Source organism: Muscardinus avellanarius, assembly GCF_963383645.1.
Source record: "Muscardinus avellanarius genome assembly, chromosome: 5".
NCBI lineage: Eukaryota > Metazoa > Chordata > Mammalia > Rodentia > Gliridae > Muscardinus > Muscardinus avellanarius.
Window position 1 is genome coordinate 116,202,399 of NC_137790.1, and position 72,089 is coordinate 116,274,487.

General features: G+C 44.2%; 1 protein-coding gene across 2 annotated transcripts; it reads right to left on the bottom strand.

Moving 5' to 3' along the window:
- Positions 1 to 12,792: 12,792 nt before the first annotated feature.
- Positions 12,793 to 56,872, bottom strand: CLRN1 (clarin 1; the record flags this gene model as incomplete). 2 transcript variants are annotated; one of them, XM_080696119.1, is made up of 3 exons in its annotated part: positions 12,793 to 13,058; positions 31,141 to 31,320; positions 56,620 to 56,872. In XM_080696119.1, the coding sequence occupies 3 exons, from the start codon at positions 56,870 to 56,872 to the stop codon at positions 12,793 to 12,795; spliced, it is 699 nt and encodes a 232-aa protein (XP_080552245.1). The 2 variants fall into 2 exon arrangements, with proteins under 2 accessions (XP_080552245.1, XP_080552246.1); XM_080696120.1 differs by lacking the exon at positions 31,141 to 31,320.
- Between the last annotated feature and the right edge of the window lie 15,217 nt (positions 56,873 to 72,089).

Here is a 72,089-nt window from a genome sequence, read left to right on the forward strand (position 1 = left end):
GCATGGGCTATAGGACTGCACTGTGGCCAAAATGTCAGTTGTCTGAGCCTGGGAAGGCTGTCACCTAGAACTCGGCGGCAGAGCCTTCGTGAGCTGACGTGCACACCAGCCTGCCTGCGGTAACGCATCCCTGTGGTGTGAGGCGGCAGAGACATCAAACACAAGGGAAGGTGCGACTATTGATCTTGCATGTGTCTCATGAGATAAAGAACTTTAATGTGATTCTCAGAATAGCAAGAGGCAAGGCAGGAGGGAGATAAGAAAGCTGGATGTCGACATCTCGCAGAGCATGGTGTGTTGGCAAACCTGATCGGAACGTCTCAGCTCAGGTTGGTTGGGGCACCCTGGTTCTTCTACACACGTGGCTTTGGCCATAAAGTGGGCTGTGATGTGGGCACTGGGAACTTTCTGCCATGTTAGAATAGAATGAATATGTCTAGAAATAAAGCCACTTTTCTACTCAGGGAAATCACCTCTAGGGCTATGTTGTTTCCCCTGATGGGAGTACTTGGATACTTGGGAATGAGATACACACACAGAGTTAAGCTGTATGGAAAATAGCAATGTCTTTCTCTTTCTGCTATTAGAAAACATGGATTGTAAATTGGGAAGGCAATATGGTTGGTAATTATAAAGCAAGAAATTTCACCCAAGGATCCCCTATATGTGAATATTAACATACAGGATGCACAATTGCTTATTTTTAATACTAACCCTGATGAGGAGTTTTGGCATGCCTTCCAAGCTTATATTCTCTTCTCTGAAAACCCCCTCTCCTCCTCTGCCTGCAGCCCCTGCTGCAGCCTGACTCCTCTGATGCAGGTGTGTGGAGCAGGGGTGAGCATCCAGCCAAGGGGGACATATCAGGCTGGTTGTGTCATGCCCATCCTCTCTCTGGAATTGGAAATGGGCAGGAGAGATAGAGGTGTTTGTAACTGGTGCTGAATCTAGGGGATAATATGGGTCCCAAGTGGGGAGGTTTTATCCCATCATGCTTTGGAAAAAAAAATGAAGAAGGCTATATGCAAAGACAGAGAAGAAAATTACTAAGAGGCACAGGAAAAAGCAGAGGCCAGAGGCATGTGGGCTCACACGCCCATAGATGTCAGGCATGCATACACATGCATGCACGCATGTGTACACCACAGCACACTATGGGGAGGGGAAGGAAAGGGGAAGGAAAGGGAAAACTGTTCACACTGGCTTTCCAGCTGTGGGTCTCCTCCTTCAGGGGAGAGATACACTTTTTGCCTTAGTGCCCCAGTGCTAAGGGAAGGCCAAGGTATCTTTCAGTTGAATCTCCCTCACTCGAGCTCTTTAAGCAAAATAGGAAGTCTTTTTTTTTTTTTTTAAAGCTAGAAGATATATATTTTCTGATTTCAAACCATATAAAGCTACAATAATTGAAACAGTATAGTACTATTCTAAAGGCATATATATAAACCATTGGAGTTAAATAAAAGCCTAGAGCTAAATTCTTCCCTATATTGTCAAGTTATTTTTGACAAGGTTTCCACGAACATTTGGTGGTGGAAATAAAAATCTTTTAACTAAATATTGTTAAAAAATAATAATTACATGGAAAAGAATACAATTGGACCCTTACCTAATCCCATATACAAATATTAACTCAAAATAGATAATAGACCTAAATATAAATCTTAAGACTATAAACTTTTAGGAGAAAATCTGGGTCATTAAACCTCACAACATTGAAATTGGCAGTGATTTCTTGGATATGATTTCAATGGCACAGGCAACAGAGGAGTATACAAACTCCCTAAAAAATAAAAAAAAAATTGTATATCCAAAGACAATGTAAACAGAGTTAACAGTTACTAATAGAATGGGATAAAATATTTCCAAATGCTATATCTGAAGGTATATTAATATTCCAACTAGAAATCCTAAAAATTAACAACAATAAAGGCAAACAATACCCTTTTGAGATAGGTAAAAGACTAACATAAATAATGAATCTCCACAGATAACCAATCTTAGTTGTCTGTTGGATGGAAAATCTTGTTTCTCAAGTTCTGGAGTGTGTTACCTATTTCTTCTTTGTAGTTAATCTCTTTGAGTATTTTCTCTAGTGCTGGTTTTGAAGACATAAATTCCTTCAGTTTCTGTTTGTCATGGAAGCTTCTTATTTCTCCATCTAATTTGATAGAAAGTTTTGCTGGGTAGGAAATTTTTGGCTGGAAGTTGTTTTCTTTCAGAGTTTGGAATATGTTACTCCAAGCCCTTCTGTCTCTCATAACTTGGTTTGGGAAGTCTGGAGTGATTCTAATTGGTTTGCCTCTGAATGTCACTTGGCCCTTTGCTTTTGTTGCCTTTAAGATTCTCTGCTTGGCTTCCACATTGGTCATTTTGACAATGATGTGGCGTGGGGATCCTCTTCTCCGATCCTGTCTAAAGGGAGTTCTATAAGTTTCCTGGACCTTTGTATCAACCTCTTGCTCTATGTTTGGAAAATTTTCTGCTATTACTTCCTTGAAGAGATTGTTGATCCCTTTGGTTTCACTTTCTTTTCCCTCCTCTATTCCAATAATTCTTAGGTTAGCTCTCTTAAAATGGGCCCATATTTCTTCAATATCAGATTCCTGCTGTCGGATATTTTTTTCTAGATTAGAAACTATGATTTCATTTTTGGATTGCTTATCTTCTAAGAGCAAGATTCTGTTCTCCATGTGTTCTAATCGGTTGTTTGTGCTTTGAATTGAGGCCTTTACTTCATTAATTGCATCCTTTATCTCTTTTTGGCTCTCTCTGAGTTCTTTTCGAAGCACCTCTATTATTTCTACAGTTATTTTCCTGATTTGATCTTCTAGAAATCTCTGATTTTCTGTTTTATCGGGTTCTGATGTTGTGGGGTTGTGGGCATTGATTGCTCCAGTATTATTCCTCTTTCCCATGATTTCGGATGTTTGTGCCTTCTCTGGGTTCTTCCCTTGGGTCACTATGACTTCCCTTAAGGTGTTCTGGATCTCGAGTCAGTAGTATCTCAGACCCCACTACTCCTTTACTGGGTTTTATCACAGAGTCTCCGACCCAGAGAGTCGATAGAGGCTGCTTTAGACTGTGGGGGGTGCCAGGTTGCATGTTCTCCTATGGTGTGATATCTCTGCCACCACCCCTCCCCCACTGGGTCAAGTCCCAGGGAGTACAGTACTGGGATTTCTCCTCTGTGGCCCGCAGTTTGACTCACTGTTCTTGAGTACGCAGATGTAGCTGTACTGGCCTCGCTGAATTCGCTGCTGCTGCCGCCGGTAGCAATATGGCGCCGCTGCTACGCCCTCGGCTGTGGGGCTGGCGTTTTTCTTTTTGATTTTGACTTCTACTCTGAATCCCTGCAGCGTGTGCTGAGCTCGGCCACTGGGAGCTGTAGATGCTCTCTGCGCGGAGAAATCTCTCCTAGCTGTTCCACAGTGGCTCACCTCGGCTTGCTGTGGCCGTCTGGTGAAAACGCCGCTGCCGCAGGCAGTATGGCGCTTCTGCCGCATCTGCCGCGTCCTCGGGCGCGAGGCCGGTGTATCTCCTCTGTGGCTCTGTTCTCAGTTCGCTTTCTCTCTGGAGCCTGGTGATTTTTTGTTTCACTGGTGATGGTGTTTTCTGGCTATGAAAGGCGCTGATTTTGTGGTAATGGAGATTTGTTGTTAGCGGAGCTCTTAAGCCCCGCTTTTCTCGGTCGCCATCTTCCCGGAAGTCTCTCAAAATAGGAAGTCTTTTTGTGGGGAGGCAAAGAATCACAAGATTTTTAATGTCAGTGCATGCATCTTATATTTTTGTATATTTATTTATTTTTAAAAGAATCAACAACCAGGTGTGGGACATACACCTGTAATCCCAGCATTTAGAGTCTGAGCTAGAAAGATCACAGGTTCAAGGCCAGCTTTATTAACTTAATGAAACCCTCAGAAACTTAGAGAGACCCTGTTTCAAAATAATAAAATAAGCCAAGTGTGGTGGCGCACACTTGTAATCCTAGCATTTGGGAGGCTGAGACAGGAGGATCATGGTTCGCAGCCAGCCTCAGCTACTTAGTGAGGCCCTTTGCAAATCAGTGAAACTCTGTTTCAAAATGAAGACTAAAAAATAGGGCTGGGGGTGTAACTTGGAGGTAGAAAGCCCCTGGCTTCCATTCCCAGTACCGCAAAAAAAAAAAAAAAAAAAAAAAAAAAGAAAGAACAAAAAGAAAAGAAAGAGAAAATGAAATAAGGCTGAGAATATAGTTCAGAGGGAGGATATCCCTGGATTCAATCCCCAGTATTAAAATTAATTTATAAAGCCTACTTCCAAATGAATAAAATATGTCTCTGGGGCATAACCTGGAGGTAAAAGTCCCCTGGGTTCCATCCCCAGTATCACAAACAAAAAGAAAAGAAGGAAGAAAAGAAAGGAAGGGAGGAAGGAAGAGAGAAAGAAAGAAAGAAAGAAAGAAAGAAAGAAAGAAAGAAAGAAAGAAAAAAAAGAAAGAAAAGCAGCACATTTTGGGTAAGAAAGCCATGAACTTTGTTTAATAGTAAATTTTTAAAATCTGAAGGAAAGAATTCTTGGTTTCATGTTAATGTGTGTGGTAGAATAATGTTATTACCGTGATTCTTTTGATGCCCTTTTCTGATCTCCAATGTTTGTTTCACTTCCCCTACATTTTAGAAACCTCTGTCTAGTCCAGGTAGATACACATATTCTTTGAGAAGAAGGGATTTTGAAGTTTAATCCTGTATTTGTTAGCTTTCCAGTGCTATTACAAAATACCTGAGGCAATGTAAAGGAAAAAAGGTTTATTCTGGCTCATAGTTCTAGAGGCATTGGTCCAAGATCAGGTAGTCCCACTGCTTTTGGCCTTTATTGAGAGTGTCACATCATGGTAGGATTTTGCAATGGAACAAAACTGCTTACATCATGAGCTAGGAAGCAGGAAAAGACAGATGAGATCCCACAATTCCCTTTAAGGACATGCCCGCAGTGACCTAAGAACCTCCTAAAGGTTCCACCATCCGATCCTGTGGATCAAGGCCTTCACTGATAGCTCTTTAATAGATACTGATTTGGGTATAAAACCGCCCATTATATTCTTGGAGAATTAGTTTATTTTTGCCTTCAATCTAGCGAGAAGATTCCCAAGACTGTAGATGAGCAGGAGGGAAAAAGTAAAGCTATAATCTCTGCTGGAACAAAGACCATGTTTTTCCAGCACTGGAGAGTATTATGTAAATGGAGCCAGTGCCCAGTGCCTCCTCACTGCGGCCTGGGTGAGGCCCAGGCTGACAGCAGGGGGCATGGCCTCTGCCCACCAGCCTGTAGGAAGGGCACTTTTTGGACCCCATGATGTGGGCTGATCTAGACCTGAAGAAAATTCTTCTCCTAAGAGCTGACCCTTTGGGAAGCTTCGAGCAGACTTGTCTTTTGGAGGAAACCAGGTGAAACTCCCAGATCTGCCCAGGGTTTGACTCCTCCTTCCCCTCTCCCAGCCAGCTCTTAGATACAACTAAAATTCTTAAATCCTCTTTAGCATTATTTATTTAAATTATAGTTCTTAGGGAATTTTGTGAAAATCAAAACTCTAGGAGAATTGTTGATTTCTTTTATGTGTGTGTGCGTGTGTGTGTGTGTGTGTGTGTGTGTGTGTTGTGTGTGTGTGTTGGGACTGAGGACTAAACCTTGAACACAGGTACATTCTACCTCTAAGCTACTCTCAGCCCTATTTTATTTCTTTATTTTGAAACAAGATCTTTCTAAGTTGCTGAGGTTGGCCACAAACCTGCAATCCTCCTGTCTCAATCTCCTATCTCCCAAGTACTGAGATTATAGGCATGACCACCACGCTCAACAGAATTGTCATTTCTTTTTTTTTTTTTTTGGTGGTACTGGGGTTCCTGGAAGCCCTTCTTCCTTCGGGCTACACTCCCAGACCTATTTTGTATTTTTGAAACAGGGTCTCTTATGCCAGCACGGCTGGCTTCGAACCTGCGCGATCCTCCTGTCTCCGCCTCCCAAGCGTGGGGATTACAAGCGTGCGCCACCACGCCCAGCCAGAATTGTCATTTCTTGATGATTTATGTAGCTAAGAGATTTTATCCTGATTTTTTTTTAAACTAGGTAACTTTTAAAACTTTCATAATAAAGTTTTATAAAGATGGTGGTGTGTGTGTGTGTGTGTGTGTGTGTGTGTGTGTGTGTGTGTGTTACTGGGGATTGAACCCAGGGTCATTCAACCTCTGAACTACACCCCTCAGCCCTATTTTTTATTCTTTATTTTGAAACAGGGTCTTACTAAGTTTTGGAGGGCCTTTCAAAGTAGCTCAGGCTGGCTGAGAACCTGCCATCCTCCTGTCTCAGGCTCCCAAGTACTGGGATTACAAGTGTGTGCCACCACGACCGGCTAATAGGGGGAATCTCGAAGGGGATTTTTCTCTGCTCTCAAATAAAAATCAAGATTCTTTTTCTTCTTCCACCACTTCCCCTAATCTTCAGCATATTACATAGTTACATCTGGAGTGGATGTAAGATGAACCTAGCTTGAAAAATTAAAAAAGATACATGACTCCGCATTTGAAAGGAAACCTGAAGAATACCAGCAGCCTAAGGAAGAACATTTATTTTCTCTTTAGTTTTGTTCATTTTGTGGTACTGAGGATTGGACCTAGGGGCATTCTAGTTCATATATATACTCCAGCCCCCTTTTATTATTTATTTTGAAACAGGGACTGGCTAAATTGCTGAGTGCTTCAGTAAGTTCCTGAGGCTGGCCTCAAGCCTGCGATTCTCCTGCCTCAGCTTCTCCAGGATTGGGATTACATGTGTGTGCACCCACGCCCCACTTTTTCTTTAGATTATTTTTGCAGAAAATTCATTCTTCAATCTTCAGTAAGTGATGAGTAGTAGTCAGAGGGCCGCAGGGTTTGGACGTCTACCTGACCTCAGGATGTACCTGGAGCAGCATCGCACTGGCAGGAGGCAGAGCTTTCCTGAAGGGCAGAAGGCGTGTTGGCTAAGCTGAGCCACAGTGACAGCCATCAAAACTCAGAAGCTCTGCACAGAAAGTTGCTGACCACCTTTCTCCGCTGCAGGTCAGGGGACCCGCACTGCCCTGCAGCCTCCCTGCGTGTCTCATCTCACACCTTCCTGGGCTGCAAAAGCAGGGCACCGGGGAGCTGGAGGCCTCCTGGAAGACATTTTCCCATGCCAGGCCTGAAAACAGCCTATGCCACTTTGGCCAATGTTCCATTGATACACCCCTTCACTTGTCCACAGCTCCAAAGGATGCTAGAAAATGTAGCTTGGCTGCGCACCCCAGATGAAGTGTGGGGACCGAGCAGATCTGTGCCTGCCTGGCTTCATGGGGCCCCCAGGGCAGCTATGTTGGAATAAAGGAAGCTCTGCTTGTGCCAGGGATGTGGGACAGCCATCAGTCTTCCTGTGTAAGTCACTCCATTGGGTAAACAGAAAGACGGTGCTAGGTGCAGATCAGCCTGTGGCGGCATCCCAGAATGCATGCCCCTGAGTGAGCTATGATCCAGTCTTTTGCTAGGCCAAGCCCATGATAAACTAGGAGCTGAGAGTATTTCAGGGCGAGCAGCTTGTGTGCCCTGAAGTTTATGCTTCTGGCAGGGTGTGTGCTTAAATCTTTCCTGAGGATCCCTCTACAGGTTCTCTTGCAAACCAGACCAGACAGGAGAGGGCACAAAGACTACTGGAAGCTCCTGAATCTCTCCTTAGGATTGGCGTCACAGCCCACAGGGGCGGAGGGGGCTGAGAGAGGGCACAGCTACTTTGCAATTCATCTGTCTCTTGCCCTCAGAGTGAGCGGAATTCCCTCAGCAGGGCTGTAGCAGAGAAACACAGTCCCTAAGGCACCTGCCTTCTGTCCAAGGCTGCCACAGACTCCATCTGTCCCCCACCCCACCCTAGCCCTGAGCTGACAACCATTGTCTGAACTGGAAGGTGAGACACTGGGTATTTCTGACTGGAGGCTTCAGACTTTGCAAAAAGACCAGAGAACCTTAGCCCTGGGTGTCACAGCCACAGGCGTGTCTGGTTAGTTAAGGCGGGGGCGGTGGGGGGCAACAAATCAAAACATAATTCCACTTACATCAGTGCTTCTGAGCGCAAGGGCTTTTCCAAGGAGGGAATATCAGCCCAGAAGCCGAGGACCCTGGTCCTGCCCAGTCTTTCTCTCTGTCCTGCAATTTCTCTACGCTGAGCATCGCTCTGTCCCCTGTCCCTTGGGGAAGGTGGCCCTCAGCCTTGAGCCCTGGCCAACTGTTGCTTGGAGGGTGTGGAGAACAGGTGCATTGCCAGGCCACACACTGAGCCCGAAACCGCGGGACACAGCCTCTGGGACCCACGCCTGTGCGATCCATCGGAGACACTTTCTCGCGTGGGTAAGGGACAAGGGGGCAGCGAGGGTGAGCAGGGAGCAACAAGGTAGAAAAACAGAATGAGTGGCTTGGGACTGATCTCAAAGCAGCATTTCTATAGCAGCCTTGCTGTTTTTGGCTATCCTGGATCTTATCGAGAGAGAGAGGTTAAAGACCCCCCACACACTCCCCCTCGGTCCTTGTGCAGGTTTCTGCAGGTACACAGTTGGGTGACACCCAGCCGATGGTGAGCCAAGCTCACCTGGGGCTGGAGCACCCGGTGCTGCAGGTACACCCTTCCATCCACCAGAGCTGGCAGGGGCAGCCCCTCTGGCCTTTCTCCCCTGGATTGTCAGAGGAAGGCGAAAAGAACATCATTGTGCTCTGACTGCGCCAGGGTCGTGTAAATACGTGAACACCTGTCCCCAAGGTGGAAGTGGTTTCCTGGAGGAGCAGGTAAAGCCAGTGAGCAGAGACCTCTGTGAACTGTGAAGCTGCAGAGAGCAGGCTGGCTCCTCCTCCCCAACTCCTCCTTCCCCCCTTTCTCCTCCCCCCTCCTCCCCCCTCCTCCTCTTCTTCCTACCCCCCCCCCCCAATCTGCACTCAGATCCACCTCTCTCTGGGCCTTCTCCTCTCCCAGGGAGCCTTGATGGGGCCTACCTGGAAGGGCTAGGACGGCTTTCGTAGACTTCTTGCCATTTCCTTCTGCAGCATCTCAGTATTCAGTGTAAGGTGACAAAGAACAAGACACCCACTGCAAGGTGCATTCTGCCCCAGAGCCAGCAGGGGGCCCCACCTCCTCATGAGAATGCCCGCTGCCACCTGGGGGAGAGGCCTGGCTCAGCAAACCGAGTGCCAGTCCCTGGGTGTTGGATCCCCAGAGAGAGGAGCCCCAGCGGAGGCTGGCACACCCTCCTCTGCAGCAGCTCTGTGGCAAGAGGAGAGGCGACTGCTCTGCAGTGAGGTCCGGACTGCATCCTTGTATTATTGGGCCCAGCACCACCGACAGGGATGCTGGGGTGGGTAGCAGCCCTGCCTCTGGCTTCCTTTCGGAGGGAGGATCATCCTCCGAGGTCCTCATTATTCTCAGCGGCTGCTCCAAAGTCTTTCACTTTCAAAAGAACATGGAACAACCAGGGACTTGTTTTCTAAAGAAGAAATCCTGGGGTGAGAAGGGGTTTTTCAGCTCTCTGAGAAAAGGGAGAAGTCAGAGGAGAGTTGGGGAGGGGGTGGAAGGGAAGAGGAAGGTGTCTGCCAACTGGGCCACTGCCCACGGAGGCGCTGGCCCCTCCCGCTCACTCCCGTTACCAAAGCTGTGCACTCACGGGCTTCCAGGCCCTGAGCCTGCCCATCACCAAAATATACATCTCCTTTAAGGCTACATGGACTAGGCTTCCAGGAAGTCTCAGGAGTATCAAATGATGTGGAGGGACCCACTCCCAGACACTCGGGGTGTGTCTGATGTCTGCCTGTGAACCTGCAGGCCACCCCCATAACTGACCAGTTCTCACAGATCCAGGCAGTTGCCTCTTCCTTGTAAACGGTCCCAAAAGAAAGAAGGTGCTTTGTTGGGATGAGCACTTCCAAACTCCTCACATGAGGATTGTTAAGAACCCAGCTAATTTCAACAACTTGAGAGGCTGTGGTGGGGAGATCACAACGTCAAGGCCAGCCTCAGCAACTTAATGAGAACCAATCTCGAAATAAATAAGTAAAATATTTAAAGGGCCAGGGATGTCACTCAGCAGTACAACACCCCTGGGTCAATCCCTAGTACTGCAACACACACACACACACACACACACACACACACACACACACACAGCCAGGCATGGTGACACATGCCTATAATCCCAGTACCTAGGAAACTGAGACAGGAGGATTGTAGGTTTGAGGCCAGTTTCAGCAACTTAGCAAGACCATGTTTCAAAAGCAATTTTTTTAGCCGGGCGTGGTGGTGCACGCTTGTTATCCCAACATTTGGGAGGCTGAGACAGGAGGATCGTGGTTCGCAGACAGCCTCAGCTACTTAGTGAGGCCCTCTGCAACTCAGTGAGACCCTGTTTCAAAATAAACAATTAAAAATAGAGCTGGGTGTAGCTCAGAGGTAGAATGCCTTGGGGTTCCATTCCTAGCACTGCAAAAAAAAAAATTTTTTTTTTTTTTTAGCCGAGCATGGTGGCACACTCCTGTAATCCCAGTACCTGGGAGGCTGAGACAGAAGGATCATAGGACAGCCTCAGCAACTTCTAAGATTCTCAGCAACCTCTCAAGACCCTGTTTGTTTGTTTTTTTTAAGGGAGGGGTTGGGGGAGTGTGCTTGGACATAGAATGCTCCTAGGTTCAATCCTCAGTACCAGTCTACACACACAAAAATTAAATAGCTGGGGGTACCACACAGTGCTAGAGCATCCCCCAAGTTTGATCCCCACTACCATGAAATGCACACAAAAAATGGCATGGTCAAGGACCTACAGTGGGTTCTCTGTCCCTCTCTGCTTTTTCCTGAGCACTTTCTTGAAGGCAACAGATGGAGAAGGAAGAAAAGGAGGAGAAGGAGGATCAATTCCAGGCTCAGCTGTGGCCTGGAACCAGCTGCACATCCATCCCATAGATAACTCAGGGGGGAAAAATTGACTGGGGTCATGCTTTGTGAAATCCAGTCCAAAAACCAAGACGACGCAGTGATACCATGGTAATCCAGAGATAAATGCACTTTTCCTAATTGGGAGTGAGCGCTGGAGGCCCTTCAGCCGGAAACAGCAGCCCCACAAGTTCTCCCGCGGCATGTTTCCTAGCAAGGGTTCGTGGTCCTGATTGCTCAGAGGAGCCAGCAATTATATCCACTGAAATCACTGCTGGGAGAGTAGTTAGGACAGGAGGGAAGACAGCCTTCACTTGTTCTCTCTGGTTTTGCTTTACCAGGTTTGTAACTTTTGACTAATAAGTGTGATAAAGAAAACTGCACTATAAACTACCCCCCCTCCCACCGCAGTACTAGGGATTGAACCCAAGGCATTCTACCTCTGAACTACACCCCTCGCTTTATTTTTATCCTATTTTTTCCCCAGCACTGGGGATAAAACCCAGGAGCATTCTACCTCCAAGCTACACCCACACCTCTGTTTCTTATTCTTTATTTTGAAACAGGGTCTCACTGAGTTGCAAAGGGCCTCACTAAGTAGCTGAGGCTGTCTGCGAACCGCGATCCTCCTATCTCAGCGTCTCAAATGCTGGGATTACAAGCATGTGCCATCATGCCTGGCTTAAACTCTTTTTCAAAAGTACTCTTAAAGCCGGGCGTGGTGACGCACTCTTGTAATCCCCACACTTGGGAGGCTGAGATAGGAGGATCGCACAGGTTCGAAGCCAGCCTCAGCTATTTAGTGAGGCTCTCAGCAACTTAGTGAGACCCTATTTCCAAATAAAATATAAAATAGGTCTGGGAGTGTAGCCTGGAGGAAGAAAGCCCCTGGGTTCCACCCTCAGTACCACCAAAAAAAAAAAAAAAAAAAGTACTCTTGCCAGGTGCGGTGGTGCAGGCTTGTAATTCCAGCATTTGGGAGGCTGAGAAAGGAGGATCCTGGTTCGTAGACAGCCTCAGCTACTTAGTGAGGCCCTTTGCAACATAGTGAGACCCTGTTTCAAAATAAAGAATAAAATATAGGGCAGAGGTTATAGCTTGGAGGTCAAATGCCTTGGGTTCCATCCCCAAACCCGCAAAAAAAAAAAAAAAAAAAAAAAAATGCTCTGGTACCTTTTAGACACGTTCGTTTAGTGCACTATCGGTTTAGGGAAGCAATTCCTACTCTATTTTGGGGTCTCTGTGGCAACAGATATGTGCACATATCAGAAACAGTGTGTGCATTTTATTACAATATATTCCACGTGCCTCTGAATTCTTCCCTGATCAAGCAGGCACCTCACGCATATGGATTTGTATATGGATTTGGAGGAACACGTTGTCCGTTCTAGTCAATGTCATTGAACCACCTGGCTCAAGCAATTCCCCACCGGGCCAAGCAGTTGTCCAGACCTTCTTGTTTCTCTGCTGTCCAGCCTGGGCCCTTAGTATAGTTCATAAACATCGCCAAGGGTGCTATGAGTGCTTAATGCAGTCTTAAAGGATGGACAAGCCAGGCGTGGTGGTGCACGCTTGCAATCCCCACACTTGGGAGGCGGAGACAGGAGGATCAGGCAGGTTTGAAGCCAGCATCGCTGGCTTAAGAGACCCTGTTTCCAAATAAAAATATAAAATGTAGGTGTCTGGGAGTGTAGCCCAGAGGTAGAAGGGTTTCCAGGAACCCCAGTACCACCAAAAAAAAAAAAAAAAAAAAAAAAAAAAAAAAAGATGGACAAAACCAACGATGTCTAAAAATGGCCGTAGAGAATCCAGTCCCTCGCGGGGAGAATTCGAGATGCTTGCTTCTCAGTACATTAAATCCGCAGCTACGTTCGTTGTCTCTGTGCCTTTAGATTTCGCAAACGGGAACTGAAATCCAGCAAGTCGTATTAGGAGCCCGTTCAGAAAATGAACAAAAAAGCAGATAAAAAGGACCCAAAAGGAGGTGGTATATTTTTCCGTCTGCGTCTTGTAGGCATACGTTCCTTCTTTGTAGTTGGCGATTTTTTCAGAGAGGTGGTGGATTTTCACTTCAGAGGCAAATAATATCATGACTAGACAGCCACAGGAGCCTGCAACAGAGGGACAAAAGGGTCAGGACCATCTTTCCTGATTGTAGGGGACGAGGAGGGTCAATGAGCAGAGCAGAGCCAAGCTTTTCTCACCGTCCTCGTTTGCTTCCTTAGGCTATCTTGCAGATTTGTCATCCCAAAACTGATTCTGCAGCCTACTGTGGCCGTGCCTGGGCTGTGGTTCTTTCTGAGTGAGGAAGGTTTGGGGGTGCTGAGCAGTGTAGATGGAGCTAGCAGGGTGTGGTGGCGCATGCTTGTAATCCCAGCACTTGGGAGGCTGAGACAGGAGGATCGCACAGGTTCAAAGCCAGCCTTAGCTACTTAGTGAGGCTCTCAGCAACTTAGTGAGACCCTGTTTCCAAATAAAATATAAAATGGGTCTGGGAGTATAGCCAGGAGGTAGAAAGCCTCTGGGTTCCACCCCCACTACCACACACACACACACACACACACACACACACGAAGTTAATCTTACAAAGGGCACTGCTAGAACTGCTCAGCACCTAAAAAGCTCCAAGGTGGCCCTGGGTCACACAGCAGCCACTTCTACAATGTGGTTTCAAGAAAACTACCATCTTGGAAGTTGATAATTCATGTAGGATAAATGGCAGCTCTGAGCCCCTTGGGAAAAGCCCAGGGCTTCACTCAGAAGGGCCGCCACAGCCTCTCCTGCCTGCAGCTGGGCAAAGGTAGCCATGGATAAGGTGTTGCAAAAGAGCATACATATATTCTCTTTATTTGCTACTGAAGGCTATTTGAGCTGGGGACATGGCTGCCTTGAATAAAAACATTATTTAGCTGGGACAAAGGTGACCAGGAGATAGGGGGAAGGAAGTTTCCTTGGCTTATACAGGTATCAGGGGTCTGAGCTTTCTTCTCTATGTCTTCCTTCCTGTAGGTAAAATATGGATGCAATGGCTGGAGCTCCAGAAGACATTTTGGACCAGGTGGCCTCAGAGGTGGAAGCCATGTATCATGGAACAAAAGAGGAAGAATCTGAGTCCCAGACACCTGAGCCACCAGTACAGCCCTGGTCTTTAACCTCTAGGTTTCCATGTGTGAGAAATAGAAATATTTATTTTGTTTAACTCACTATTATTCTTTCCCCCTAATCATGAGTGGTGTGTGTGTGTGTGTGTGTGTGTGTGTGTGTGTGTGTGTGTGTGTTTTATATTGGGGATGGAACCCAAGGGCCTTCTACCTCCAGGCTATACCCCCAGACCTATTTTATGTTTTATTTGGAAACAGGGTCCCACTAAGTTGTGGAGGACCTCACTAAGCTGCTGAGGCTGGCTTTGAACCTGCGATCCTCCTGTCTCAGCCTCCCAAGAACTGGGATTACAAGCGTGCGCCACCATGCCCGGTTCCCACATTATTCGTCACTCATTGTCTACCTAATATGATCTTGACGACGCAGCTGTGGTCTGGGTAAGACCTCTGCAGGATGGGTGTGTTCTGCATCATGTGGAACCTGAAACCCAGATGGGTCCTCTCCCCTGATAAGGAAGCATGGAGCAGAGGGGCAGTATAGGTGCCAGGACTCCTCGGGGCTCCTTGTTCTACCCCTGGTCACCATCATGGGCCCCAATTAACAGGAGACTAGCTGAGATGGTTCTCTAACTTAGGTCAAACCAATTGGGGTATGCAAGCCCTAATTCCCTCGCTTCTTATGTGAAATAGGCTATTTATTTATTTATTTATTTATTTATTTATTTATTACAGCACTGGGGATGGAACCCAGGGGCATTGTATCTCCGAGCTACACCCCTAGCCCTATTTTTTATTCTTTATTTTGAAACAGAGTCTCACTGAGCTGCAAAGGGCCTCGCTAAGTAGCTGAGGCTGTCCACAAACCCGGATCCTCCTGTCTCAGCCTCCCAAATGCTGGGGTTACAAGTGTGTACCTCCACACCAGGTCAAAATGGGCAATTTGTTTATTTATTTGTTTGTTTGCTTGTTTATTGCATCTGGGGATGAAACCCAGGGGCATTCAACCTCTGAGCTACACTCCCTGACCTATTTTTAATTCTTTATTTTGAAACAGGGTCTCACTGAGTTGCAAAGGGCCTCCCTAAGTAGCTGAGGCTGTCCGAACTGCCATCCTTCTGTCTCAGCCTCCCAAATGCTGGGATTACAAGCATGCGCCCCCACACCTAGCTGAAATGGGCAATTTAAATCCCCAAGTTTTTTTTTTTTTTTGTGGTACTGGGGTTCCTGGAAGCCCTTCTACCTCCGGGCTACATTCCCATACCTATTTTTACATTTTTATTTGGAAACAGGGTCTCCTAAACCAGTGATTGTAAGGAAAAAAGAATGGCTATGAACCTGCTGGCTATGAACCTGCGATCCTCCTGTCTCAGTCTCCCAAGTACTGGGATTACAAGCATGCACCACCATGCCCAGCTGTTTGTTTGTTTGAAACTAGGTCTTCCCAGGTTCCTATGAGCTCTCTAAATTGCCAGGACTGTCATCGAACTGGCCATCCTCCTGTCTCGGCCTCTTGATTACTGGGATTACAGCCGTGTGCCACCACGACCAGTTTATTCTTTTTTCCTTACAGTCCTTACAGTAATCCCTCACTCACCACATCCCACTCCAGGAAAACCCAACTTCACTAGCATATGCCACTCCCAAAATGTATACAGCGGATCAGTTCTCCAAATGTCTCCCATTAAGTTTATGACTCCTTTAGGAGGGCTAAATGCCTTTTATTCTTCAATTACAGTTAATTCCAATACCCCAGAGCAGCGCTGTAGTGGCTTCAATTCCCAGTCATTAATTCACCCATTCGTTTTTTTAGACATATTATATGCCCAGCACAGAAATAGCAGTAGAGATTTAAATATTAAAGAAAAGAGACAGGCCGGGTGTGGTGATGCACACTTGTAATCCCAATACTTGGGACAGGAGGATCACAGGTTCAAGGACAGTCCCAGCAAGTACTGAGATTTTCATCAACCTAGTGAGCTAGTGAGACCTGTTTTTAAATAAGAAATAAAATCGGGCTAGGTATACAGCTAGAAGGTCGAATACCTCTAGATTCGATCCCCAGTGCCAAGGAAAGAAAGAAAGAAAGAAAGAAAGAAAGAAAGAAAGAAAGAAAGAAAGAAGGAAAGAAAGGAAGGAAGGAGGCGGGATTTCTGCTTTCACTGAGAATATGATAGATAAAGGAAAATAAAAACAATTATAAGCCAATACAATAAGTGTGAAGTAGAAGAATGCAGGGAGTTACTTCTGGGGGCAGGGGAGGGAGGCAGCATCATGAAAGGCCCCTCAAAAGTATCTGGAAGAACCAGATGTGGTGGTGCACACCTATAATCCCAGTACTTGGGAGGCTGAAACAGAAGAACTCAGGTTCGAGGCCAGCCTCAGCACCTTAAGCACTCAGCAACTTTGTGAGACCCTGTTTCAAAATAATTAAAAAAAAAAAAAAGAGTTGGGAGTGAGTGTAGTTCAGAGGCAGAACACCCCTGGGTCCAATCATCAGTACCAAAACAAGACAAAACAAAACAAAACCGTATGTGGAAGGAGCTTAGGAAGTGAGCTGAGTGGTGGGGGCTGGGCTGTACAGAGGAATGTACCAGGCAAGGGAGCTATCCTACAAGCCATGGCCTCTATTCCTTTTCCAAGGGTCAGGTTGGAGTTGGGGTAAAGGTAGAGATGCCCGTGGCGGGGCGGGCGGGGGGGGGGGATTGATTGAGCACAAAAGGCAAAATCGTGTTTCTTTTTCTTTGGAATTGCTCATGGGACTGACACCATCAGAGTGATCACCATTATCAACACCCCCCCAACAATCAAGCGATAGAATTCTCTTAAAACTTCCCTTCCCGCCAGGCTCTGATTGGTCGTTGAAAATGTTCCTTTGTCAGGTTTGCCAGCCTATTTCATATTCAGAGCTCTCCTCTTGCAAAACCATATCCTTCCTGTATTGTTAGACCCCATCAACAACAACAAAAATCTGCAGTGCTGTTTTCTCTTCACCTTTTATTTGAAAATTGTGGGGAAAATGCCGTTGCTTTCACCAGAAGAGCCTTCTTTGTCTGCGGAGATGGTGAAAACTTCAGACAGAAGTGAAACACTATTTCCTCGGTGCCTAAAAGGAAAAATTCAAGCTCGGTTTCCTTTTCAAGTTGTTAAATATTTTAAAGGCACGACTTTGTTAAGGAACACAGCATCGTCGTGAGCCAGCATTTCAAATTCCTAAAGTGCAAGTCACTTGGGCTGTCTTGAGACTCGGGAGCCTCTCACCATAGCTAATAAATGAAGCTTCTGAGCATGGGGGACAGAGCGAGACCACGCTCGGTAAAAGGCACGGGCTGCGATGCCACCGTGGGCTCCGGGGATGACCCTGAGGTCACTTGTCATCTCACAGCCAGAGGATGGAAACCCAGCCTGAGTCCCGGACAACCTCTGCACCATTGCCAAGAGATGTGAAGGGAAAAACTCAGTAGGAATCTGGAATATTTTTTTGGCTTCTCTCCATCCATGGCAGTAAAAGAGGCATGGGATAAAGGAAGACCATTCAGGACATGCAAACCAAAAGATCCACATGGACACTTTCTCTGTGCAGCCCGCCTGCTGGGAACCTGGGGAGACACGTGGAGGGAATGCACCTGATGGGGAGGGGAGGGCTCAGCACATTTCCAGCAGGATCCTTAGACTCTGGCAAGAGGGGCTCCTGGTCTAGGTCTCACTCTCAGAGGGTGCTGATCTGCTTCTCTTGTGGCTGGCCTTCTGCTAGGGTGAGGAGTCTCCAGTCAATGAAACGCGCCCATCTGGCATGCCTGACCAGAATTCTAGACCCAGAATGCTTGACCAAATCGCCCTGAGCCCCTTTCCATGCCTGGGCATCTTCCTGGGGTCAGTCCTCCCAAGGGTGGTCAGTCTGTGGCTGGTGTTTCACATCCCTGAGGACAGAGGAAGGCCAAAGGATGGCCATTGCAAGGGGGACAGTCAGGAAGGTCACACAAAAGTGCTCCAGGGCCTTCTTTGGGGGTGATGGGGCAAGGCTAAGAAGAGGAGAGAACAGAGCCCTATCTACTCCTGGCACCCTGTTCAGATGCAGAATTCCCAGGGGTCAAGAATTCTAATTCCTAGCCAGGCGTGGTGGCGCACGCTTATAATCCCAGCATTTGGGAGGCTGAGACTGGAGGATCACGGTTCGCAGACAGCCTCAGCTACTGAGGCCCTCTGCAACTCAGTGAGACCCTGTTTCAAAATAAAGAATAAAAAAATGGGCAGGGGTTGTAGCTCAGACGTCAAATGCCTCTAGGTTCCATCCCCAGACCCACCAAAAAAAAAAAAAAAAAAAAGAATTCTAATTCCTTTAATTCCTTGTGGATAGGGGCAGTTCTCAAGGTAGAAGGATAGAGTTTATCGAATTGGTGCTTGTAAGTATTTAGACACCTGGCATGTGTGTTTTCATTCATCCCCGGCCCCTAAACTGTTAGGTCCAGACTGTAGGTCTCTCTCTCTTCTCTTTCCCCTGTTATCCTTGTTTGTCAAGAACTCAAATCCAGCTGGGGACATTGGAACAGAGTCCCCACGTGTCTGTCCATCTGTCCAATGCTGCTTCTGCTCACAGAGACATCTGCATGAACCAGGACTTTGCAAAGCCTGCTGGGCCCAACTAAGCTAGAATCTGAATCCTGCCCAGACACTCGGCCCACGTGCTACTGCCCAGAGTCATACACAATGACCCACTACATTTTTCTTTCATCTGTCTGGTTTCCCTGCCATCTGGCTGGTGCTATAGTAGGGCCCCCCTCCCTTTAATGACTTTGATTACTGAGTTAATTTCTGACTGAATAGGATAGCTGAGTTATAGGGTTGTCACACCGTGAATGATTGGTCAATTAACAAATGTTTGTAATGTGCTAGGCACTGTGTGTTCATGACCCTCCTCTGGCAGCTGCCTGGGACTGCAGCTTCAGGCACCTGCCCCCTTCCAGTCCTTGCAACATAGGGTACGCAGGTCACAGCCAACACGAGGGTCACTTCTTCATCTCTGTCTGGCCCAAGAGTAACTACGCTTTTAGGGGTGAGAACACCCAGCAAGATCTGTGGCAGTACAGGGCTGCTACGGGTTTAGGTCCTCAAAGGGGAAGGAATTTTTGAAATGTTATCCTTATTATCAGTAAGCTCATATTTCCCAAAATAATGCATTAGGGTTTCAATTCCTTTTAAAGTAATGATCACCATTTCCAGAATGAGAGCACATCATCTTTCAACTGTGTTACAGGTGACAGGTATCAGAGGCATCCCATTTCTGATACAGAATGATGAACTGATCACTCTTCTTCAAGGAGCCTCAGGAGATGGGGGGGGGCACAGCTGTGCACACGTAGGTGCTCATTTTCTGTGAAATCATGCAATCTCGCTAGACAGTCAGTAATTGAAGACGAGGTCACCAGCAATGATTTCTTTCCCAAACAGAAATCGTTTTGATCACCGACTTCAGAGAACAATGGTTACTATCCAGAAAGAAAACAGGGGGCCTGGCAGAGTTACGTTAATACCTAAGAGTAGAGGTTGAGGTCACGACAGTGAACCATTTGGTCATGTGTTCCCACAGAACAGAGATGGAAAAGAAATAAACTTCTTTGAGCGGAGCTCTCCCTCTTCGTGTCTTGCATCCGATGGTTGCAAAGCCCAAATTCAGCCTCAGTTTTCTGAATGTCATGTTAATAAGAAGGGCAGTTCATGCAAAGAAGGAATGGTCTAAAATGTTGTTCTAATTTGAATTAATTTGAGCCGGGTGTGGTGGCGCACACTTGTAATCCCAGTACGTGGGAGGCTGAGGTAGGAGGATCGCAGATTTGCCATCAGCCTCAGTTACTTAATGAGGACCTCTGCAACTTAGTGAGATCCTGTTTCCAAATAAAGAATAAAAAACAGGGCTGGGATGTAGCTCAGAGGTAGAAGGCCCCTGGGTTCAATCCCTAGTACCGCAAAAAATATATATATATATATTTTTTGGTGGTACTGGGTATGGAACCCAGGGGCCTTCTACCTCTGGGCTACACTCCCAGACCTATTTTTAATATTTTTATTTGGAAACAGGGTCTCTTAAACCAGCGAGATCCTCCTGTCTCTGCCTCCCAAGCACGGGGATTACAAGCATGCGCCACCATGCCTGGCAAAAAGTAATTTTAAGTTAATTTTATAGAAAAGAATAATGTTAAGAATGTTATTCATTACCAGGAAATGTGCAAAATTGCTCCTATTTTATTCATTTGTTTGATAAAAAAAAAGTTGGGTTTTTTTGGGGGGTATTAGATGTGAAACCCAGGGGTATTCTTTTTTTTTTTTTTTTTGGTGGTACTGGGGTTCCTGGAAGCCCTTATACCTCCGGGCTTCACTCCCAGACCTATTTTATATTTTTGAAAGAGGGTCTCTTATGCCAGCGCGGCTGGCTTCGAACCTGCGCGATCCTCCTGTCTCCGCCTCCCAAGCGTGGGGATTATAAGCATGCACCACCACGCCCAGCAACCCAGGGGTATTCTATCTCTGAGCCACATCCCTTGCCCTTTATATTATATTATTTTATTTTATTAACTTTTTTGAAGTAATGGGGATTGATCCGAGGAGCATTCTACCTCCAAGTTACAACCCTAGTCCTATTTTTTATTTTGTATTTTGAAACAAAGCTTCATTAAGTTACAGAGGGCCTCACTAAGTAACTGAGTCTGGCTAAGAACCAATGATCCTCCTATCTCAGCCTTTAAAGTATTGGGTTTACATGTATTCACCACCACATTGGGCTAAATAACAACAATAATAATAATAACAGTTATTATTATTATTATCATTATCATTATCATTATTTTTGAAAAGGCAAATGGATAAAATCTCCTTTCTCCACAGAGCTCAGTGGTAGAGACATTGAAGAAGGCAATAACAAAAAAGTGAATTCTATAGTTAATCATGGTGTGGGATATAATAAGGAGAAGAAAATAAAGCGGGGAGGGGAGTAGGAAAACTCAGAGTGCCTCATGGAGATGAGCTCTCCGTACATTCTGGAGAAGTGGGCAAGAGGGTGGGTATGGGGGAAAGAGTATCTCAGGGAGCAGAGAAACAGTGCTCCCAGAGGAACCAGGTGGTTTGAGCAGACAGAGGAGGAAGGAGGGCCAAGAGAGGTGACCCCTCCCTCTGGGTTTCTTCAGTACACACATCAACTGAGGCTTCCGAGGTTGTAGCCAAGACTTGGGCTTTGACTCAATAAAACCAAAGGGAAGCCGGGCGTGGTGGCGGACGCTTGTAATCCCCGCGCTTGGGAGGCGGAGACAGGAGGATCGCGCAGATTCGAAGCCAGCCTCGCTGGCTTAAGAGACCCTGTTTCCAAAAATAAAAAAGTACAAAATAGGTCTGGGAGTGTAGCCTGGAGGTACAAGGGCTTCCAGGAACCCCAGTACTACCACCAAAAAAAAAAAAAAAAAAAAAACCAAAAATCAGAAAAACAAAGGGAAGAAAGACAGTCTTTCTGGACAGAGCAAGAGCCTCTGCAATTGCAGTAAAGATTGAGCATCTCCTTGGACAAGGTCACAGTGGGCCCCGTGCAAAGTAAGCTAAGCACAGAGGCAAGAGTGGCCAGGAGCATGATCCTTTGGGACCCTCTGCACCCTCACTGCTGTCCTGAATATGGAAATGAGATTCCTTGCCGCTGCCATCAAGAGCCGTCCAACATTGCTTCTCTGTTCTTCCTGTGGCCTCTTTCCTATGGTCTATGCTGAGAGGAGCCACAGATTTCCATTGCTGGCTTTCCCTGGACAAGACATCCCTAGGTCTCCTTCACAGACTCCTGCGCAACAGCTCCTCCATAAGGACTCAAGTGGGGAAAAAAAAAAAAAAGATTTTTTGTTTCACTATCACTTGCAGAATAACATGCCCTAGACATGATGCATCTTACTGAGACGGGGGGATTATTAGTGCTGAAATTGATAGATAATGTAAGCATTCTTCTATTTTTGTACTGCTCTTCATTTTCCTGTCTTTGCGTTTCATCTAAGACTGTGCTTATTTATGTTCTGTGCCATAGTTGTGATTATCATAATTAATTAGACTCATACGAAGAGCACCCCCTTCCTTCTAAAAGATAGGCAGTAATTTTATTTGTTTGCTTTGCTTGGTATAACTCAAAGCATGATGCCAGATGTAAGAAAAGACATAGCAAATCGAATTTGCAATAAGGCCGGGTTTTCACGATCCCTAAAAGGCATGAGCTAATACCTTTCATGTCATCCTCTGAGAATATTCGCTAAACAGCTAAGATGCTCTTCCTCCGGTCCACAGAAAGTCTTTCACCTACAGGCCCGAGTGAGACTCTCTACCATTAACTGGGAATCTTTGAGAATGGAGTATATCAAAGGCACACACTCAAATACCCTCTTTTCTCTTTCACTCCTTATAGAACTCACTAACGGCAGGTCCTTCGGCGCAGTCCCCTCCCGCACACTACTCTGTTCCCCCTCTTCCTTGCTGGATGCTCCTGCCTAGTATCCTCAGCTGGCTCTTCCTCCTCCATCCCAAATGTAACCAGTAGTATTCCTCAGGCACTGGGCCTACTGCAGCTTTCTCTCAAGGGCGATCTTATCTATTTCATTGCTCTGCATAATATCCACCTCCTGACAACAGCTAAATGTTTGTCTTCTTTCTAGGCCTCTCCTCTGAGCTCCAGACTCATCCGTCTGACTCTCCTTGACACCTCTGCTTGGGCTTTTCAGAGCGTCTCAGGCTCACATGTCCCAAATAGAACACTTGATTTCTGGGGCCAAGCTCCCTCTCGGAGACATCGTTCTTTCTTTTTTTTTTTTTTTTTTTTTTTTTTTTTTCCTTGCGGGTCTGGGGATGGAACCCAAAGGCATTTGACCTCCAGGCTACACCCCTTGCCCAATTTTTTATTCTTAATTTTGAAGCAGGTCTCACTAAGTTGCAGAGGGCCTCAGTAGCTGAGGCTGTCTGTGAACCGACATCCTCCAGTCTTAGCCTCCCGAATGCTGGGATTACAAGCGTGCGCCACCACGCCTGGACTCTACATCATTCTTGCCCTGAAATGTAAGCCTGTTCCTCCCCTTGTCCTATCCATCTTGATCAATGCCACCGCCGTCTGTGAACTGTATAAGCTACCTGCAAGGTGTTTCAGACCTACTTTCAGAACGTTTTTAGACTCCATTCGTCTCTCTCCATCTCCAAGGCAAGAGCATTGTCGTCTGCCAGACATTTCTTAAAAAGATAAAACCGCCTGCCAGGCATCTTCCTAAAGTCTCTTGAAAGCTTTTCATCGCAATGAGAGTCAGTTATTCTTAATGTATGTTTATTGGTGCATTGTAATTATACATCATAATGAGGTTCGAAGTAATAGGGACAGGCATGTGCATAACAGTTGGTGTGTCCCTCTGGATCCCCCTCACTCCCTTCCCTTTCCATATATGTTATTGAGATTGGCTTAATTGGTTGATAATATCATATATATACATAGCATTATTTAAATGACTTCCTTCCTCAAATCTCCACCCCCCAACCTCCCTCCCTTAATCCCCTTCCAGTATTTTACTGGAATCTCTCATTTATCTAAAGTGTGTGTGTGTGTGTGTGTGTGTGTGTGTGTGTGTGTGTGTGTGATACTGGGGGTGGAACCCAGAGGCTTTCTACCTCCAAGCTATACTCCCAGACCTATTTTTTATATTTTATTTGGAAACAGTGTCTCACTAAGTTGCTGAGAGCCTCACTAAGTAGCTGAGGCTGGCCTCAAACCTGTGTGATCCTCCTGTCTCAGCCTCCCAAGCACGGGGATTATAAGTGTGCACCCCCACGCCTGGCTATCTAGTCTTTTGTTTCCCAATTTCACTCTAGCTCCCACATTGTGAGAGAAAACATATGACCTTTCATTTTCTGAGACTGGCTAATCTCACTTAGCATAATATTCTCTGATTCCATCCATTTTTCCTCAAATAACTTTGTGTGTGTGTGTGTGTGTGTGGCACTGGGGATGGAACCCAGGAACATTATACCTCTGAGCTACACACCCTCCCCCACCCCGCCCTACTTTTTTTTTTTTTTTTTAAACAGGGTCTCACTAAATTGCAGAGGGCCTCACTAAGTAGCAGAGGCTGTCTGCAAACCACAATCCTCCTATGTCAGCCTCCCAAATACCGGGAATGCAAGCGTGTGCCACCATGCCTGGCTGCAAATGGCATGTGTTTTTTGTTTTGTTTTTTTGTTTTGTTTTTCATTGGGTATACATACCATGTTTTCTTTATCCATTCATCTACCTGTCTTTATCCAGACATCAAGGCTGGTCCCATAATTTGGCTGTTGTGAATTGTGCTGCTCTAAACATGGGTATGTGCTTATCACTATAATTTTCTGTCTCTAGCTCTTAAGGTCCAGTATTAACTGGCAGAGGCTGATCTCTTGTTTTATGTAAGTATCTTGCCATTTCCCTCTCTGCCTGTCCTCTTGCCACCGTTGCCCTCTTCCAGCTCTCACAGGAAGCTCACCTCTTTCTCTGGGGCCCTCACAGGTCCTTTCTCCTCTACTTGGGAAGCTCTCAGTGTCCTCAGCAACTTTTTATCATTAGAACTGAGCTCCTTAGCTGGGCGTGGTGGCGCAGGCTTGTAATCCCAGCATTCAAGAGGCAGAGACAAGAGGATCTCGGTTCGCGGCCAGCCTCAGTTACTTAGTGAGGCCCTTTGCAACTTCAGTGAGACCCTGTTTCAAAATAAAGAATAAAAAATAGGGCTGGGGATATAGCTTGGAGGTAGAATTCCCCTGGGTTCTATCCCCAATACTGAAAAAAAAAAAAATTAAAAAAAGAAGAACTCAGCTCCTTGAAGTAGCCTTCCTTGACCACATGTCAAAGCCTGACCTCTGGCCACCCTTTCTACAATCCACACGGAGTTATCTCGATCTGTAATCACCTAATTTATGCATACTTTTTTCCTCTCCCATCAGCGCTCCTCAAAGGCAGTTTGTGCCTGACTCACTGTGACATCGCCCGTGCCTGCTATTACAACTGGCACAGAGCCAGCACTCAGTGTGTGACCCTCAACCCCGGCTGCCAATGACAATTACCTGAGAGAGGGAGAAAATAAAACCAAAAGCCAGTGCCCAAGCCCCAGGGACTGCAGAAGAGCGTCTCTACCCAGGATGAACTTGGGTGGTAGGGGGAGCATTGAGGTACTACCTAAATCTGACACCAGGGAAAAGACTTCTCAGAACCAGTTTATAAATGATAAGATGGGGAAACAAATGAACAGACTTGCACAGTTCCATGGGACAATGTCAGTGGTCAGAAATGTCCTGTAGAGGCCAGGCATGGTGGCGCACACTTGTAATCCCCGCGCTTGGGAGGTGGAGACAGGAGGATTGCGCAGGTTCAAAGCCAGCCTTTCTGGCTTAAGAGACCCTGTTTCCAAATAAAAATATAAAAAATAGGTGTCTGGGAGTGTAGACAGCAGGTAGAAGTGTTTCCAGGAACCCCAGTACCACCAAAAAAAAAAAAAAAAGAAGAAGAAAGAAAGAGGAAAAAAAGAAAGAAAGAAAGAAAAAAGAAAAAAGGAAAAGAAAAGAAATGCCCCATAGAAGCTGTGGCACACGCTTGTAATCCCAGCATTCAGGAGGCTGACACAGGAGAATCCAGTTTTGCGGCCAGCCTCAGCTACTTAGCGAGGCCCTCTGCGACTCAGTGAGACCCTGTTTCAAAATAAAGAATCAAAAATAGGGTTGGGGATGTAGCTCAGAGGTAGAATGCCCCTGGGTTCCATCCCAGTACTGCAAAAAAAAAAAAAAAAAAAGAGGAAGAAGGAGGAGGAGGAGGAGGAGGAGAAGGAGGAGGAGGAGGAGGAGGAGGAGGAGGAGGAGGAGGAGGAGGAGGAGGAGGAGGAGGAGGGAAAAAAAGAAATGTTCCATAGAGAAGCTGAGGAATCTGACCCAAACTGGGAGTTGGGAGCCGTAAAGGGGTGTCTGGAGTCAGGAGGCAGCAGGACTAGGCTGAGGCAACCAGCATCTGTGACAACTGGAGCCGCGGCTCGTTCCCCTGGGCTGCTGTCTTTCTTTTTCTGCTCCAGCGTCTGGTGTGAGCTGATGGGAAGACACACAGAAGTGCCCATAACTTTGTCACACTGGGCAGTGTGGAAGGCTTCAGATAGGAAATTGGGAATATATGCTTTCCCTTTCTTTTCTTTCTTCCTCCTTCATGCTTCAGGATGCTAAGGGGTGGTCCTGGTCCTTCAGGGAACTAGGCATCTAAAGAAATGGCCCTACTTAGTATGACTCCAACACAAAAAAGGGGAACCTGGAGGTGATCGGGGAGGAGGAAAAGAAAAAAGAGGGTCAAAGAAGGAGGAAAAGTCACAGCTTTTACCTGCAGGCTTAGCAAGGCCACCCGGGGACGCGCACATCCCTGAGACAGAAGGGGGAAGAAAGAATAAAAGAGATCTACCCCCGAGTTTCAGAGTGGAAGGCGACTCACACCTGAAATAAAGACCCCTAAACGGTGTCTGGCCTCTGAGTGTGCGAAGCACTGACTCACATTTACAGGGTCTACGATAAGCATGATAAAGCCCAAGCCGGACGCTATTGGGGTCTAGGCTGGGGTCTGTGTGGTAATACAATTTTTGATAAACACGAATTTAAGGGAAAGAGGCTGTCTGTGTTTCAAAAAGGACCTGTTTATTCTCAGAGGTCACAAACTGTCGGACCATCTGATAACAGTCATACCCAGTTGTGCTTTTGTTTTGTTGTGCTGTTTGTGGTCCTGGGGATTGAACCCAGGGGCATTCTAACTTGGAATGTTAGAATGTTTTTATTTTGAGATAGGGTCTTGTTAAGTTGCTGAGGCTGGCCTCAAACCTGTGAAACTCCTGCCTCAGCCTTCTAAGTTACAGGGATTACAGGTGTGTGTGTCGCTAGGCCCAGTTCATACAGATTGAAAAAAAAATTACTGAAAATTTTGGTATTTAAAAATAAAGATTGAATCCGGGCATGGTGGCACACGCTTATAATCCCAGGACTTGGGAGGCTGAGACAGAAGGATCGCAGGTTTATGGCCAATCACAGCTACTTAGTGAGGCCCTCTACAACTTAGTAAGGCCTTATTTCAAAATAAAGAATAAAAAATAGGGCTTGGGGTGTAGCTCAGAATTAGAATGCCCCTGGGTTTAATCCCCAGTAACACAAAAAATAATAAAAATAATAAAGATTGAAGACTTCCCAAATGGTGTACCAACAGTAAGCTTTTATCTTCTACAAGACAGAGGCCCGGAGCTGGCACCTTCCTTTCTCCTAATTCCCTACCTGCTTCCCAACCCTTTCGAGTATCTGCATCTATTTTTCTGAGCTCCAGATGGATGAGCGAGGAGGGTGTGTGCACGGGTCTGATTGTCCCGCCCAGGTCTGTGCTCCCAGCCTCTCCTCACACTGGACTTGACCAAAGGCTGAGATGAGATCTGGGACTTGCATGAAGTTCCGCATGCGCAGTTATCTCACTTTTCAGAGACTGGTAGTGTGGTCAGATCATCCATCAGAACTGTCAAATGATTCGCCTCCCAACAGGCCGTTGTGATTTTCATTCAGAAGTTGGCGTGCTAGATAGCTAAGTCAGATGATAAGCCATGGCGTCTCAGCTTCACGCTTGCTTCCTTTGCTCCGCTTGGAGGTACTCGGTCAACACTCCCAAGCTAGTTCTGCCTTGCCGGTTGCTTCCATTCCCTATCCTTCAGCAGGGCGGGGGGAGGCAGGAGAGACGGGAGGGGAGAAGGCGGCTCCTTCCACACTGCCCGTGGTTCCTGCCGATGTTGCCATAGGAATAGGGTCCCTGAAGCAGCACTTGCGGTGTTTCCAGCCCCTTTGCATGCCCACAGAAACCCCCGATGGTGTCCCACAGCAGGAGAGGGCCAGCTCTTCAAGGGCTGAGACCCAGAGCTCTGAGCCTGTCCTAAGCTTCTAATTCTAGTAACCGCACCTCTTTCTCTTGCTCCCCCAGCTCTACTGACAGTAGCTGCTTTCTGAAATTACCCTCAGGGTCTCCTTGTTTTTTTCAATCCTCCAGCCCCTACGTAGTCTATTCTCTACAACTCAAACCTGAGCTCACATCAGAATCTCCGGAGGGTGTGACTCACAGCTCACACTGAATTGGCCCCCGTGTTGCCCATAAGGTCCCTCTGGGGTGCAGTCCCCAAATTCCCAGGCCACACAGGTGCCACTCATCCCAGAACCCAACCTGGAGAGCCACCGACCTACTGTATATCCCCTCTGCCAAAATAGTGTGTAAAACACTTTCTAGCTGGCCTCTGGTTGATTTAATGGTGGCCACTAAAATAGATACCTCCTGGTCCTCCAGTATGGTTTTGGATGTTTGGTGGGAGGAAGTAACCCCAACACTCTCTAACCTGGCCCTGCACATGAGAGCAAGTCGCCATTTTGGCCTCTCTCTGTCCCTGTCCTGTATTACACCTCTCGTGCCTGGCTGTGAAGCCCTTGACCTTCCTTTAAGATACCTCATCCCATACCTCTGTGACTTGTCTGCCCACCTTCTCAGGTCTGCTGACCACTCCATCCATTTGAATTCTGATTTCTTCAACCCTCAGCATAGGTGATCCAGGTAACATCTCCTATCTAGACTAACTCTTTCAAATCAACAAATACATATTGAATTGCTGACAGTGTGCAGAGCTTCCTGCGGATGCTTCTGCCAGAGAAACAAAAATGAGGAATCCTCAGGCTCTGCCTCAGAGGGTAATTGCTATCTGTGCACTTGAAAGCTGTACTATTTGCTCGTGAAAGATATGGAGAAAATATTAGCAGAATCTCTCCTCTTCCCCCCAGAGAGGCCTGGTGAATAACTGCGTTGGCGAGATGTGAATGGTATAAGACTCAAAGAAGCGCAAATATGTAGCAATGAGTAAAGGCCTTTGTTTTCTAGAAAGCGAGCTATGCAAGCCTGTGGCTGGGCTTAGACTTCTTAGGAGAGGAAGTAGTGTTGAGACAAAGAAGGGCCCTCGTGTCTGCAGCCTCCCGGCCGGCAGTCAAAAAAGAACTTCAAGACACAAAGGAAGACACAGAGGTTTTCATTAGATTGTTTGTTGGAGTGAGTTGTAATCTCTGTATGAAATCATCAGGAAAATTACTTGCTTCTTAGGACTATGGCAAAGCGTTGAATGGCTTTGCAAGTCTAGAATGGGGTATAATCAGACATCCTATAGAAGAACAGCAATGTGTGAATTTACATATTTCATGTATATGCTTTTTTTTTTTTTTTTTTGCAGTACTGGGGATGGAACCCAGGGGCATCTACCTCTGAGCTACACCCCCAGCCATATTTTTTAGTCTTTTTTTTTTCAAACAGGGTCTCACTAAGTTGTGAAGGGCCTCGCTAAGTAGCTGAGGCTGTCCGAGAACCCGGATCCTCTGGTCTCCGTGCACCACCATGCCTGGCTCATGTATATGCTTTTATTGGTGCATGGTAGTTTCACATCATGTCATTCAGAGTGATAAGGACCTACATGCATGTTCTCATCTTCTCCTCCCCCTTCACATATATTGGAAGTACCCTGTGGCAACTGATTGGATTTTAAGTTCTTGTCCATCAACCCTGGTTATGGAGCTGTGTGTGTTAATCAAGGAGCTAATTTCTGGGTTTAGAGTTTATCCTTCTCAAATATACCTAATTTTAGGCTGTGCAAAATATCTACCAGCCTGAATACGGCAACTCATATGTAAGTGGAAAAATGGCCTTTGCCCTTTTTTGATGACATTTATTTATCTTTCTGATTATGAATAAATGAAAGCACATTATCAAACATTATATTGATAACTATGAGCAAAAATTAAAATCACCCATAGTTTTGCCGGGCGTGGTGGCACATGCTTGTAATCGCAGCATTTGGGAGGCAGAGACCAGAGGATCGAGGTTCGAGGCTAGCCTCAGCTACTTAATGAGGCCCTTTGCAACTCAGTGAGACCCTGTTTCAAAACACAAAGACTAAAATCTAGGGCTAGGGGTATAGCTCAGAGATAGAATACCCCTGGGTTCCATCCCCAGTACTGCAAAAAAAAAAAAAAAAAAAAAAATCACCCATGGTTTCACTACTCAGAGATAACCGCAACCAATAAACTACACATTTTCCTGCCTCATCGTCCTCCTCCCATTCTCTCTCTCTCTTTCTCTTTCTCTCTCTCTCTCTCTCTCTCTCTCTCTCTCTCTCTCTCTCTCTCTCACACACACACACACACACACACACACATCCTATAATTATATAGAAATAAAGAATATATATAAGCCAAATGTGGTGGCACATACCTGTAATTCCAGTACTTGGGAAGCTGAGACAGGAGACTTGCAAGTTCGAAGCCAGCTTCAGCAACTTGACAAAACCCTGTTTCACAAAATTAAATTAAGCCAGGCATAGTGGTGCACGCTTGTAATCCCAGTGCTTGGGAGGCTGAGACAGGAGGATTGCATAGGTTCGAAGCCAGCCTCAGCTACTTAGTGAGGCTCTCAGCAACTTAGTGAGACCCTGTTTCCAAATAAAATATAAAATAGATCTGGGAGTATAACCCGGAGGTAGAAAAGTCCCTGGGTTCCACCCCCAATACCATAAAATAAACAAAATGTTTCTTGCAAAAAAATTAAATAGGGCCGGGATAAAGCTTGGGGGTAGAATTCCCCTGAGTTCAATTCTCAGTACCAAAAAAATGTATTTGTAATAAGTTCAATATGCATTTATACATATATAGAAGTTCAATATGTATTTTTGTATTTTTATCTCTATATCTATATGTATAGAGTCAAATTGGGTCATAATATTTACATAATCTTTCTTCCTTTTTCACTTAAGATTGATACAAGCATTTATCCTCCTGATTATTTTCAAAGCTATAATTTGATGTTGCCATCATAGTCATTCATATAGACTACTGTAACTTATTTGCTGCGTTTTATATTGTCAGATAATTACAGTGTTTCTCTACTTTTTGCTATCACATATAATACTACAGTGAACACCCAGGTATATATTTAGGTAGAACATCTTTTGACACACTGAGAAGCTCATTTGTATTCGAGGTAGAGGTCTGTACTTACCTGAAATAAAGCTCAAAAGATACAACCCAAGTGGACCATGCAGAGCTTCAAAGGGCTTGCCAAAGGCGTTGTACATGAAGAAAGCTGTGCCCACCATGGTTAAAAGGACGAGGATTGTGCCGAAGAGAATGACGTTGACGTGGATGCTCACCGGGATGGCTTTGAGCAAGTCTGGGAAGACTGAAGATGAAACGAGGATTAGAAGAATTTCACTATGGATCATCCGCAAGTGTAATTTTAAAACTTAAATCCCTCTTCCTGTTTCTTTTATTTCATTGAAAAAAATCACTGAAATTCTATGAGTGAATATATTCTCACTAATTTACGAGGAGTTTACAAAAACGATTTAAAGGTGGGATCATTGTGCAGAATTCACCGGTAAAAACTGACAAATGGGAGACGTGAGAAGATTTTTTTTTTCCTTCCCTCGGTCATATGTAATTACTTAAATAAATGAGGATTGGCTTTGTAAATCAAAACTGTACAGTTTGGTCACCAAACTTTTTTTCCTTTTTTGCGGTCCTGGGGATGGAACCCAGGGGCATTCTACCTCCAAGCTACACCCCCAGCCCTACTTTTTATTCTTTATTTTGAAACAGGTTCTCACTGAGTTGCAGATAACCTCACTATGTAGCTGAAGCTGGCCTCAAACTGTGATCCTTCTGTCTCAGCCTCCCAAATGCTGGGATTACAAGCATGCACCACCATGCCTGACTGGTCACCAAACTTTTAATACCATTTCCCAATAATTTTTTTTTTAATCTTCTTTACCTCAAAATGACAGTTTAAGTTTAGGGATATTTGGGGAAATCAAACAACAGGAGTTATATATTTTTTTAAAAAGTGAATACAAAAAAATTATTTCTAGCCCATTCCAAGATTAAAGAATGGGGTATTTTGTCGGGCGTGGTGGCGCACGCTTGTAATCCCCGCACTTGGGAGGTGAAGACAGGAGGATTGCGCAGGTTTGAAGCCAGCCGTGCTGGCTTAGAAGACCTTGTTTCCAAATTAAGAAAATATAAAAAATAGATCTGGGAGTATAGCCCAGAGGTAGAAGGGTTTCCAGGAACCCCAGTACCACCAAAAAGGGGGGGGTATTTTCAGTCAACTTCATTATTTTAATGTAGCACAAAGCTATGGAAAATAATTTCTGGTGCTACAAGTAATAGTTTCCATTTAGAAAACACACCAGAGCCGGACGTGGTGGTGCACACTTGTAATCTCAGCATTCAGGAGGCTGAGACAGGAGGATCCAGGTTCATGGGCAGCCTCAGCTAATTAGTGAGGCCCTCGGCAACTCAGTGAGACTCTGTTTCAAAATAAAGAATAGAAAATAGGGCAGGGGAATAGCTCGGAGGTCGAAAGCCCCTGGGTTCCATCCCCAGACCCAAATAAAGAAAGAAAGAAAGAAAGAAAGAAAGAAAGAAAGAAAGAAAGAAAGAAAGAAAGGGAAAAGAAATTGCACCAAATCTATTTTTAGATTTTGTGTTCAAGGCAAGTTTTTCTTATCTGCAGAGGAAATTAAATACTTTATAAATGTAGGATTTTTTGTATCTGCGGCATCAGGCCGTGCTTACTATCCACTGGCAGGACAAGCCTGGAGAAGTTGGTTCAGTTCATTTTAGTTTCCAAGCATTTACGAAGTGCTTATGTTGTTTATTGAGCACCTCTTGGGTGCTGGGCATTGTCCTAGCTGCTGGAAATAGAGACATAACAACAAAAAAAGACAGGCAAGATCCCTGTTGTCTCTTAGAGCTTATAAACCTAGTGAGAATAGACAATTGGCAAGTAGATGAATAAATAAATCTCCAAAGATGGTCACTCTTGATGCCTCCCCTCTGTTGCACACGCCGTTTTCTTATTAGAAGGTACAATTTTTTCCTGAATCCCCATGGAGTTGCTAGGTCATATGACCACCGAGGTTTAGTTGCGCTACATTTCCTTTACCTCTCGTAATAAGAGAAATATACATTAAAATGATGAAATGCCATTTTCCACAAGCCACGTTTGCAAAGATCAAAACATTTCGCACTATCCCACGTTAGCTGGGAGGGAAGGTCAGAAAGTCTCATGTGTTTTCCTTGGGCGTGTAAGTTAATACAACTTCCAGGTCGTTGGTGATTATTTATAAAGTGTTCCAATGCATATACTCTTTAGCTCAGTGATTTCACTCGGAAGAGTTTATCCTGTGAGCGTTTTTGCACATACTATAAAGTATTACAGGGAGATTCACGGCAGCATTTTTGGTAATAACAAAAGATTGGAAATAATGTATATGTCTAGCAATAGCGCATCCATAAGATGAGATCTTATGGATTACTAAGAATGAAGCAAATCTATAAGAACAGATGTAGAATTATCATCAAAATGTGATGTTAGATGGAAAAAAACACCAAATAAACAAAGAGAAATGTACATCACCCTGCCCTTTGGAGAAAAGCCGAGTGGGGGAAGGAGTTGCATATAATAGCAAACAATTATGTAAGCGCTTATCTGATTAATTTCCCTCAACAACCCTATGAGACAAATACCGAGACAGAGTCTCTATGATCTATGCCCAAGGTTTATTCTTAATAAAAAGTGGCAGAACAGGGATTTGAACTCAGGTCCTCGCTCTTCCCAACCACACTGCAGCAGCCTCAGAGCATGGCGTGTGTATTTGTAGAAGGCTGCACATGAAACTGGTAACGTGGCTTCAAAGGAGAGAGACAGGGACATTTCACTGCACACGTATTTGTAGTATTTGGAAAGAAAACATTTTATCTTGCTGCAAGCATTCTCTGTTCATAAATGTCTCTTTATAATTAAAAGGACAAAATTCTTGCAACTGTTACAGAGTAAAAAAAGCATAAGAGACATATTAGCCAAATACAGCATCAGGAAGATTGTGGCTCTCCTTGTGATTTGAACAAGCCATATACTAAAAGACAATTTGGAGATAACCAGGGAGAATGGAACAGGTCTGGGTATTGCATGATATTTTAGAGTTATTATTGATGTTGTTGATTATGTTAATGGTACCGTGGTTTCGTGTGTTTTGTTTATATTTTATTTTGTGGTACTGGAGATTAAACCCAAGGACATTCTACCTCTGAACTACCCCTCCAGCCCTATTTTTTTATTTTTTATTTTGAAATGGGTTCTCACTAAGCTGAGGGCCTCACTAATTTGCTGAGGCAAACCTGTGATCCTCCTGTCCCAGCCTCATAAGTTCCGGAGTTACAGGCATGTGTTCTTATCTGTTAGAAATGAGTTAGATGGGCTGGGTGTGGTGGTGAGACTCTGTTTTCAAATAAAATATAAAATGGTCTGGGAGTGTAGCCCGAACGTGGAAGGCCCCTGGGTTCCAACCCCAATACCACAAAAATAAATAAATAAATAAATAAATAAATAAAAAATCAGAGGAGCTTCAGTAATGATACTGCAGCGCATGTGTCGGGAGGTAGGTTCATAGGTTCATTTGGTCTTTCTGTTCCTTTAAGGTTAGTGTTACAACCTAGAAAAAGGATTTGAACATTTAGATCCATGGAGGAGCTGTCATTAATCCAGAAAGTCATTTCTGCCCTTTAGAAACTACTTGATAAGCTGGGCGTGGTGGCGCATGCTTGTAATCCCCGCGGTTGGGAGGCAGAGACAGGAGGATCAAGCAGGTTCAAAGCCAGCTGCACTGGCTTAAAAGACCCTGTTTCAAAAAAAAAAAAAAAATAGGTCTGGGAGTGTAGCCCGGAGGTAGAAGGGTTTCCAAGAACCTCAGTACCACAAAAAAAAAAAAAAAAAAAAAAAAAATTTTAGCCAGGCATGGTGGCACATGCTTGTAATCCCCATGCTTGGGAGGCTGAAACAGGAGGATTGCACAGGTTCGAAGCCAGCCTCAGCTATTTAGTGAGGCTCTCAGCAACTTAGTGAGACCCTGTTTCCAAATAAAATATAAAATAGGTCTGGAAGTGTAGCCCAAAGGTAGAAAGCCCCTGGGTTCTACTCCCAGTACCACAAAAAAAAAAAAAAAAAGAAAGAAAGAAAGAAAGAAAGAAAGAAAGAAAGAAAGAAAGAACTTGATTAGCTTTGACAGTGAAAGGAAACTATTTATTAAGATGGGCAGCCCCGCCGCGTGAGTACCAGGCATCCGTCTGTGTGTCCAGTAGCTCTCCCTTGCTTCACCCTCTGATTGATGATTTCCTCCTTTATGAGCCAACGTATCTCCCAAACCCTGACCACACTTCTCTCCATTACTACCAAACATCTTCAAAGAGCAGTATATAAGTAATAATGATATGAAAATAAAACCCAATAATTATATAGCATCTGCTATGGTCCAACTACTTTCCATATATTACATAAGTGAACACATTCTGCTCTTACCACAATATGGAGAAGGCGCTATTTTATCTTTGATATGGATTTTAGTAAACAGAGGCACAGAGAAGTCACTTCCAAAGTTATACAGCGGGGTTGCTGCCTTTGCTTTTACTCCCCCTACCCTGCCTCGTTTTTTAAAGATTAAAGTAAAATTAACACAGCAAAAAATTCTCCCTTTATAAAGAATGCTACCTGCTTCTCAAGGCATCTGCCCTTTCCCCCTTCCCACCAGCCATGGGGTTTTACATTCTTGTGGGTACTTGGCAGGATTTTTAAAACTGTAGCCATTTAAGAGACGTGTAGTTCATCTCGCTGTAGCTTGAATTCGCATTTCCCAAATGACTAATGAAGTCTCTTCTCGTGAGCCTGTTTGTGCTACATAGATCATTTTTGGTGATGTGTCTGTTCTTATCTTTTGTGTGCTTTTTATTGGATTGTTTATTATTGAGTTTTGAGAAGTCTTTATGCATACTGGATACAAGTTCTTTATCAGACAGGAAATTTACAAATATTTTCTCCAAGTCTGTGGTGTGTCTTTTCATTCTCTTATCGGTGTCTTTTGAAGAACAGTTCTTATTTTTATGAAATCCGATTTATCAATTTTATTCTTTTATGTATCATGTTTTACATGTCAAATCTGAGAAGCCTTTGACTAACACAAGGTCACAAATATTTTATGCCTTGTTTTTCTTCTTAGTTCTAGGCTTGCAATAGTCTGTGATCTATTTTGAGTTTTGAGGTTCTTTTGTGTGTTCAAAGCACAATTTTCAGTCAAGGTTAATTTTTTGTGTGTATATGGCTATCCAGTTGTTCCAGAATTTAAAAGGCTCTATATAGACTTAAATGTCCCAGCAGTCTCATTCCTAGGCATTTACCTAGAAGAATTGAAAAACATATGTCTACATAAAAATCTATATACAAATACATACAGTGGCTCTATTCATATTCACCCAAACCTGAAAATAATTTAATATAAATGGATAAATGACTTGTGGCTCATCCATGTAATAAAAATCCTACCCCAAAATAAAAAGAAATAGACTCCGACTACACACAATAACACAGATAGATCTCAGATGCACTGGGCTAAGTTAAAGAAATTGGATTCCAGAGGCCACGTACTGTATGACCTTAAATGCATGACATTCTGCAAAAAGTGAAACAATTAGGACAGAGAGGAGATCAGCCGTGGCCTGGGGGCCGGGGCCACGGGAGGAGACTGACCACAAAGGGCACCTGTAAAACTTTCAAGGGTGAAGAAACGATTCCGTCTCAATGGTGGTAGTCAGCACACACCTGCATGCATCCATCAAAATTTATAGACCTGAACTTTAAAAAGGGTGAGTTTTATTGCGTAGACATTTTACCTCAATAAGCCGGACTGAAAACAGAACAGAGTAGGAGGAGTAAGTCCTGTACTTACTCTTTCCTGTGGTCTAGAAGAGATGGCCACGTGGCATAAATAGGGAGGGGCTGAGTCAAGAAAAGGGGCGCTGTGGCAAGAGTCCAGCACCCCACCTTCTGGTCCAGAATGCTGGCCTCCAACAGTAATAGGTTCTGTTTCCCTCGCCCAGTGATGATAAAGCAGCCTGGGAAAGGACCAGGCATTTGCAATTAGACTAAGGAGTTTTACGTTCTGATTTTCTTTCTTGCTGTGAGCTCTAGAAACCTTGATTTCTTTGTCTAAGAAATTGACTGGCACTGCTTTTCTGTCGAACCAGGACTCCCTAACAGCCATCAGCGCATGCAGAGCCCGACACCTGGCAGGTACCCTGCGAGGTCTCCTGAGCTGCGCTCCCTAAGGCCAGTCTCAGCTCAGGACCCACCCTGGCCCCTTGAAGATGCTGCTGAGGGATCCTCCCGTCCTCTCTACCATCTTCAGTTTCTCCCACTCCTCTGGGCTGGTCCCCTCAGTGCACAGACATGCTGACATATGTGTCAATTTAAAAAAAAATCTGTTAGCCAAGCGTGGTGGCACACTCTTGTAATCCCAGTATTTGGGAGGCTGAGACAGGAGGATCGTGGTTTGAGGACAGCCTCAGCTACTTAGTGAGGTCCTCTGCAACTCAGTGAGACCTTGTTTCAAAATAAAAAGAATCAAAAATAGGGCTGGGCTGGGTGTGGTGGCGCACGCTTGTAATCCCCGCGCTTGGGAGGCAGAGACAGGAGGATCGCGCAGGTTCGAAGCCAGCCACGCACGCTGGCTTAGGAGACCCTGTTTCCAAGTAAAAATGTAAAAATAGGTCTGGGAGTGTAGCCCGGAGGTAGAAGGGCTTCCAGGAACCCCAGTACCACCAAAAAAAAAAAAAAAAAAAAAAAACCCAAAAAACAAAAAACAAAAAATAGGGTTGGGAGTGTAGCTTGGAGGTAGAATGTCCCTGGGTTCCATCCCCAGTACCGCAAAGAAACAAAAACAAACAAAAAAAAATCTCTTTGATGTTTTCCTCCACCTGTTGCCCCCTCCTCTTTTCCCTTAGAGCAGAACTCCTCGTGGAGTTAACTGTGTTCTCAGTGTCCGTCCTCTATCCCTTTTCTCTCCTGAATCTGCCCCAGCGCCTCTCCCATGGCATCAACGAGCTCCAAGATGCCGATCAATCTCCGTCCTTCACTCTCTTCCTTCCTCCCTCCCTCCCTCTCTTCCTTCTTCCCTTCCCTTCCTTCCCTGCCTCCCTCCCTTCTTTTCTTTCTTCTTTCCTTCCTTCTTCTGTGGATTGAACCCAGGAGCCCTCTATCTCTGAGCCCTCTACCCCCAGTCCCTTTTATTTTTTATTTTGAGAAAGGGTCTCGCTCAGCCGGGTGTGGTGGTGCACACTTGCAATCCCAGCATTCAGGAGGGTGAGACAGGAGGATCACAGTTCGTGACCAGCCTCAGCTATTTAGGCCCTTTGCAACCCAGTTTCAGAATAAAGAATAGAAAATAGGGCCGGGGATGTAGCTTGGAGGTAGAATACCCCTGGGTTCAATCCCCAGTACTGCAAAATAATAATAATAATAATAATAATAATAATAATAATAATAATAATAATTAGAAAGATCTCACTAAGCTGCCCAGGCTGTTCTAGAACTTGCGATCCTCGTGCCTCAGCCTCTTGAGTAGCTGGGATTACAGATGTGTGCCATCACACTCAGATGCTAATCAACTCTCTATCCCCACCTTCCTGGCCCATTTTGCCACAGCGGCTCAGTCCCTGGGAATTCTCTCTTCCCCTGCCTTCCAAATACCCCAATACTCTGTGGGTCCTTTTTTGGTTCATCACCTGGGGTCAACTCAGTTTTTGTCCCTCCTCTTTCCTCTTTACTCACAGCTCTGTCCAATATTATGGCTTTTAATAGAATCTCCTGTCTCAGCTTCCCACGTCCTGGGATTCCAGGTGTGCACCACCACACCCGGCTCAGGGATGGATGAGCTTAGCCCGGCTGGGGTTTCTCAGTGGAAGCCAACGGGCCAGATGGGATGTCATCAATGGGGCAATGGTGAGGGGGACAGGGTGGTGGGAAGAGGAACAGACCATCCCTTGGAGGCCTCAAGGCCAGAGAAGCAGAGACCCGACAGTGTGAAGAGTGGTGGGTCTCTGGTTAAGAAGCAGAACCTGTCCGTCAGGTGAAAGTCTCACCGTGGACCGTGCTGTGGGTTATTCTGGGGTCAGGGGTGACAAGTCAAATGGAAGGAGGTTTGAGAAGCATCCAGGTGTCGAAGGTGAAATAGAGTAGTAGTCGGAGGGGCTGGTTGAACCCTGTGTGTTCTTCATTTTCTTCTATTTTGGTTTTAGAAGCTCAAAGACTTGGGTTGGAGGCTGCAATGGAATTTCAAATCCCTTTATTAAAAAGGAATTTTTAATCCAACATACTTGGGGGATTGTCAACTTATTACATGGAAACCAGCCACTGTTTAATAATGGATTTAAAGGTTGGGATTCAGAAAAAAAAAAAAAAAGAGTTCATCTCAAACCTGAATGTGACAAAGGACTTTTTGTTAGCAGGGTAGGAGGACTGGAGGAAGATGGTCTTGCTCTGCACCCTGGCTCTGCTAATTAGTCCAAAGGTCAAACTGTCTATAGGGATGCTTTTTATTTCTCTGCTGAAGAGCATTCAGTCAATAAAATTAAATTTTAAGTAAGAAGTTCACTCACAGCCCTACCAATCTAAAAAGCAAGATTTCCCTTCATTTTTTTCCTTTCGAATCTTTGCCTGTCTTCACATTTATTTTGATATGACTATCATATCATGCAGTTCTGGGGTTGCACTCTGTTCTTTCAGCTCAGAACGTGAGCATTTTTGCAGTTGTACATGTAGTCTCTTGTAGCCATCATTTAGAGAGCGACATGGGTCCATTGGTTCAGGGTTATAGCTCGTGTTGCCATGAGCATCCTTCAGCTCATTCCTTCTTCTTTCTTATCGATGGGTGGCTACGAATGGGAATAACCTTTTAGTATGAATTCCCAGGGGAAAAATTACCAGGGTCAACACACTTTCTAAAAAAATATGAGGTCTATAGGTATAGTCAGAAGGTAACCTAAAGAACATGACTGATATTTGGTGACACATACATTACACTCTGCTTTTTCAACCCGGGTTCATATCTCCATTCCCTCCCCCTGCAGACTAGAAACAGAGTCTGGCAAGGATGGAGAGCTAGAAGAAAATAGTTATTGGGTTCACTCTCCCAGTAGCAGAATGAATGACACTCAAGTCACCCAAACCCGGGCGTGGTAGCGCACACTTGTAATCCCAGTACTTGGGAGGCTGAGACAGGAGGATCTGGGTTCTCAGACAGCCTCAGCAACTTAGTAAGGTCCTCTGCAACTTAGTGAGAACTTGTTTCAAAATAAAGAATAAAAAAATAGGGCTGGGGGTATAGCTCAGAGATAGAACATCCCCAAGTTGCCGCGCGCGCGCACACACACACACACACACACACACACACACACACACGGAAATCCACACTGCTTGCTTCTATGCACAGAAAGTGCCCCCGAGTTTCACCCCCAGTAACACACACACACACACACACACACACACACACACACACACACACAGGCTGCCATACCTCGGTCCTGAGTCTGCAATTAGTGAGGCAACTCAGTGAGACCCTGTTTCAAAATAAAGAATAAAAAACAGGGCTGGGCATGTAGCTTAGAGGTAGAATGTCCCTGGGTTCCATCCCCAGTACTGCAAAAAACAAACAAACAAACAAAAACACAAAAAACTGCACCCAGCAGAAATTTGGGGTTTATCGTCTATCACCGAGTTCTGCTGGATTCTGATTCTGAACATTTTGAAGACATTCCCCTTCCTTTCCATTACTCTGTTGATGTTCAGACCCCGTTTTCCTCCCCCATTCTTCTTCCCATTCATCTTCTGCCCAGCCACACACTTTAACTTCTTCAAATGGCTTTACTTTGCCACAAGACAAAACTCATTGTCTTTGGTGGGGCAAGCGAGGCCTGGCACGTCCCGTTGCTGCGGTCCTCCCCAGCCCCAGCCCCGTCACCCTCTCTCCCACACAACCTCTGAACTCTGCTCATGCTGTTCTTGTACTTGGGAGGCTCCTTCCTTACAATCTAGGGACGCCTGGCTCATTCTCTGGAGCTTTCTGCCTAAGTTCCTGTGCCTTGTTGCCCCCATTAGAGAAAGCTTTCCTTGGAGTTGTCTGAACATACACAATAACTGTGATGGAAATTAGTGCTATTCAACCATCTGGGGCTTGGCTCTTTCTTCCTCATTCTGGGCTTGGCTTCTCTGAAGTTAGATGCTGCTGCACAATATACCCTGAGCAAATGCTTGTGGAGCCGGGCATGGTGGTGCACGCTTGTAATCCCAGCATTCAGGAGGCTGAGACAGAAGGATGGCGGTTCTCAGACAGACTCAGCTACTTAGTGAGGCCCTTTGCAACTCAGTGAGACCCTGTTTCAAAATAAGGAATAAAAAATAGGGCTGGGGGTGTAGCTCGGAGGTAGAATGCCCCTGGGTTCCATCCCCCTTACCCCCCCCCCCACACACACAAATGCATGTGGGAGTGGATGGTGTGAATTTCAGGTCAAAGAATTTAATTGCCAGTAAAATGCGCTCTATATCTCCTGGTCTCTGTTACAATAACTATCACTGGAGGCAGGGTCTTGGATTAGAAATATAACTACTTGAGAAATACTTACTGTAAGTAAGAAACACATCACATCCTTGCTATTTAAACCAATGCAGTCTGAACTTACTTGTTATAAAACTACAACCGAGCCCATCCTGACTGCTAACAGTTGTACAGCTCTTTTAAATGGTTGTGTGTGTGTGTGTTTGTGTGTGTGGTGTGGTGCTGGGGATTGAATCCAGGGGCATTCTACCTCCAAGCTACCCTCCCAGCCTAATTTTTTATTTTTTATTTTGAAACAGGGTCTCACTAAGTTGCAGAGGGCCTCATTAAAGAGCTGAGGCTTTGCCAAACTCAGATCCTCATGTCTCAGCCTCCCAAGTACTGGGATTACAAGCATGCGCCACCACGTCTGGCCCAAATGGTTATTTAAAAACACTTCAGGTAGATTCTGAGTTGTTGAACAAGTATCCTTTCTAATTCCTCACATATTCTTGGAGTTTAGCAGAAAACAAAGGCATAGGACAGGCATTCAGGGAAGGAGCTGGGGGTAGATTAGATATACTCTTTAACTTACACATAATTTGTGTCTTTCATGTGAAGTCATGCCGTTTTCAATAGGTCATTGGAGGAAAATAAGAATAAGGTAACAGCACTTGTTTTTGCTAACTGCTAAATATGTGTCTTTATTGCTTGCTATTAATCCATGTTTTATTTGATATCTCTAAATGTATGGCTTTCATTTCAGTTGACTTAAAAATTAGTTTTTCTATCTACTAGGTTGTGTTATATTTTATCCTGAAACTTTGTTATCCTTTTATCTATTATTGATTTCAGCCTAACAGGCATATCGCTTATCTTACAATCCTTAAGATGGGAGTTAGTAATCTAATCTGAATCTACATTTAATGTCATTAATGAGGAATAATAGATAATTGAACTATAACCTAACAACAAAACAAAAAGGGAGAAGCTGCTGGTATGAGGGGAACAAAAATCACCACCATGCCTTAGCTGAGAGGCCAGAGTATAGCTTTTGAAGTTGGGAAAGATCTGGAGTCGTCTGATTTTGAAAAGAACTCAGAGAGAGCCAAAAAGAGATAAAGGATGCAATTAATGAAGTAAAGGCCTCAATTCAAAGCACAAACAACCGATTAGACCACATGGAGAACAGAATCTCGCTCTTAGAAGATGAGCAATCCAAAAATGAACGCATAGTTTCTAATCTAGAAAAAAATATCCAACAGCAGGAATCTGACATTGAAGAAATATGGGCCCATCTTAAGAGAGCTAACCTAAGAATAATTGGAATAGAGGAGGGAAAAGAAAGTGAAACCAAAGGGATCAACAATCTCTTCAAGGAAGTAATAGCAGAAAATTTTCCAAACATAGAGCAAGAGGTTGATACACAGGTCCAGGAAACTTATAGAACTCCCTTTAGACAGGATCGGAGAAGAGGATCCCCACGCCACATAATTGTCAAAATGACCAATGTGGAAGCCAAGCAGAGAATCTTAAAGGCAACAAAAACAAAGGGCCAAGTGACATTCAGAGGCAAACCAATTAGAATCACTCCAGACTTCCCAAACCAAGTCATGAGAGCCAGAAGGGCTTGGAGTAACATATTCCAAACTCTGAAAGAAAACAACTTCCAGCCAAAAATTTCCTATCCAGCAAAACTTTCTATCAAATTAAATGGAGAAATACAAAGCTTCCATGACAAACAGAAACTGAAGGAATTTATGTCTTCAAAACCAGCGCTAGAGAAAATACTCAAAGAGATTAACTACAAAGAAGAAATAGGTAACACACACCAGAACCAGAGAAACAAGATTTTCCATCCAACAGATAACTAAGATTGGTTATCTGTGGAGATTCATTATTTATGTTAGTCTTTTACCTATCTGATTTTGCCATTTATTATGCATCTGGGTCTCTGACCATCTCGGGTCCTTAGCTGTAAAGTTGGATAGTAAGAGGGTTGATCTCACTGAGTGGTGAGTAGAATAGTGGTTAGCAGTTGCTGCGGAAGAGGTTTGAGGGAAGGGGATGGACGACAGGTAGAAGTTACAGTTAAGTGGGAGAATTAAGTTCTGAGTTCTATTACCTGGTAGGGAGACCCTAGTTTAAAATAGTATGTTGTCTACTTTAAAATGTCTAGAAGAAGCTGGGTGTGGTGGGGCATGCATGCTTGTAATTCCAGTACTTGGGAGGCTGAGACAGGGGATCTCAGGTTCAAGGCCAGCCTCAGCTACTTAGTGAGGCCCTCTGTAACTTAGTGAGACACTGTTTTAAAATAAAGAATAAACGCCAGGCATGGTGGCACGTGCTTGTAATTCCCGCATTTGGGAGGCTGAGACAGGAAGATTATGCAGGTTCAAAGCCAGCCTCAGCTACGTAGTGAGGCTCTTAGCAACTTGGCGAGACCCTGTTTCCAAATAAAATATAAAATAGGTCTGGGAGTGTAGCCAGGAGGTAGAAGGCCTTTGGGTTCCATCCCTAGTACCACTAATAATAATAATAATAAATAAATAAATAAAATTAAAAAGAAGCTGGAGTATAGCTCAGAGGTAGAATGCCCCTGGGTTCAATCTCCAGAACCTAAAAAAAAATTATATATATATATATATATATATATATATATATATATATATATATGAGAGAAATTTGAATGTTTGGTTACAGAGAGATGATTGATAAGATGTTTAAGGCGATAGATAGGCTAATTACCTGATTTGATCATTTTACAATCCATACATATATTGAAACATCCCTTCATACCCCAAGAATATGTACAGCCATCCTGTGCCAATTAAAACTAAAATTAAAACCAGAAATGTCACAGAGCTTATGAGAAATATAAATGAGATCATTTATTGGAAGCTGTTTTTCAAAATTGAAGTAATTGCCTAAATATTTTTTTAACCTGATGAGAACAGCAGGAGGTATGTGCTTCTGGGAAGTCAGTGTGGTGAGTGTGTCGTATTTCCAAGTCTCAGGATCGATCACCAGGGTGAGTGACAGCCGTTGGGCCCACAGGTGGTCAGAGCACATCTCTAGGCATCGGGACCAAAGAGCCCCCTCACTAGGAATCCTTGGAGCCTGTGAAATTCAGGCAAGCATCCTATCTTGTAGCTCAGACGTTTTACTTTTTTTTTCTTCTCTCCAGACCAGGTGGGTGACTATTGCTATAAATAATCCTGGAACTTTGGATTTACAGCTAATTACTTATTTGATCCCTGTCACACACTTTCCTCGCTGTCTGATTTATCGTTCCCATTCTCATTCTATTTCTCTTGTGCAATTCCTTGGACGTGCTCTTTACTGGCTTGTCTAAAACGATCTTTGGACTGATAACACACTTCTAGAGGAGGCACCCGGGAGTCTCTCTGGAAGGAGGAGAGCGCTTTCCTGGGGCAGCGGAAGGTGAGAATGTTAACCTCGTTTCTGATCAAGTGGTTTGAGAACATGGTTCAGGTCTCTTGCCAAGCCCCCTCCATCCCAAGGGCATGTACGTCCATGCACACACACACACACACACACACACACACACACACACATACACATACACACACACATACATATGCACGCATGCATGCACATTAGGTGGTTTCACCATGCAGAGAAGCTGGGCTGGGCAGCTGGAGGCCTCTCTGTCAAGGGCAGAACTCACTCCTTTTGGCTGGGACAGCTGGGGAGCTCACTCCTGTGACCAATGGACAGATTACAAAGAAAGAAGCATCTGGTGCTGACAGCCACGTGTGCTCAGCCTCTGCCTGCAAATTCACCCATCAGCTTCCTAATTCTTTAGGGACAGGTGTGTGTGGATGATGCATACCTCCTCTGGGAATCCCACAGCTGGAGGAATGCAGTCAAGGATTGACTGTAGCTTGAGAAAAACCTCCCAACCGCACAGAAACAGGGCGGAATCCTGCTTCTCAGCCCTGCCTTCCGTCCTGGTGGCATCCGTCATCCCTGTTGCTGAGGGCCTCTGCCTCTGCGGTCACCTGATCCTACCTGTCTGGGTTACGCCTAGTCTTGTCAGTATCTTAGATCCCTGAAACCATCCAGCTGCTCGGCCCTGCCTCCAGGCGGCCAGATTTCATCGCAGCCTTGGTACCAGGCATTTTAAAGCCTCCCCAGGTGATTCTAAACTGCAGCCGGGGTCATGGACCACTGACCCAATAGTTCGGGTCTCATCAACCCTTCTCGCCTTCATCTGGCCAGACGTGCTACAGCTAAGGCCATCTGTGGCACGCCCGGAACGAGGCAGCCTGGCCCGGTGATGTCAGGATTCTGATCACATTAAAGCCACACAGGTCGCCCACAGAGGCCCTACTTTCCTTCTTAACTTGTCCTTCTCCACATAAAAGGGTGTGTTAAAAAAAAAAAAAAAGCATTTGGTCCCTTGGTGCTCGACTATTCATTCTCTTGAAAGAGAATATGAGAGCGACGATTTCCTCCTTTTCCCAGCAATGCTCTTGATCTGACTGCCCTCAGCCCATCTGCAGCCAGTCATTATGAAAAGCCAGTCAAAGACATTCCCTGACATAAGCGCAACGCATTCATCTTCCTTAATATCACCCATAATCCCACACCCGGACCCGGCCAGCCTTCTGGTCAGGCAGAATGAAATCCAGGACCCCGGCGCTTAAAAGGAGGAAGCTTGATGATAGGCTAGAACCGTTTAAAATACAATTTTCTCAGCACCTCACCCGAATTTCTCTTAGCTAAAGCGTTTCCACCTGACTTGAGCCTCTTCGGAGGCCACCCGTCTGTGTGTCTTAATCGCCCACGGTGGCTTAGGACGACAGCTGCTTCGGCACATATGTGTCTCCGATAACAGAACCCATTTAACTGCTCTTAATCCACAGGGGTATGATTATGTCGGGGTAATAACTCCTGAGGATGGCTTTGCCACGGTTAAACCACGCTGAGAGGGAGCGACCTACGGAGTCTGCATAAATTAGTCTGCCAGGTACAAAATCTGCAGGTAGTCAATTGTGTTACCTCCAATAATGGGGTATCATTCCACACCCAGTGTGTGTGACCAGATGGGAGGCAACTTTGTCATTGTTTAAGGTACATGAGTTTTATTTTTTAAAATATGCCTGTAACTTTCTACATTTCCACAACCCCTAATATATTTTCTGCCCACTTTTTTATTTCTTTCTTTCTTTCTTTTTTTTTTTTTTTCAGTCCTGGGGATGGAACCCAGGTGCATTCTACCTCCAAACTACACCCCCAGCCCAATTTTTATTCTTTATTTTGAAACGGGGTCTCCTTGAGTTGCAAAGGGCCTCACTAAGTAGCTGAGGCTGCCCTCAAACCGCAATCCTCTTATCACGGCCTCCCAAATGCTGGGATTACAAGCGTGCGCCACCATGTCCGGCTCATTTCATTTTAAAATGAGACTTCAGTTGATGCTCCAATTCTCATCAGCTCTTAATAATACACCAATTAATAATACACCAGTTTTTTAACCAGACATGGTGGTCCACACCTGTAATCCCAGTACTTGGAGGCTGAGACAGGTAGGTTCGAGGCCAGCCTCAGCAAATTAACAAGACCCTCAGCAACTTAGTGAGATCCTGTTCCAAAATAAAAATTAAAGTCAGGTGTGATAGCACAGGATTGTAATCCCAGAACTTGGGAGGCTGAGACAGGAGGATTACAGATATACAGCCAGCCTCAGCTATTTAGTGAGGCCCTTTGCAACTCAGTGAGACCCTGTTTCAAAATAAAGAATAAAAATTAGGGCTGGAGCTGTAGCTCAGAGGTAGAATGCCCCTGGGTTGCATCCCCAGTACCGCACAAAAAAGTGGGGGCTGGGGGTATAGCTCAGAGGTAGAATGCCCTTGGGTTCAATCCAAAAAACTTGATATAATAAATAAATAAATAAATAAATAAATAAAATTAAATAGGGCTGGAGGTATGGCTTGGAGGTAGAATGCCCCTAGATTCAATACCCAATTAAAAAAAACATTGATTTCTAAACAGAATCAAGTGTTCATCCCTGTTTTTCTTTTGGTCTCTGGTTCAGTTTTGAAACTGCTCATGTTCCCCTAGTAAAGTCTGCCACTTTTATGGAAAAATATCACAACCGTAATCAAAGTAACTTAACTTTTTTGTGTGTGAGGCTGGACCTGAACTTGTGATCTTCCTGTCTCAGTCTCCCAAGTACTGGGATTACAAGCCTGTGCCACCATGCCAAGTCAAAGTAACTAGCTTTGAGGATCATACCACAAAGACTAGTTGGAAGTAATCTTTAGTCAATTAAACAAGTGCGATCAGATATCTACCTTAAACCTAAACTGTCTACATCAAGACCATGTCACTGGTGACCCAAAGATTACCTAGAAGCATAGAACCTGCTCGACCTAGATTATTAGAAAGTCTAGCCTAGCTGGGTGTGGTGGCACACGCTTGTAATCCCCGCACTTGGGAGGCGGAGACAGGAGGATCGCGCAGGTTTGAAGCCAGCCTCACTGGCTTAAGAGACCCTGTTTCCAAATAAAAATATAAAAAATAGGTCTGGGAGTGTAGCCCGGAGGTAGAAGGCCCCTGGGTTCCATCCCCAGTACCACAAAAAATAAAAAATTAAAAATAAAAAAGTCTAGCCTAGACTACTTTACCTTCCAAATGTTAAAGATTGGGTGCTGAATTGTGAAATGAAGAAGTAACTAATTAATTCAAATATTAAGGCCAAATACCATCATATGGATACACAAGAACAAGCTCTTGTGAAGTATCAACATTATTTTAAAGACAGATGAGGAGGACTGGTGACTTCACCATTGGTAGAGTTCACACACACAAGAGTTCAGTCCCCAGCACCTCAAAAAAAGGTGAAGCCAAAAGCTAATCATCTCTCTCTGTTTCTGTCTCACTCACTCTCGTGTGTGTGTGTGTGTGTGTGTGTGTGTGTGTGTGTGTGTGTGTGTGTTGGTAATAGGGACTGAATGAAGAGGCATTTTACCTCTAAGATACAGCCCCATTCCTTTTTTTTTTTTTTTTTTTTTTTTTTGGTGGTACTGGGGTTCCTGGAAGCCATTCTACCTCCGGGCTACACTCCCAGACCTATTTTTTTTTTATTTGGAAACAGGGTGTCTTAAGCCAGCATGGCTGGCTCCGAACCAGCATGATCCTCCTGTCTCCGCCTCCCAAGCGCAGGGATTACAAGTATGTGCCACCACGCCTGACCAGCCCCATTCCTTTTTATATTTTATTTTGAAACGAGGCCTCACTAAGTTACTAAGGGTCTTGCTAAATTGATGAGGCTGGCCTTGAACCTGTCGTCCTCCTGTCTCAGTCTCCCAAGTACTGAGATTACAGGCTTGTTCCACTATACCTGGCATCTTTGTGTATTTTTTTTTTTTTACATATTCTAAGGCATCAGAGTTTTGCAAAGGAAAGAGTGTGATCTGTTTTATGCATCTGAATTTGAATCCAGGCCTCCTACCTACTGGCTGTGAGACTTGGAGAAATTTTGGTGCTTTCAGTTTCCATCTTATGCAAGAGAAATAGCATGATGACCCCTCCCATGGAAGGACCAGAGATACATGCTAAATGCTAGGCCCCGTGAGCACCCAATCAACGAACAGCTGAGAGGAGCATGTGCTTCTTCTGAGATGTCTGAAAATCATTGGAAAAGATGTCACCATCAGGAATTAGAGGAAGAAGCAGAGCGACAAACTGAGAGACCAGTTTTGGGTTCATCCTCCCATAGGGAAAGTTAGGTGCCAGAGTTAAGTTCTAGAAAGACAAGGGCCTCAAGGTCTCACTTGTATGCACAGTCTTAAAAAGTGGGTCTCATAGAAGTTGAGAATAGGAGCCAGGCATGCTGTCACACGATTGTCATCCCAGTACCTCAGGGGCTGAGACAAGGGCATCGCAGGTCCACGCCCAGCCTCAGCTACTTAGTGAGGCCCTTGAAACTTAGTGAGACCCTGTTTCAAAATAAAGAATAAAAAATGGAGCTGGGGGTATAGCTCAGAGGTAGAGTGTCCCTGTGTTCCATCCCCAGTATTATAAAAAGGAGGAGGAGGAGGAGGAGGAGGAGGAGGAGGAGGAGGAGGGAGAAGGAGGAAGAAGGAAGAAAAAGAAGAAGAGGAAGAGGAGGAAAGAAGAAGAGAAGGAGAAGAAGAAGGAGAAGGAGAAGGAGAAGGAGAAGAAGAAGAAGAAGAAGAAGAAGAAGAAGAAGAAGAAGAAGTAGAGGAGGAGGAAGGAGGAGGAAAAAAGAAGAGGAGAAGAAAAAGAAGAGGAGGAGGAGGAGGAGGAGGAGAAGGAGGAGGAGGGTGAGAAATTGAGAGTCAAATAGTGGTTACCACAGGTTAGGGAGAATGGGCGGAGCATGGGGAGAGGTTGGCCAACAGAGACTGAATTTCAGTTAGAGAGGAACAAAAAGTTCTGGTGTGCTATTGCAAAGTGAGGTGGCTATAATTTCAATACTTTAAAGTTGATACTCCGGCGGGCGTGGTGGCGCACGCTTGTAATCCCCGTGCCTGGGAGGCAGACACAGGAGGATCAAGCAGGTTCGAAGCCAGCCACGTGCACTGGCTTAGGAGACCCTGTTTCCAAATAAAAATATAAAATAGGTCTGGGAGTGTAGCCCGGAGGTAGGAGGGCTTCCAGGAACCCCAGTACCAAAAAAAAAAGTTGATACTCCACTGTCTTTTTTCTTTTCCTTTTTTGGAACTGGAGGTTGAACCCAGGTTCATTCTACCTCTAAGCTATTACCGCAGCCTCTTTCTATTTTCTTGTTGTTGTTTTGTTTTGTGTTACTGGGGATGGAACCCAAGGGCATTCTACCTCTGAGCTACACTCCCAGTCCTATTTTTTATTCTTTATTTTGAAACAGGGTCTCACTAAGTTGTGGAGGGCCTTACTAAGTAGCTGAGGTTGTCCTGGAACTGTGATCCTCCTGTCTCAGCCTCCCAAGTGCTAGAATTGCAAGCATGTGCCACCATACCCAGCCAGACCCTTTCTATTTTGAAACATGATCTCATTAAGTTGTTAAGGCTGGCCTCCAAACCATGATCTTCCTGTCTCAGCCTCCTAAGTATTATGATTACAGGGATGCACCTCTGTTCCTGGCTGATGTGGAGTGACTATAAATAATAATAAATGTATAGCATATTATAAAAACCTGGAAGAAAGGATTTGGGAAGATTTTACCATAAAAAAATGATCAATGAGGAGATAGATATGCTTACCTTGATTTAAACACTACACTATATATAGAGACACATAATATATTGAATAATATATAATATATATTGCATAATATATATTGCATGATATATAATATATAACATATATTACATAATACCCTGTAAAACCCAGGGACATTCTACCTCTGCGCTACACTTCCAGCCCTATATTTTTTATTCTTTTTCTTTTGAAACAGGGTCTAAGTAGCTGAGGCTGTCTGTGAATCATGATCCTTCTGTATCAACCTCCCAATTACTGGGATTACAAGCATGCGCCACCACACCTGGCTAATTTTTGTTTTTATGCATCAGTTTTTAAACATTTAAAATTTAAAAACATCAAGAAAAAAATCAGCAGCAGCCCTGCTTGTCAGTCCTTTCCTGGGCTCACAGGTATTTAGGACAATGACTTTACTAGCTGTTGGGAATGGGATCATTGAAAAGGAAAGGTGTGTGTGGTACTTGGGGTTGTACCCAGGGGCATTCTACCTCTCAGATACACCCCCAGCCCTTTTTATTTTTTCAGTTTTGAAAACTAGGATGCAACAGTATCACTAGCTAGAATAGGCAACAGGCCCCTGAGCTTTAAAAGGCAGATGGCCCAGGCCAGCTGGGTAAAATGACACAAGGACTTCTTTCTCTTCCTCCAACAGGTGGACATCCCAGGTTAACTTTCTGGGCTTCCTCCACCGCCCCACACCTGCCGTACCTGAGGCCAAAGTGGTAAGAGCACAGCGCATCAGGAAGAGGGCCTCCCTTCTGAGCTGTGCAAGGCAATTGTAGAGATGTGGGCTGCAAGGGGGTGAACAGTGGGCCCCTGGGGCAGGTTGGGGCAGCAGAAGACAAGAAGCATGCTTGTGGGGTACTGTGGGAATGGAGAGTGCCGCCTCTCAGTTGGGTCCCAGAGACTCCAAGTTCCAGCAATTCCTTCCCAAAGGATGTTGGAGAAGCCACCTGCTCACACACTGAAGTAGCTTCAACACACTCTCTATAATCTGAATCATAAGTCTCATCTGGTTAAAAAAAAAAAAACTATTTTCCTATAGTATGAAGTTTCTATCAAGCTTTTTATAATTCTTCAATCATGAGCTTCAAAATAAAATGTTTTTCTAAAGCCGGGCGGGGTGGTACACGTTTATAATCCCAGCATTCGGGAGGCTGAAACCGGAGGATCGCGGTTCTGGGACAGCCTCAGCTACTCAGTGAGGCCCTCTGCAACTCAGTGAGACCCGGTTTCAAAATAAAGAATAAAAAAATAGGGTAGGGGGTGTAGCTCCAAGGTCGAATGCCACTGGGTTCTATCCCCAGACCCGCAAATAAATAAATAAATAAATAAATAAATAAATAAATAAATAAATAAAATGCCTTTCTAGCCGGCATGGTGGCACCTGCTCATAATCCCAGTAATTGGGAGGCTGAGACAGGAAGATTGAAAGTTCCAAGCCGCCTCAGCAACTTAGTGAGATCCTATTTCAAAATAAAAGAGTAAAATAGGGCTGGAGGTGTATCTCAGAGATAGAATGCCCCAGTGTTCAATCCCCAGTACTATCACCACCAAAAAAACCAAAAAATGCTTTTCAATGTATGACTAGAGTTGCAATCTGTGACACGTGAGTGGTTAATTTTATTTTTCATGTAAAAAAAAATATTCCCACTGGGCATGGCGGCACACACTTGTAATCCCAGTACTTGGGAGGCTGAGACAGGAGGATCCTAGGTTTTTGTCCAGCCTCAACAACTTGTGAGACCCTCCACAACTTAGTGAGCCCCTGTTTCAGAATAAATAATAAAAAATAGGGCTACAGATATAGCTTGGAAATAAAATGCCCTTAGGTTCTACCCTTAGTACTGCAAAAAAAATTCTTTTTACCAGCTCATTGAACTGTCTTGGCAACAGAAAAATCAGTATATCAAAGAATGATTACTATCATATGATTTCAGAATATCCTATTTTGACGATGTTCCACAATGCTTCAAACCACCAAAACAGAAACCCACCCCCATGCTTTGAGCTCAAAACTGGCCCTTTCTGTCTTGATGGCTACATTTAGAGTTTAAACATCGTTATTGAAATTTTACAGGTGACAGGCATATCGGGAAAAGTGGAGCCCACCAGTTGTGTCACCTGGAAAGAAAAACATTCCTTCCTCATAATGAATGGATTTGTGTGCTAGGTCTGAATGCCAGTGACCTCTAGAAAATGAACCACTGACCCATAAATGGATGAGAATCCTCCGGAGTAAATGAGGCAGAAGTTTTCCCAGCATAACCGTGCAGGCTGGAAGGGCAGATTCTTGTTATAATTAAGAGAGATGGAGTGGTCGATAGGGAACCATTCATAGGAGCAAACATGACTACATGGCCCAGCTATTATTCGGACCCATTCTTCATTCGCACGTGATACCATATATCTGGGTTTTAAAAGTGACCCAAGCATCGGGCATAAAAATAACACACATAGACTTGTACAGCAGAGCCAAGCCAAAAAAAAAAAAAAAAGCCTTTAGGTTATGAATGCCATCAGTGGCCAATTTATTTCCAGGGAATCTCCATCTCTGTCTATACTGGTAAATACAGTAGCCATTAAAATGAGCTCTTGAAATTTGGCTAGTTGAAACCAGAGGAACTGTAAGGATAATTTATGCATCAGCTCTCAAAGACTTAGCACAGGGAAATAGAGAAAATCGTAAAATAACTCAATAATTTTTATATCAGTTCTATATTAAAGTGAAAGTATTCTGGATATCTTGGGTTAAAAAAAAAGACATCATCAAGTTAATGCCAACTGTTTCTTATTTTGTTTTTTCATATGGCTACTAGGACATCATCATCATTATCATTATTATTATTATTATTATTATTATTATTATTATTATTATTTGATGGTACCAGGGATGGAACCCAGGGGTAGTCTATTTCCGATCTACACCCCCAGCCCAATTTTTCATTCTTTACTCTGAAACAGGGTCTTGCTGAGTTGCAAAGGGCCTCACTAAGTAGCTGAGGGTGTCCGGGAATGGAAGGAAACTGGTCAGAAAGTGGCTGACACTTGCTAAGTTACCTTTCCATTCTATCAGCACTGAAAGTTTCTGCAGATTCCAATGTTTGCTTGATAACTTTCTTCTTTTTATTTTCCATTTATTTATTTGCTTATTTATTTGTTTATTTATTTATGGTGGTGCTGGGGATTGAACCTGGGGCCATTCTACCTCTAAGCTATACCCCCTAACCCTATTTTATTTTATTTTTTTTATTTGGAAACAGAGTCTCTCTAAAGTTGCTGAGAGCCTTACTAAGTTGCTGAGGCTGGTCTCAAACCTGCAATCCTCCTGTCCCAGACTCCCAAGTACTGGGATTACAGGAGTGTACCATCATGCCCAGTTTGCTTGATAACTTTCTAAAGGAACAACAAAAAAAGGTGAATTTCTGGGAAATGAGTTGTGTGTTTTAGTACTTTTATTGGTTTATTAGACTCTCATGTCTTAAGTTATATATTAATCAAAAGTTGGATTCTGGAAGAAACAGAAAAAGAATCTCTAGAGGTCGCTGGATCTGCTCAAAGGAATCTATTCTGAGGACAGAGTCGGGGCTCTTATTCTTTTATATTAACAGGGTGAACTCCTTTCAATTGGGAGGAATATCAAAGGATTCTCCTTACTTCAATGACACCTAGATGAAATATCATTGGCCGGGCAGCAACGGTACTTTGAATGAGAAGATGTAACCCACGAAGACATTTGCAACAGGAGTATAAACTTCCAGGGTGAAATATGTGCCAAGGGCATGGTGATTAGGAAGTTCTGACACTGAGAGGGATGTTTATTTAAATGAGCTTCCTGCTCCTAATGAGGCCCATTGGATTTGTTTATTCTACAGTTCCCCCGACATCCTGTTATGTTCCATTGAGAGCCATACTTTTATGCTTAGGCAGAAATAAATTATATTATCAGTATATATCATTGGGATCCCCCCAACAAACAGGGCTTTCAACACGTACACTTACATGTAGTTGACAGGGGGCACTTAATATGGATGGTCTGCAGTATACAAAGAGGATTGCCACCATAGGACAATCTGGTGAAGATACGCTTTCTTCAGGAGGCTGGGGAGAAATGCTCAAGTTATCATGAAGACTGAGAGAGCTCTGCGAGGAAAGAGAGGGTGTGGTTTAAAGCCACCAGCCCGAGGATCCTCGCAGAAAGCAAGCGCGGGACTTTTGATGAGAACCGCTTCGTCGTAAACAGAGCCAGCATGGGAGGACATCGCCGCACGTGTATTCATCAAACCACAAAAAGAATGTAGCCGGGCAAAGATGAAAGGTTATGGAGCCTATAAAGTAAGTGTTCAGAAAACCTCTTGCTATTGTTTGGAAACATGGCCCATAGCATGAGTAAAAGTTGGTCTCTGTATCACAGTAATAAATGCAAAGGTTCCAGAATATTCACTGCACCCGCCCCGCTTTTGTCTAGATCCAACTGTGTGAAGCTTTACTCACCAGTCAGCTGCCGGTGACTCATGGCTAAATCATTGCGCTCTCCTTTTTCCTTTTATATTTTTTAATACAGTTGCAAATCACATGGCTTGCTTCATTGTTCCCCGCCCCCAACCCCATCACCCTAGGAAAGCTAAGTGGCCCTAATAGCCGCCTTCTCTCAATGAACTCAAGCCATTCAGTGAAAAGAGTCGCTCTCCACTTTGTCAAATCTTGTTGACAGTAATTTCTTGAAAAGCTGAAGAGTGATTCTTGGGGATTTTCTGGAGCCCTGTGAAAATTCATATCCCTTTGCCACCTACGTGACTCGAAGGTCGGTGCCCACGAAGGAGACCTAAGGAATGTTGCAGAAATATAAATAGGCCAGCACTGAAATTTAATTAGGCACTGCAGATGTTAATAATAAATTCAATTAATTTCACCTTCTACGTAGACTGGAGGAGAAAAGAAACCCAGGCAAAATAATAATTCATTTTAAATGCCTTAATTGGTAACCCCCTTTCCTGGAGAGTGATTTATGCAGTAATTTACTGACTGTGTCTTCTAAGATTGTTCCAAACCAGTCCTTTTGAAATAATAATAACTTCTGAATGTGTGTTGTGAGAGATATAACAAATGACTTCTTATTAATTTTCATTTAATGAGTTGCCTATTCACATGGTAATTCTTTAAAAATTCTCTTCCGAAGATAAACAGGTTATAAATACTGTGTGAGGATAACACTTCTATTTCACAAAAATCAAGACGGGAAGATCTGTCTCGTGTTCTTTACATGATTTGAAGGTCAATTTTGCAAATTTTCTATTCTAAATGGGCATCTATTTCTTTCCCAGCTATCCTAGCAAGTCATTCTAAATTTCTATTGCCAGGTGATTATAAATTGATTAAAAATTAAAAACCGAATATTCACCAGCAGCAAAGGTCCTTGAAGAACAAAAAGGAAGAGGGCAGGAAGCGTGGATCACGTTCAAGGTGGAAAAGCAAGTAGGATTAGTTACTAGTCCATGAAGAACAAAGGCATAAAAATAATTTCCCTTAAATACCCCTTTTGAAAAAGATCCCATCATTTCCTACGTAAAAAGTAATATTTAAGAACCGTAAGTGCTTATACGCTTAAAAAGTTTAGCCACGTAACAACTAACTCTGTGTTAGAACAGCAAGAACGAGAAGTAAATAAAAAATAAAGTAAAACCATAACAGCTAAGAAGAACGTGTGAGTCCTAAGTGGGTTCAGAAGTCGGGCAACAGACAGGGCAAGACTCTTAAACACAATTCCTCATAGAAGTTGAAAGAGCGTTCCTAGAGTCTTAAATAATTCAGATGCAATTTTTACTTACAGGAGAACCGGAAGGGCCTCGCCCCTAACCCGCACTGCCTCACGCCCTCTCCGTGGAAGAGCCCGTACTGGACCTCCCCGGTGAACTTGTGCAGCTCCTGCCCCGAGGCGTTGACGAGCAAAGCCCCTGTTTTGCAGAGGATGGTGGCTTTAATCCAGAACGGCGTCCCCAGGGCTGTCACAACTCCGAGGGCACACACGAAGCTTAATATCCCAGCCGTGCAAAATATGATTTTCTTCTGTTGGCTTGGCATGATGAGCAGTGACTTCTGTGAAGGTGCGGTTGGAAAGCAAGCCCCCTGGGAGCGCGGACCAGGGACTGCCCCTGGGAGTGCGTTTACCGTGGGAGCTGAAGGTTCGGAGGCCGGCTGGGAAGGCGGCTTCCCTCTGGACGCTGGTTCCTGCCAGGCCGAAGGTCAGGACAGGAAGCTGTCTTCATCACTCAGGCTTGGCTTTCTGCCTCTTCTGCGGCTGCTTTTCTCTAAATTGAAATCTTTGGGCTAAGAATTTGTAAAAGAAAACTTGTTCGAACGGCCTCCAGGTGTCTCCTCTAGTGTCACTTAGTAAGGGAGAGCTAGGGTGACAGATGGAGACCTCTGTAACTTGATCAGTGCCTCCCTTCCTCCTCCGCCTGCTGTCCCATTGGGTGAGCTGAAACTTTCAGAAACAGGCCTGCCTGGCTCCAACCATGAATTGCCGGCAATTTGAGAAGTTCACTTACCGATGTGTTTTTATTTCTGTTTGTTTTAGTTTGGGGTCCAAAGAGAGGGGGTGTTTTGGCAGGTAGGAGGAGCATGTGTGATAGTAATTAATTGATTTTTTGGTGTGAGTGTTATTGGGGGTGGAACCCAGAGGCTTTCTACCTCTGGACTATACTCCCAGACCTATTTTATAATTTATTTGGAAACAGGGTCTCACTAAGCTGCTGAGAACCTCACTAAGTAGCTGAGGCTGGCTTCGAACCTGCGCGATCCTCCTGTCTCGGCCTCCCAAGTGTGGGGATTACAAACATGCGCCACCACGCCCAGCTTAATTGATTTTTTAAAAATTTAATTGAGCCCCAGCATGGTGACACAGGCCTGTAATCCTAGTACTTGGGAGGCTGAGACAGAAGGATAACAGGTGTGAGGCCAGCCTCATTTAGGGACACTAAGGGACACTCTCAGCAACCTAGCAAGACCCTGTTGCAAAAACAAAATAAATAAATAAATAAAAAGGACTAGGGGGTTTAGTTAGGAGGTACAATGCCCCCAGGTTCAATCCCCAGTACCACACACCATTTTTTAAAAATTGTAGCAGAATGCAAATATCGCATTGCATCGGGTCCTGTGTGGATATGCAGTGCCCCAGAGTATCACGGGCACGTGTCCTCCCAACCCCCACCTCTCCCAGATCCACGGTGATGGATCAGTAAAGAATCTTATTCAGATTCTTTTCGGTACATGAAAATATGTAGACGCAGTTGCATATATGTAAACCCCAAACTCCTGTTCTTCAAAGCATTTGCTTCGGTATGATAGCAAAAGGATACTAGAATCTGTAAAAACTAGGGCGTTTTAATAGGAAGGGGTTGTGATGAGATAGACTGCACCGTAGAAGAGCAAGGGTCCCAGGGAACATGAGCCGTTGGGGAGCCGAGAGACAAAGTCATGCGCAAGATTATGCAGTGAAATGAGTTTGGTTAAGTTGGGAAGATCTACCCGGCGCAGTGGCACATACCTTTAGTCCAAATACTGGGAGGCTAAGATGGGAGGGTTGTAAGTTTGAGGACAGCCTCGGCAACTCAGCGACATCCTTAGTAACTTAGGGTCTGGCCCTCAGTGAGACTCGTTTCAAAATATAAAATGAAATAGAACTGGGGTGGTAGCTCAAGGGTAGAATACCCCTGATCTCAACCCCCAGTACCCACCCTCTGGGGAGCCATTAAGGCTTTCCCCTAGATTAATGTTTCTGACTCAGCTGACTGTCCTTCACCCAGAGTCAACAAGGTTTGGGGTTATGGAAAGTTCTAAAAGGTCTGAGAGAAGATCAGGTGGTGATGGCACGCGGGTACTGATTGACCTACCTGTAATGTATGTGCTTTGGATTGGTCCGTATTGTATTCCGGTGGTGAGAGCACAAGAATGTTGATTGACCAGTAACTCTGTAATTACCCCAGGAGAGGGAGAGAGATGAGATTGACCCAGAAGTAGGCGTCGCGGCCAGTAAGGTCGGCGCAATAGAGAATACCGACCCAGGCGTAGTCGTCGACCAGTCGGAAATATTGACCCAGGAACAGGGGTCGACCAGTAGAGATAGTAGGCTGGTGGCTCCCCCACGTTAGAATTAAAAATTCTTCATCCTCACGCCTCTCTTCAGAACCTGTACTTTTGCTGGTTGGCTCCGGCACCACCCTCAAAACTGCAGCCCTGTGAATTAAAGCTCAGGATTCAGTGAGTGGTACCTTCTTAATTTTGCATATAGCATGAGATTCTTGATTCTTCCCCCTATACACAGATACGAGACTGGGGTGTGTGTGTGTGTGTGTGTGTGTGTGTGTGTGTGTGTGTGTGTGTGTGTGTTTTGTATGCTATGGTACTGTGCGGGGCTCTAACCTGCAAAGTTAATTTTTAGTAAGAACAATTTGTCTAACTCTCATAAGTATTTTACCTATATTATCCCAATTCTCACAATTATTATATAAAGCGATGATGATGATGATTTGCCCATTTTTCAGACAAGGAAACTGAAGCCAGAGAGAATAAGCAATTTTCTGAAGAGGGTAGTGGAGCTGGGATTCATATTCAAGTTTGAAGCTGGGCTTGGTTGCACATGCCTGTAATCTCAGTGCTTGGGAGGCTGAGACAGGAGGATCACAGGTTAACTGACAGCCTCAGCTACTTAGTGAGGCTCTTAGCAACTTATCAAGACCCTTTATCCAAATAAAAAATGAGATAATTCTGGGATTGTAGCTTGGAGGTAGATTACTCCTAAACTAAATCCCTAGCACCACACACACACACACACACACACACACACACACACACACACACTAAAAATCAAATTTGGAAGTTTATGTACTATTCTAATCCAAGCCACTGGCCTTGAAGAGGTAGTCGAGCCCCTAGCATTTCGGCAGAAATGCTAGGGGCATTTCTTAGAGAAGATTCAATCTTCTCTAAGAGATGGACTTCTCAGCACAGCTACCCTGTCTTAGTGGTTACTGGAGCCCCATTTGTTACAGAAAGACAAGTAAGCATAGAACTGATTAAAGAATGCCCTGTACCTTCAGGGAAGGTGGGGAGCGATGTAACTATGGCCACAGAGGAACTGGGCACATAGATTCCAAAGGCGCACCCAAGATAAAGCTTAAGGTTTAAGTAGGTCTTTTTATTTGGTGCAACGTGATGCACAGAATAAACAACTCATCACAGATTATTTGGCCATCCAATGAATTCTGAATTCTCCTCTGGATTTACAGTAATGGTCACCATAGCAAATGAAGGGGTCCCAGTATCCCCAATAAGCACATATCTGGGGATATATGTGCCCCACCACCGCAGGAAGTTTAGCTTAAGATGTCTAAGGAAAGCCAGGAGGGTGTGATGGCACACGTCTGTATTCCTAGTACTTGGGAGGCCGAAACAGGAGGATTGCAGGTTCAAGGACAGCCTCAGCAAGTAGTGAGACTCTCGTTTCAAAATAAAAATAAAATAGGCCTGGGGGTGTGTGGCTTGGAGGTAGAATGCCTCTGGGTTCAATCCCCAGTACCACACATATTAAAAAAGAAAAAGAAGCCATCTAAGGAAAGTAAAACTTATTAAATCAAATATTTGGTCATTGGAAAAATGTAACAGAACTTAACTATAAATAATGTTCTGTTCTAGCAGAAATTACCTACAACTTAATCAATAGTATTCAGAGCTCTATGGAAAGAACATGGTAAAAGAAGGGTTATTAACATAAGACAGTGGTTAATTTCTAAAACCCACCCTAGTGTGTCTAACACTGTTCAACAAGGATTCCTGACTGTGGATGTAGAGAACAGTGTGTGTGTGTGTGTGTGTGTGTGTGTGTGTGTGTGTGTGTGTGTCTGTCTGTCTGTCTGTCTGTTACTAGAGATTGAGCCCAAGGGCATTCTACTTCTGAGCTGCATCTCCATCTCCACCTCATTTATCTTTTATTTTGAAGCAGGGTTTTACTAAATTGCTAAGGGTTTCACTAATTTGCTGAGGCTAGCCTTGAATCTGTGATCCTCCAGTCTCAGTCTCCCAAGTACTGAGATTGCAGTCGTGTACCACCATGTCGGCTGTAGAGAGCATTTTTTCCCCTCCAGGCTCCGAGCTACACCCCGTGCCCTATTTTTCATTCTTTGTTTTGAAACAGGGTCTCACTAAGTTGCAGAGGGCTTCACTAAGTAGCTGGGGCTGTCCACAAACTGTGATCCTCCAGTCTCAGCCTCCCAAATGCTGGGATTACAAGCGTGCGCCACCACGCCCGGCTGTGTTCTTAAATTCTTAAGTTGGCGTTTTCCCATACTGCACTGATTACTGATGTGTGGAGACATGAAAAAAGTCAATGCAACATAGTGTGTTAATCTTACATCCTGAAACTATGTCCTTCCTAATGCTAGAAAATTTCCTGTCTAATGAGATAAGAGTAGTTGGATTTTTTGTTGTTGTTAGTGGTGGTGGTGATACTGGGGATTGAACCCAGGGGCACTCTACCTCTGAATTACACCCCTTGTCACTTTTTTATTATTTTTTTTTTACTTTTTTTTAATCTTGAAATGGGATCTCACTAAGTTATGGAGGGCTTTGCTCAGTTGCTGAGGCTGGCCTCAAACTTATAGTCCTCCTGTCTCAGCGTCCCAAGTACTGAAATTATAGGCATGCGCCACCATGCCCAGCCAATAGTTGAATTTTTAATGTTCATACTTGGCAAATTAAAAAGTTGCCAGCTGCCGGGCGTGGTGGCACACACTTATAATCCCAGCATTCGGGAGGCTGAGACCGGAGGATCGCGGTTCACGGACAGCCTCAGCTACTTAGTGAGGCCCTCTGCAACTCAGTGAGACCCGCTTTCAAAATAAAGAATAAAAAATGGGGCAGGGGGTGTAGCTCGGAGGTCAAATGCCCCTGGGTTTCATCCCCAGACCACAAAAAAGTAAATAAATAAATAAATAAATAAAAGTTGCCAGCAGCTTTGCCCTTTGCTCTAAGCCAGTGATTCTCAACTTTGGCTACCAATTGGAAACCCATGAAGAAATTTCATATTATTGATGTCTACATTTCCATCCCTGAGATTCAAATTTATTTGACTTCAGAGTGTGACCTTTGCATCGAGTGTCCCCGGGCGACTGCAGACTGCAGCGGATGCTGAAATCCACTGCTGTCACCCCATCCCGGCAAGGCTGCCTTCTAATTACTACCTGGATTTTGCAGGCTTCCCAGAGCTGAAACGCACATAAATATCCAGTCACCACAGAAGAACTTTCTCATAGTAAATTAACAAACAGACACTAGCATTTATAGTTCATACTTTCCTGAAATGTCTCAACACCAACAGTAGGACCTACTCAAATGTTTTTTGTTTTATCTTATTTTGTTGTTTTTATGCTGGGGATCGAACCCAGGGCGCATTCTACCTCTGAGCTATATCCCTGGTCTTTTTCATTTTTTTTTGGAAACAGGGTCTCACTTAGTTACTGAGACTGGCCTTGAACCTATGATCCTCCAGTCTCCACCCCGAAGTACTAGAATTACAGGTGCGCGCCGCCATGCCTGGCTTCCAGATGTCCTGATGGGTCAGGTCTCAGCAGGTGCAGGAGTGAAGCCATGCCCCAGATCTTAGACTGACCCCTACGTGAGAGTCAGCGGTGATGGGTCCTGGTTACGTGAGACAGCCCCCCTCATGAGAGGTGGACCCCACACCCACCTGCCTCTTTTCTCAGCATCTCGCTTTCACACCCCAACCTCAGCTAGCGCTGCACAGAAGCATGCGCTCCACCCTCGGAGGGTGATCTGATGGAACCTGGCAGTCATTATGCCTGACAGCCTTCTTTTGAAATCCCATCTTAAATGGCTTGCCTGACAGGGATGACACCATTTTCCTCGCAGTCTCTCTGAATTTGAGTCATTAATGTCAGCAAGTTTTCACCAAGTATCCTACTGAAACCTTTACTTCTTTCCATCTTAATAGGAAAACACTTGGTGACATAAAAAAAATGGAACTGGGCCTCTCCCCCTCCCCTTATGGCCCCGCTCAGGTGCTGGGTAGCGATATAATTTTTCATAGCAACTAGAAAGGAACACAATTGCAGATTGTCTTTGCTTCCAATAGAACATTCATGCCGCTTCTCATGCTAATTGGGATTTTGTTGTTCTCTTTTTTTCCTTATGGCTATATGAAATCAAAGCCTTGTGAATTCTCACTCATTTGTTCCCCATGTGTATTAGAGAGCAAGGCAAGGCCTGGGGTGAAGAGAGCCAATCTAGTATCTGTCTTCAGGCCCATCACTAAATTAAAAATTTCTTAATTGGGCATAGTGGCGCATGCTTGTAATCCCAGTACCTGGGAGGCTGAGACAGGAGGATCTGGGTTCGAAGCCAGCCTCGGCTACTTAGTGGGGCTCTCTGCCATTTAGTGAGACCCTGTTTCAAAGTAAAAAAAAAATTAAAAATAGAGCTGGAGGTGTAGCTTGGAGGTAGAATGCCCCTGGGTTCCATCTCCAGAACCTCAAAAGAATTTCTTAATTTCTCTGGCATGCATTTTACATATTTAAGACTGTAGCCATCTGGGCCACATAGGTGATATTCAAATAATTTCTAAGCAAAAAGTAGTTCCCTTCACTGAACACTAGAGCAAAATAAAAGATAAAATCTGAGCATGCTGGGAAAGGTGGTAGAGGAGGGCTCCCTCACTATCCCCTGAACACTTCATTTGAATTTTTATTTTTCCTGCATCTGGTTTCAGACTCATTCTACCTCTCAGGTCCATTCCCAACATTTAGTTAGTTAGTTAGTTAGTTAGTTTTCACACAGGGTCTCACAAATTTTCTGAGAGTCCTGCTAAGTTGCCGAGACTGGCCTTCAACTTGCAACCCTCCTGTCAGCCTCCCAAGTGCTGGGATTACAGGCATGGGCCACCACATCTGGCTGCAGTGTGGATCTTCAGCTCTCGGGTAACAAAGATGTTTTTATAATGTACAGAACTAAAGGTTGGCCATTTGCTATATTATTTGTCTTTTTTTCTTCTTCACTGTACTAACCTGTTAGCTGTTATAGAATATTGCATTGCCTAGGGACCCTGGCTGGTTGATTATTCCAGTTATTAATTTTTCAATTATTTAATGAGAGATTCTGCATTCTGTCTGATTTGTCACTCCTGGTACTGATTTTGATTTTCCTCCAAATAGATCATTATACTCCAAGGTCTCTCTAAGAGAGATTCAATAAGGGTCTATCAAGCTTCCTATTCTGAGACAAGAGGCCTTTGTGAATCTGTCCTATTTTTTCTCATCTTTAAAGCAAAATCTGGCAAATTTGATTGACGTGCCTTGACTAATTCAAGTTGCTGGTGATCTTCAAGTAGCATTGTAATTCTCTAATGACTGGAAAGGGGGAAAAAAACACTCCACGGAAAGAATTGATTGATTTATTAGAGGGAAAATTACCACATGTGCTAGACCTTGATTGCAGCTAATATTTGTAGAGCTAATTGCTTGAACTAGAGGATTAAAAGGATTGAGGGAAGGGAAGAAAGAGAAAACAAGGTTCTCTTGGAATACAGATGAACCCACAGTGGGTTTAGACTGGGAAGGAGAATTCAGGGCTGGGATTTTCTGGGCTGCTGGTGGTTGTAGGGACATTTTAAGAAAGCGGACGAGGGGATGTAACAGACGAGTCCCAGAGAGGCCAAAGGCACAGGGTATAATTGCCACCTGTGGGAACCGTCAAAGAAGATGTCTGGTGACACCTCTCGTTTTGTCTGGGTTTCTCTTTGGTGTCTGACACAAGGCTATGCTGGTATTTAAAACCTTAACCCAGCCAAATGTCTGAGCTATTATAAGAAGAATGGGACAGTTACTTGACCCAGACAGCCACCATTTGAGACACTGCCTTTAACCATTAGAGCTAAACCAGATTCCTAGTAGAGGGGAGTAGGTAACATTTTTCCTCGCTGAAATAACCTGGGATAGAGTTGCTAGGAGGGTAAATTTGGGGGCATTTTAATCCTGTCATTGCCAACTGTTATTATTGTATAAATGTTTTCTTTTGCGTTCGCACGTGACACTTAAGATACCGACAATTCCCTTCATGACTTGCACCAAAATAATAATAGTGATATTAACAAAAATTTAGTATGTGTGGCAGTTAGCATGTGTCAGCCCCACTCTGCGTGCCATTTCTTCTAGACTCACTGGAACAATTATGGGGTTTCCTACCCCTTTTCTGAGATGTTCCCAGTAACATGATAGCTTAATCTTCAGTCAGATCACAAAGTTTCCTAAAATATCCTGTGGTGAAGAGCTGGATAATAGCACAATTAGGTGGATTTATATCTTGTCACAGCCTCTGAAACAAGAAGTGTTGACTTATGGAACAATGCCAGCTAGAGAGATCATTAGACTAATTTGCCCATATATTTTTGTCAGTGACTTGGATTAAAAGAAAAAAAAAGACTATATCTCACTCAAAATTGTAGCTGCTTATCAAACTTTTATCAGAGTACTACCTATGAGCAGAGACAGCTAAAAATAATCGATGGCCAGGCGTGGTGGCGCACGCTTGTAATCCCAGAGTTTGGGAAGCTGAGACAGGAGGATGGCACAGGTTCGAAGCCAGCCTCAGCTACTTAGTGAGGCTCTCAGCAACTTAGTAAGACTCTGTTTCCAAATAAAGTATAAAATGGGTCTGGGAGTATAGCCTTGAGGTAGAAAGCCCCTGGGTTCCACCCCAGTACCACAAAAAATAAAATAAAATAAATTTAAAAATAAAAAATATGCCGGGCATGGTGAAGCATGCTTATAATCCCCGCACTTGGGAGGTGGAGACAGGAGGATCGCGCAGGTTTGAAGCCAGCCTCACTGGCTTAAGAGACCCTGTTTCCAATATATATAATTTCCAAATTTTATATATATATAATTTCCAAATTTTATATATATATATAATTTCCAAATTTATATATATATATATAATTTCCAAATTATATATATAATATATATTATATATATATTATATATATAATAGGTCTGGGAGTGTAGCCCAGAGGTAGAAGGGTTTCCAGGAACCCCAGTATCACAAAAGAAAAAACAAAATAATAATAATAAATAAATAAATGAGTAAAAATAATAGATGGCCAAAGGAAAATCCAAGATTCTTTCAAAAGTTTATGAAATCCAAGCGCAGTGGCACACACTTATAATCCCAGCACTTGGTTGACTGAGACAAGAGGATCGCAGGTTCTCAACCAGCCTTAGCTTCTTAGTGAGACAACACAACTTAGTGAGACCCTGTTTCATAAACATATTTTTAAAAAGGGCTAGGGGTATAGATTGGAGATAGAATGTCCCTGGGTTCTACACCCAGTATAGCAAAAAAAAAAAAAAAAAAGTTTATGTAGATGAGACTGAAGCAACAAGATGAGTTGAGATATTTAAAATGTATCATGGATAGATGTAGACTGTCCCCTAAAGAGCTCGTGTGTTAAGCTCAGAGTTGACAGGTAAGGGCTTTGTCTGGGTGGTGGCCAGGGCCCATAGGGCATAGCTGGAGAGGGTGGGTTTCTGGGGATGTAACCTTGGGGATTCTGTACAGTTCCTCCTCCCCTTGCTGGTGCGGCTCTTTCTGCTTCTGGCCTCCGTGATGTGAGAGCAGAACCTTGAGCTCTCGCTATCCCTACCTCCCACCACCATGCCCTGAGATCCGGATGCCAGCCTCACGTGCACTGAATCAGAATTTCCAAGAAAACTGTGAGCAAATAAATCTCCCTTCCTCTAAGTTGCATGGTTGGGTCTTGTCGATTATATCAGTGAGAATGCTGATGAAGACATGAGGAAATCTAGGTTGGCTGGTTTTCATGTGGAAAGACAATTAGCTGGGCATTGAGCTTGAGAGAAAAGTGGGAAATGACTATTCCAGGTGCTACTGCACTGGGACACCCACCATTGGGGCACCTTACCAGCTTTCAGCCCTTCTTTGAGGAATTCTATCAAGTCTCACAGATAAGAACTCTGTGGCTGCCATATTTGAATTGTGTGATCCACCCTTTCTAGCGTACTTGATTAGCAATAGACATCTGAGCCAGGCGTGGTGGCACACACTTTTGTAATCCCAGCATTTGGGAGGCTGAGACAGGAGGATCACAGTTCCCGGCCAGCCTCAGCTACTACTTAGTGAGGCCCTTCGCAACTCAGTGAGACCTCGTTTCAAAATAAGGAATAAAAAGTAGGGCTGGGGGTGTAGCTTGGAGGTAGAATGCCCCTTGGTTCCATCCCCAGTACCACACACCCAGGCTGTGTCCCCTGAAAATCAGGACATGGCATTGAGAGACACAAGGGGATGCTTTGGAAACCAGTCTACAAAGAGACAGAGAGAAAGAAAGAGGAATGCAGCCATTGTCCACAAATGAAGCTGTGGATGCCTCATAGCACCCAAAGTGGTTACTCTTTTTTGTTGTTTTTGGGTTTTGTTTTTGGGTTTTTTTTTTTTTTTTTGGTGGTACTTAGGATGGAACACAGGGACTTTCTACCTCCGGGCTATACTCCCAGACCTATTTTATATTTTATTTGGAAACAGGGTCTCACTAAGTTGCTGAGAGCCTCACTAAGTAGCTGAGGCTGGCTTCGAACCCGCGCGATCCTCCTGTCTCAGCCTCCCAAACACAGGGATTACAAGCGTGTGCCACCACGACCGGCTATTCCTCAGTTTTCAAAGTCTTCTTAGTCTTTTACCTGCTCACTTGCTTTCTACAGGAAGCTGTTAAGAAGCAGTGATTTTCTGCTCTTCCCACCATCTGGTTTCCGGTCCGCTGTGTTACATGGAACTCCCTGGGATGACCACCGGTGTGAAGGCGCCACGTGTGCTACAGGACAGGTATGCATCAGAATCCACCATCCACAGTCACAGGGCTCTGGCCAGCAGTGCCTGGCTCCGAGGTGGCTTTCAATCAGGCTGGCCTGTCTAGTCCCTCTTTCTTGGGACATAGTTTCCAATCTTAGAGGAATCACAGGAGTCCTAGCTGCTGAACCTCTTGGACTTGACAACACCAAGAAGCACAGAAGGAGAGTGAGGGTCTAAACTTGGTCCTGGAGCATAGACAAGCATCCTCCTGTGTGTCGGGGGCTGGAGGTGGCGACGGCTGTCCCAAGTGGGCTTGGATAACTGGCTGCCGGCCTGAGTGATAGTACAGCTAGGTATCGTGATCTGGAGCTTGACTTCGGCTCCAGCTCAGTCTCTCCTCACTCCTAGCTCTCTGCCTTCCTCTCGCTTTCCCGGGCTATGGCAAATCCTCTGTCCAAAACGTGCACGCTGCTTCGATCTGCCCTTTCTGTCCTCAATTACTGGGGGTTAATGTAAAGCAATCGAATATTCAGAACAGTTAGAACACACATGAGCTAACCTTTTGAATATCTTTTACCACATTTGCTATCATAGCCATTCTAAAAGCAGCCTTCTCTCTCCTCCCCATTCTCCCTCCCCAGTTTAATTAGCAAGAAGAAATACTTTGCTGGGTACAGTAGCACACACCGGTTATAATATCTCCTGCAGTGCTTGGGAGGCTGAGACAGAAGGATGGCAAGTTCAATACCGACCTCAACAACTTAGCAAGGCCCTCAGCAATCTAGTGAGACCCTGTTTCAAATCTAAAAATTTAAAAATAGGGCAGGCAGTACAGCTTGGAAATAGAATATCCTAGCTTCAGCCTTTAACACAAAAACAAGAACAAAAACTGAAAATAAATATCTGGTCCACCCATGAGAAGATAAATCCTTAAAAAGATGCATATTTATGTGCCTTAGAAAAACAGTACTGTATTTTTGGATAAGATATAAGCTAGTGCCTAGCGTGGTGGCGCACGCTTGTAATCTCCGCGCTTGGGAGGCAGAGACAGGAGGATCACGCATGTTCGAAGCCAGCCTTGCTGGCTTAAGAGACCCTGTTTCAAAAAAAAAAAAAAAAAAATATATATATATATGATAAGTCTAGGAGTGTAGCCCAGAGGTAGAAGGGTTTCCAGGAACCCCAGTACCACCACCAAAAAAAAAAAAAAAAAGATATAGGCTAGTTACTAGAGAATTAAATATTTAAAACCTGGGCCAGGCATGGTGACTCCCACTTGTAATCCCAGTACTTGGGAGGCTGGGACAGGAGGATTGAAGGTTTAAAGCCTGCCTCAGCAACTTACAGAGGCTCTCAACAACCTAGTAAAACCTTGTTTCCAAATAAGAAATTAAATCAGTCTGAGGGTGTAGCTTGGAGGTAGAATGTCTCTGGGCTCAATCTCGAGTACCAAAAAATAAATTAATTAATAAAACCCAGTAGCCAAGAAAGTGTATCAAACACTAGTAAAGCAAGGAAAAATTTCTAGGTGAAGGAAACTCATTTTGAAATAAATATAAGATTTTTATCAGGGGGTGGAGTATAGCTCAGTAGTAGAGCTTAGCATGTGCAAGGCTCTTGGTTTGATCCCTGACACCATGAAGAAAAATAAAATAAAAATTGAAAAGGAACTTTACTAATACATCCTATGCATACATTCGGGAGACTGAGACGGAAGGATCACAGTTCACGGACAGCCTTAGCTACTTAGTGAGGCCCTTCGCAACTTAGTGAGATCCCGTTTCAAAATAAAGAATAAAAAATAGGGCAGGGGGTGTAGCTTGGAGGTTGAATGTCTTTGGGTTCCATCCCCAGACCCACAAAAATAAATAAATAAATAAATAAATAAATAAATAAAATAATCCTATGTGTATAGTCCTTATTTGGAAGAATTATAAGTGTACCTGATATCCAAAGCAACCTAGAGGATTATAAGTGCCTTATCTATGAAGCCTCTGTCCAAGATAAGCAACGCTGAAGAACCCAAGCAGGACTGTAGGATTGCCCCAGCTGGGAGCCAAAACTCTCTAATTTGTCACACGATGAATAGCACTGCAAGCTGGATGAGACATGGCATCCTGCTTTCAGTGAAGTAGAAGGTCTGGCACCTAGCCATGGGCACTACTGACTAGAAATAAATTAGACCAACCTGGGATCCTTTCGGAGGATCGCTCTATATCCTCACTTCTATTGAAATGAAAGCTAAGCCAGCCTCTGACTTTGCATTTTAATCGTACAAAAAATATTTTACCATTATGAAAAATATTATTTTAACAAAGACATTTAAAAGGTAAATAATAAAAATATATTCAAAAACTAAGTAGGTATGTATCCTGGATCTGAGCATAAAGTGTAAAATATAAAACATCTTACATACACACACACACACACACACACACAGAAGAAAATCTTTGGGATCTTGAGTTAGGTTAAAAAATAAACTTCTAGCTGGGCACAGTGGCACACACTTGGAATCCCAGCATTCCAGAGGCTGAGACTGGAGGATCGCGGTTTGCTGACAGCCTCAGCTACTTAGTGAGGCCCTCTGCAACTTAGTGAGACCCTGTCTCAAAAATAAAAGAATAAAATATAGGGCAGTGGGTGTAGCTGGGAGATCAAATGCCCCTGGGTTCCATTCCCAGACCTGCAAAATAATAATAATAATAATAATAATAATAATAATAATAAGCAAAAGTGAACTTCTTAGACAAAAAGAATGAACTGTGAAATTAAAAACTTCTGTTCGCCAGGCGTGGTAGTGAACACTTATAATCCCCGCGCTTAAGAGGCTGAGACAGGAGGACTGTACAGGTTTGAAGCCAGCCTCAGCTACTTAGTTAGTGAGGCTCTCAGCAACTTAGTGAGACCCTGTTTCCAAATAAAATTTAAAATAGGTCTGGGAGTATAGCCCGTAGGTAAAAAGCCTCTGGGTTCCACCCCCAGTTCCACACACACAAAAAAAAATCTGTCTTTTTATAGATACTATAAAAATGAAAAGGCGATAGAGACTGGGCACAGATATGTGAAAACATATCTGATAAAAGACTTAATATACAGAATATATTAAAAACTCAAAATTCAACAATAAGAAAACAGGGACATCAATTTTAAAATGGGCAAAATATTTGAGTAGATGCTAAATCAAAGAAGAGACATGGGATCCAGGTATGGTAGCTCGTGCCTGTAATCTCAATACTTGGGAGGCTGAGACAAGAGAATCACAGGTTCGAGACCAACCTCGGAACTTAGTGAGACTCTTTTTGAGAGAGAGAGAGAGAGAGAGAGAGAGAGAGAGAGAGAGAGAGATGGATGGATGGATGGATGAAGGGAGAGAGAGAGAGAGAGAGAAAGAAAGAGAGAGAGAGAGCACAAATAGGCTCATGAAGATTTGTTTAATATCATTAGTAAAAAGTAAAACCACAATCTGGGCATTGTGGTACATGCCTGAGCCCCAGTACATGGGAGACTGAGACAGACAATCACAGGTTTGAGGCTAGTTCAGCAACTTAGCAAGACCCTGTTTCAAAATAAAAAATAAAATAAGGCTGGGGGTGTAGCTCAGTGGTAGAATTTTCCTGGGTTCAATCCCCAGTACCACCAAAATAAAACCACAAATTAAAACCATGACCCACTGATTAAAATGACCAAACTGTACACAAATGATAGCAATAAACGTTGGTGCTGCTACAGGGCCTCGAGAATGCCTAGCGATGTTGGTGGAAATGCAAATTGACACTACCACTTGGGGATAAATTTGTATAGTTTCTCTAAAAGTTAAACTTACAATGTGACCCAATAATCCTACTCCAGATAGTTTACAATAGAGAATTGAGAGCACGTTTCCAGACCCAAGTCTCTGCATACATGTTTATAGTTTTATTCACAATTGCCCCCAAGTGGAAGCGGCACAAATGTCCACCAGCTGTTGCATGGACAAACCGTGGTGCAACCATACGGCGGCGACCACCCAGGAGTAAAAAGGATCCGGCTGCCAATAGGTGCACCAAGACGGACACGTCTCAGAGCAGCTCAGAAGGCAACAGACATACTGTGTGCTTTTTTAAATTTTTTTTTCAGTACTGGGGATTGAACCCAGTACATTCTACCTCCAAGCTACACCCCCAGCCCAATTTTTATTTTATTTATTTTTATTTTTATATTTATTTATTTATTTATTTATTTATTTATTTATTTATTTTGGTGGTACTGGGGTTTCTGGAAGCCCTTCTACCTCCGGGCTACACTCCCAGACCCTGTTTTTTATATTTTTATTTGAAAACAGGATCTCTTAAGCCAGAGCGGCTGGCTTTGAACCTGCGCGATCCTCCTGTCTCCGCCTCCCAAGCAAGGGGATTACAAGCGTGTGTCACCATGCCCAGCACCAGCCCGA